Source organism: Oncorhynchus gorbuscha, linkage group LG01 (assembly GCF_021184085.1).
Source record: "Oncorhynchus gorbuscha isolate QuinsamMale2020 ecotype Even-year linkage group LG01, OgorEven_v1.0, whole genome shotgun sequence".
NCBI lineage: Eukaryota > Metazoa > Chordata > Actinopteri > Salmoniformes > Salmonidae > Oncorhynchus > Oncorhynchus gorbuscha.
The window spans coordinates 22994917-23063103 of record NC_060173.1 but is presented as its reverse complement, the minus strand read 5'-3'; the positions used below and the strand labels follow the sequence as shown (position 1 = coordinate 23063103).

The 68187-nt window shown below is 44.7% G+C and overlaps 1 protein-coding gene across 1 annotated transcript; it reads left to right on the top strand.

Annotated features, from left to right (window-relative positions):
* The first annotated feature begins 38064 nt into the window (after window positions 1-38064).
* LOC124034868 (teashirt homolog 3-like) lies at window positions 38065-58439 on the top strand. The gene is made up of 2 exons (XM_046348280.1): window positions 38065-38432; window positions 54162-58439. The coding sequence occupies exons 1-2, from the start codon at window positions 38393-38395 to the stop codon at window positions 57461-57463; spliced, it is 3342 nt and encodes a 1113-aa protein (XP_046204236.1). The 5' UTR covers window positions 38065-38392; the 3' UTR covers window positions 57464-58439.
* The last annotated feature ends 9748 nt before the right edge of the window (window positions 58440-68187 follow it).

Genomic DNA, 68187 nt, shown 5'->3' with positions numbered 1-68187 from the left:
ATCCTCTAGATTTGTAGAGGGAAAACAACTGGAGAAGCGGCCACAGACTGCAGGTCGCCGGGTAGGCGCAGGCCGTAGTCGACTGAGACACCTGCTCACACGCAGCATCTGATGAAGGCACAAAACACGACAGGACAGGGTGATACACAATCACGGCAAAAACACGACAGGACAGGGCGAAACGCAAATCACAGCATGGTGAATACAATACAAGGAACCGACGGAACAGGAACGGATCACAAAGGAATAAATAGGGACTCTAATCAGGGGAAAGGATCGGGAACAGGTGTGGGAAGACTAAATGATGATTAGGGGAATAGGAACAGCTGGGAGCAGGAACGGAACGACAGAGAGAAGAGAGAGCGAGAGAGTGAGAGAGGGAGGGGGAGAGAGGGATAGAACCAAACAAGACCAGCAGAGGGAAACGAATAGCATGGGGAGCACAGGGACAAGACATGACAATAAATGACAAACATGACAGTACCCCCCACTCACCGAGCGCCTCTGGCGCACTCGGGAGGAATCCTGGCGGCAACGGAGGAAATCATCGATGAGCGAACGGTCCAGCACGTCCCGAGACGGAACCCAACTCCTCTCCTCAGGACCGTAACCCTCCCAATCCACTAGGTATTGGTGACCCCGTCCCGAGAACGCATGTCCATAATCTTATGTACCTTGTAAATAGGTGCGCTCGACAAGGACGGGAGGGGGAGGGAAGACGAACGGGGTGCGAAGAAAGGGCTTAACACAGGAGACATGGAAGACAGGATGGACGCGACGAAGATGTCGCGGAAGAAGCAGTCGCACAGCGACAGGATTGACGACCTGGGAGACACGGAACGGACCAATGAACCGCGGAGTCAACTTACGAGAAGCTGTCGTAAGAGGAAGGTTGCGAGTGGAAAGCCACACTCTCTGGCCGCAACAATACCTTGGACTCTTAATCCTGCGTTTATTGGCGGCTCTCACCGTCTGTGCCCTGTAACGGCAAAGTGCAGACCTCACCCTCCTCCAGGTGCGCTCACAACGTTGGACAAACGCTTGAGCGGAGGGAACGCTGGACTCGGCAAGCTGGGATGAGAACAGAGGAGGCTGGTAACCCAGACTACTCTGAAACGGAGATAACCCGGTAGCAGACGAAGGAAGCGAATTGTGAGCGTATTCTGCCCAGGGGAGCTGTTCTGCCCAAGACGCAGGGTTTCTGAAAGAAAGGCTGCGTAGTATGCGACCAATCGTCTGATTGGCCCTCTCTGCTTGACCGTTAGACTGGGGATGAAACCCGGAAGAGAGACTGACGGACGCACCAATCAAACGACAGAACTCCCTCCAAAACTGTGACGTGAATTGCGGGCCTCTGTCTGAAACGGCGTCTAACGGGAGGCCATGAATTCTGAATACATTCTCAATAATGATTTGTGCCGTCTCCTTAGCGGAAGGAAGTTTAGCGAGGGAATGAAATGTGCCGCCTTAGAGAACCTATCGACAACCGTCAGAATCACAGTCTTCCCCGCAGACAAAGGCAGACCGGTAATGAAGTCTAAGGCAATGTGAGACCATGGTCGAGAAGGAATGGGGAGCGGTCTGAGACGACCGGCAGGAGGAGAGTTACCCGACTTAGTCTGCGCGCAGTCCGAACAAGCAGCCACGAAACGGCGCGTGTCACGCTCCTGAGTCGGCCACCAAAAGCGCTGGCGAATAGACGCAAGAGTGCCTCGAACACCGGGATGACCAGCTAACTTGGCAGAGTGAGCCCACTGAAGAACAGCCAGGCAGTGGAAACAGGAACGAAAAGGAGGTTACTAGGACAAGCGCGCGGCGACGCAGTGTGCGTGAGTGCTTGCTTAACCTGTCTTTCAATTCCCAGACTGTTAACCCGACAACACGCCCATAAGGAAGAATCCCCTCGGGATCAGTAGAAGCCACAGAAGAACTAAACAGACGGGATAAGGCATCAGGCTTGGTGTTCTTGCTACCCGGACGGTAAGAAATCACAAACTCGAAACGAGCGAAAAACAACGCCCAACGAGCTTGACGGGGCATTAAGTCGTTTGGCAGAACGGATGTACTCAAGGTTCTTATGGTCTGTCCAAACGACAAAAGGAACGGTCGCCCCTCCAACCACTGTCGCCATTCGCCTAGGGCTAGCGGATGGCGAGCAGTTCACGGTTACCCACATCATAGTTGCGCTCAGATGGCGACAGGCGATGAGAAAAATAAGCGCAAGGATGAACCTTATCGTCAGACTGGAAGCGCTGGGATAGGATGGCTCCCACGCCTACCTCTGAAGCGTCAACCTCGACAATGAATTGTCTAGTGACGTCAGGAGTAACGAGGATAGGAGCGGACGTAAACGTTCTTTTAGAAGATCAAAGCTCCCTGGGCGGAACCGGACCACTTAAAACACGTCTTAACAGAAGTAAGAGCTGTGAGAGGGGCAGCAACTTGACCGAAATTACGAATGAAACGCCGATAGAAATTAGCGAAACCTAAAAAGCGCTGCAACTCGACACGTGACCTTGGAACGGGCCAATCACTGACAGCTTGGACCTTAGCGGAATCCATCTGAATGCCTTCAGCGGAAATAACGGAACCGAGAAAAGTAACGGAGGAGACATGAAAGAGCACTTCTCAGCCTTTACGTAGAGACAATTCTCTAAAAGGCGCTGTAGAACACGTCGAACGTGCTGAACATGAATCTCGAGTGACGGAGAAAAAAAATCAGGATATCGTCAAGATAGACAAAAACAAAAATGTTCAGCATGTCTCTCAGAACATCATTAACTAATGCCTGAAAAACAGCTGGCGCATTGGCGAGACCGAACGGCAGAACCCGGTACTCAAAATGCCCTAACGAGTGTTAAACGCCGTTTTCCACTCGTCCCCCTCTCTGATGCGCACGAGATGGTAAGCGTTACGAAGGTCCAACTTAGTAAAGCACCTGGCTCCCTGCAGAATCTCGAAGGCTGATGACATAAGGGAAGCGGATAACGATTCTTAACCGTTATGTCATTCAGCCCTCGATAATCACGCAGGGGCGCAGAGTACCGTCCTTCTTTTTAACAAAAAGAACCCCGCCCCGGCCGGAGAAGAAGAAGGCACTATGGTACCGGCGTCAAGAGACACAGACAAATAATCCTCGAGAGCCTTACGTTCGGGAGCCGACAGAGAGTATAGTCTACCTCGAGGAGGAGTGGTCCCGGAAGGAGATCAATACTACAATCATACGACCGGTGAGGAGGAAGGGAGTTGGCTCGGGACCGACTGAAGACCGTGCGCAGATCATGATATTCCTCCGGCACTCCTGTCAAATCGCCAGGTTCCTCCTGAGAAGTAGGAACAGAAGAAACGGGAGGGATGGCAGACATTAAACACTTCACATGACAAGAAACGTTCCAGGATAGGATAGAATTACTAGACCAATTAATAGAAGGATTATGACATACTAGCCAGGGATGACCCAAAACAACAGGTGTAAACGGTGAACGGAAAATCAAAAGAAATAGTCTCACTGTGGTTACCAGATACTGTGAGAGTTAAAGGTAGTGTCTCAAATTTGATACTGGGAAGATGACTACCATCTAAGGCAAACATGGGCGTAGGCCTGTCTAACGGTCTGAAAGGAATGTTATGTTTCCGAACCCATGCTTCGTCCATGAAACAACCCTCAGCCCCAGAGTCAATCAAAGCACTGCATGTAGCACGAACCGGTCCAGCGTAGATGGACCGACATAGTAGTACAAGATCTAGATGAAGGGACCTGAGTAGTAGCGCTCACCAGTAGCCCTCCGCTTACTGATGGACTCTGGCCTCTTACTGGACATGAATTAACAAAATGTCCAGCAACTCCGCAATAGAGGCACAGGCGGTTGGTGATCCTCCGTTCCCTCTCCTTATTCGAGATGCGAATCCCTCCCAGCTGCATGGGCTCAGTCTCAAAGCCAGAGGAGGGAGATGGTTGCGATGCGGAGCAGGGAAACACCGTTGATGCGAGCTCTCTTCCACGAGCCCGGTGACGAAGATCTACCCGTCGTTCTATGCGGATGGCGAGAGCAATCAAAGAATCCACATCTGATGGAACCTCCCGGGAGAGAATCTCATCCTTAACCACTGCGTGGAGTCCCTCCAGAAAACGAGCGAGCAGCGCCGGCTCGTTCCACTCACTAGAGGCAGCAAGAGTGCGAAACTCAATGGAATAATCCGTTATGGACCGTTCACCTTGGCATAAGGAAGCCAGGGCCCTAGAAGCCTCCCCACCAAAAACTGAACGGTCAAAAACCCGAATCATCTCCTCTTTAAAGTTCTGGAATCTGTTAGAGCAATCAGCCCTTGCCTCCCAGATAGCTGTGCCCCATTCTCGAGCCCGGCCAGTAAGGAGTGAAATGACGTAAGCAACCCGAGCTCTCTCTCTAGAGTATGTGTGGGGTTGGAGAGAGAACACAATCTCACACTGCGTGAGAAAGGAGCGGCACTCAGTGGGCTGCCCGGAGTAGCAAGGTGGGTTATTAACCCTGGGTTCTGGAGGCTCGGCAGGCCAGGGAGTAACAGGTGGCACGAGACGTAGACTCTGGAACTGTCCAGAGAGGTCGGAAACCTGAGCGGCCAGGTTCTCCACGGCATGGCGAGCAGCAGACAATTCCTGCTCGTGTCTGCCGAGCATGGCTCCTTGGATCTCGACGGCAGTGTAACGAGCGTCTGAAGTCGCTGGGTCCATTCCTTGGTCGGTTCCTTCTGTCATGCAGGTGAAAGAGGACCCAAACGCGACTTAACAGAAACAGAGTTTATTAAAGTCCAAAACGGAATAACAGAAATCCTCTAGATTTGTAGAGGGGAAAACAACTGGAGAAGCGGCCACAGACTGCAGGTCGCCGGGTAGGCGCAGGCCGTAGTCGACTGAGACACCTGCTCACACGCAGCATCTGATGAAGGCACAAAACACGACAGGACAGGGTGATACACAATCACGGCAAAAACACGACAGGACAGGGCGAAACGCAATCACAGCATGGTGAATACAATACAAGGAACCGACGGAACAGGAACGGATCACAAAGGAATAAATAGGGACTCTAATCAGGGGAAAGGATCGGGAACAGGTGTGGGAAGACTAAATGATGATTAGGGGAATAGGAACAGCTGGGAGCAGGAACGGAACGACAGAGAGAAGAGAGAGCGAGAGAGTGAGAGAGGGAGGGGGAGAGAGAGGGATAGAACCAAACAAGACCAGCAGAGGGAAACGAATAGCATGGGGAGCACAGGGACAAGACATGACAATAAATGACAAACATGACACTCCCTTGTCCTCCCTTCGGCACACCTGACCATGACTCCATTCTCATGCTTCCTATTTACAAAAAAAGCTCAAACAGGAAGCACCAGTGATGCGCTCAATATGGAAGTGGTCGGATGAAGCAGACGAGGCTACAAGACTGTTTTGCCAGTACAGACTGGGATTGTTCTGGGATTCATTCATAAACAGGCTTTATCAATAAGTGCATTGACAATGTCTTCCCCACAGTGACTAAAAGAACATATCCAGATGAAAAACCATGGCTTACAGGTGATATCTGTGCTAAGCTAAAGGCTAGAGCTATGGCTTACAGGTGATATCTGCGCTAAGCTAAAGGCTAGAGCTATGGCTTACAAGGAAAGAGACACACAGTACAAGAAAGACCACTACGACCTCCGAAGAGACATCAAACATGCAAAAGGAAAATATAGGAGGAAGGTAGAATCCTATTACACTGGCTCCCACGCTCGTCGTATGTGGCAGGGCTTGCAGACGATAACAGATTACAAAGGGAAACCCAGCCTTAGTGGCCCAGTGATGCAGAACTCCCAAATGAGCTAAATGCTTTTATGCTCACTTTGAGGAATATAACACTGTGGCTTGCATGAAAGCCCCTGTTTTTCTGGATGACTGTGTGATCTCGCTCTCTGTGGCCAATGTGAGCAAAACGCTTAAACACATTAACAATCACGAAGGCTGTCGGGCCAGACGGAATACCAGGGCACGTTCTCAAAGCATGCGCAAACCAGCTGCAAGTGTCTTCACAGACATCTGTCCTTGTCCCAGTCTTTAATTCCAACATGTTTCAAGCTGACCACGAATCTCAACTCAACGGCTCAGACACAAGAGGCATGTGGCAGGGTCTACAGTCAATCACGGACTACAAGAAGAAACCCAGCCCAGTCACGGACCAGGATGTCTTGCTCCCAGGCAGAAATAAATAACTTTTTTTTTGCCCGCTTTGAGGACAATACAGTGCCACTGACACGGCCTGCAACGAAAACATGCGGTCTCTCCTTCACTGCAGCCGAGGTGAGTAAGACATTTAAATGTGTTAACCCTCGCAAGGCTGCAGGCCCAGACGGCATCCCCAGCCGCGCCCTCAGAGCATGCGCAGACCAGCTGGCCGGTGTGTTTACGGACATATTCAATCAATCCCTATACCAGTCTGCTGTTCCCACATGCTTCAAGAGGGCCACCATTGTTCCTGTTCCCAAGAAAGCTAAGGTAAGACGATGCAATCTCAACCACACTGCACACTGCCCTAACCCATCTGGACAAGAGGAATACCTATGTGAGAATGCTGTTCATCGACTACAGCTCGGCATTCAACACCATAGTACCCTCCAAGCTCGTCATCAAGCTCGAGACCCTGGGTCTCGACCCCGCCCTGTGCAACTGGGTACTGGACTTCCTGACGGGCCGCCCCCAGGTGGTGAGGGTAGGCAACAACATCTCCTCCTCGCTGATCCTCAACACGGGGGATCCTCAACACGGGGGCCCCACAAGGGTGCGTTCTGAGCCCTCTTCTGTACTTCCTGTTCACCAACGACTGCGTGGCCACGCACGCCTCCAACTCAATCATCAAGTTTGCGGACGACACAACAGTGGTAGGCTTGATTACCAACAACGATGAGACGGCCTACAGGGAGGAGGTGAGGGCCCTCAGAGTGTGGTGTCAGGAAAATAACCTCACACTCAACGTCAACAAAACTAAGGAGATGATTGTGGACTTCAGGAAACAGCAGAGGGAACACCCCCCTATCCACATCGATGGAACAGTAGTGGAGAGGGTAGCAAGTTTTAAGTTCCTCGGCATACACATCACAGACAAACTGAATTGGTCCACTCACACTGACAGCGTCGTGAAGAAGGCGCAGCAGCGCCTCTTCAACCTCAGGAGGCTGAAGAAATTCGGCTTATCACCAAAAGCACTCACAAACTTCTACAGATGCACAATCGAGAGCATCCTGGCGGGCTGTATCACCGCCTGGTACGGCAACTGCTCCGCCCTCAACCGTAAGGCTCTCCAGAGGGTAGTGAGGTCTGCACAACGCATCACCGGGGCAAACTACCTGCCCTCCAGGACACCTACACCACCCGATGTTACAGGAAGGCCATAAAGATCATCAAGGACATCAACCACCCGAGCCACTGCCTGTTCACCCCGCTATCATCCAGAAGGCGAGGTCAGTACAGGTGCATCAAAACTGGGACCGAGAGACTGAAAAACAGCTTCTATCTCAAGGCCATCAGACTGTTAAACAGCCACCACTAACATTGAGTGGCTGCTGCCAACACACTGACACTGACACTGACCCAACTCCAGCCACTTTAATAATGGGAATTGATGGGAAATGATGTAAATATATCACTAGCCACTTTAAACAATGCTACCTTATATAATGTTACTGACCCTACATTATTCATCTCATATGCATGCGTATATACTGTACTCTATATCATCGACTGCATCCTTATGTAATACATGTATCACTAGCCACTTTAACTATGCCACTTTGTTTACTTTGTCTACATACTCATCTCATATGTATATACTGTACTCGATACCATCTACTGTATGCTGCCCTGTACCATCACTCATTCATATATCATTATGTACATATTCTTTATCCCCTTACACTGTGTATAAGACAGTAGTTTTGGAATTGTTAGTTAGATTACTTGTTGGTTATTACTGCATCGTCGGAACTAGAAGAACAAGCATTTCGCTACACTCGCATTAACATCTGCTAACCATGTGTATGTGACAAATGAAATTGGATTTGATTTGATTTGATTGTCTCTGTTCTCAATAGTTCCAAGGTAGCCTGCATAAATGACTATCGCCCTGTAGCACTTACATCTGTAATTATGAAGTGCTTTGAAAGGCTGGTCATGACACACATCAACACCATAATCCCAGACACTCTAGACAGACTCTCAATTGCAATTCACACTGGCCTCTTCCACCTGGACAAATGGGGAAATAACTACATTATGTTAGAAGGATGTTATTCAACTCCATAGTCCCCTCCAAGCTCATCACCAACTCAATATTATGAAGGTGTTCCTAATGTTTGGTATACTCAGTACATACACACCATATACACACTTACTCACACACAATACATTGACAATCCCACACAAAACCCCCACACATTCACATACACTACATACGCTCACACACACAACACACACACATACAGTAGAAACATGACACAAACACACATACATACACATTACACACACATGCACACTTTTACACTCATAATTTTCCATTTTACTATCATGATGCCTAGTCACTTAATCCTGCCTTCATGTACATATCTACCTCAAATAAATTGTACCACTGCAGAATGATCTGGTACTGCTACTCCCTGTATATAGTTCTACATTGATTTGGTACTGGTACTCCTTGTATATAGCTCTACATTGACCTGGTACTGGTACTCCCTGTATATAGCTCCACATTGACCTGGTACTGGTACTCCCTGTATATAGCTCCACATTGACCTGGTACTGGTACTCCCTGTATATAGCTCCACATTGACCTGGTACTGGTACTCCCTGTATATAGCTCCACATTGACCTGGTACTGGTACTCCCTGTATATAGCTCTATGTTGATCTTGTACTGGTACTCCCTGTATATAGCTCCACATTGATCTGGTACTGGTACTCCCTGTATATAGCTCTATGTTGATCTGGTACTGGTACTCCCTGTATATAGTTCTACATTGATCTGGTACTGGTACTCCCTGTATAGAGCTCCACATTGATCTGGTACTGGTACTCCCTGTATATAGCTCCACATTGATCTGGTACTGGTCCTCCCTGTATATAGCTCCACATTGATCTGGTACTGGTACTTCCTGTATATAGCTCCACATAGATCAAATACATTTAAACTCAGTTTTTCACAATTCCTGACATTTAATCATAGTAAAAATTCCCTGTCTTAGGTCAGTTAGGATCACCACTTTATTTTAAGAATGTGAAAAGTCAGAATAATAGTAGAGAGAAGGATTTATTTCAGCTTTTCGTTCTTTCATCACATTCCCAGTGGGTCAGACGTTTACATACACTCAATTAGTATTTGGTAGCATTGCCTTTAATTGTTTAACTTGGGTCAAACATTTCGGGTAGCCTTCCAAAAGCTTCCCACAATAAGTTGGGTGAATTTTGGCCCATTGAGTCAGGTTAGTAGTCAGGATAATCAGGATCATCAGTCACCACCTACAATCTACCCAGAACCCCTGTCTAAGCCAATGAGTCAGGTTAGTAGGCCTCCTTGCTTGCACACGCTTTTTCAGTTCTGCCCACACGTTTTCTATGGGATTGAGGTCATGGCTTTGTGATGGCCACTCCAATACCTTGACTTTGTTGTCCTTAACCATTTTGCCACAACTTTGGAAGTATGCTTGGGGTCATTGTCCATTTGGAAGACCCATTTGCGACCAAGCTTTAACTTTAACTGATGTCTTGAGACATATATACACATAATTTTCCTTTCTCATGATTACATCTATTTTGTGAAGTGCACCAGTCCCTCCTGCAGCAAAGCACCCCCACAACATTATGCTGCCACCCCCGTGCTTCACGGTTGGGATGGTGTTCTTCGGCTTGCAAGCCTCCCCCTTTTTCCCCCAAACATAACGATGGTCCTTAAGGCCAAACAGTTCTATTTTTGTTTCATCAGACCTGTGGACATTTCCCCAAAAAGTACGATCTTTGTCCCCATGTGCAGTTGTAAACCGTAGTCTGGCTTTTTTATGGCGGTTTTGGAGCAGTGGCTTCTTCCTTGCTGAGTGGCCTTTCAGGTTATGTCGATATAGGACTCGTTGTACTGTGGATATAGATACTTTTGTACCTGTTTCATCCAGCATCTTCACAAGGTTGTTCTGGGATTGATTTGCACTTTTCGTACCAAAGTACGTTCATCTATAGGAGACAGAACACGTCTCCTTTCTGAGCGGTATGATGGCTGCGTGGTCCCATGGTGTTTATACTTGCGTACTATTGTTTGTACAGATGAACGTGGTACCTTCAGGCGTTTGGAAATTGCTCCCAAGGATGAACCAGACTTGTGGAGGTCAACAATCTTGGCTGATTTCATTTGATTTTCCCATGATGTCAAGCAAAGAGGTACTGAGTTTGAAGGTAGGCCCTGAAATATATCCACAGGAAAACCTCCAATTGACTCAAATGATGACAATTAGCCTATCAGAAGATTATTTTTTACACACTGTTTAAAGGCACAGTCAATTTAGTGTATGTAAACTTCTGACCCACTGGAATTGTGATACAGTGAATTATAAATGAAATAATCTGTCTATAAATAGTTGTTGGAAAAATGACTTGTGTCATGCACAAAGTAGATGTCCTAACCGACTTGCCAAAACCATAGTTTGATAACAAGACATTTGTGGAGTGGTTTGTTAACAAGACATTTGTGGAATGACTTCAACCTAAGTGTATGTACACTTCTGACTTCAACTGTATAACTTCAAAGGGGACGTGCATCTTCAACTAACTGTCTTGAGTTCAAAAGTCTTCTTAGTACACTCTATTGTGATGATCATACTTAGCGTGATCCTCATTGTCTCAGTCCAGCTCGGAGGTCGGTTCATCACCCTGGCTCTGAAACCAGAAGGGACACTTCCCAGCAGGACTCCTGTCCTACCCACCGCTCCCAGAAGGCCATGCTCCAGCCATGTGTCCATCAGCGCTCTCGGGATGCATCTCGTTTGTGACCCTGTCATCCCGTTTGAAGCACCACTCGCTGTCCAACCTCCTCTCCGCTCGCTGATGAGCCATGTGACCTTTTTCCCTGTCAGGTGTCGCGCTCCCTTAAGTCAGGGTAGCGGACGCCGTGTCACAACGGGGCCTCCTCAGCCTCTTTTGACTCAATGAACGTTCCCCAGCGTTCCTGTTTGTTCTCATCGAGTGGCTGCTTTAGAGTGAAACGGGACCTGACGAGAGATGACAGCTGTGACACAGCGGTGACACTGACTGGGCGTTCTGGCGCAGGTCGAGGCAAAGAGGGTGAGGTTGCCTGGGCGCAGTGGGAGGTGTCCCAAGTAGACGGGCCACACATTGTTCATTATCCAGGCGGTGGTGGACAGCTGCCAAGATGAAAGCTGAGAAGAGGCTGTGTGGTGACACCCACAGACTGCAGGGAGGACAGTGTGCAGGCAAGGCCAGTCAACTCGGTTTAGAGACTTTACTCCACACACTGAACTGAGAAAGAGGGAAGGAGGGAGAGGGAGAGAAAGAGAGGGAGCGGGGGAGAGATAGAGAGAGAGAAGACAGGGGGATTGCCCTTATGCCCATATCCCATCCGTACATGAAGTAGCACTGTGCCACTGAGACCAGACACTGAGACTTTTATTAACCAAAGATACAGTATTTGTATGAGTATGTTAATCTGTGTGTGTGTTTGTACGTGAGTGCATCCATGTGTGTGCGCATCTGTGTGTAAGTCAATGTGTGTGTAAGTCAATGTGTGTGAACGTGCGTTTGTGTGTGTGTGTGTGTATGGGTGTGTGCATGTGTGTGGGCGTCTATGTGTAACATCTGTATGTGTAACAGGGAGTGTAGGCTATGTCTGTCCACTGTGTTCCCACTGTGTTATAACCCTTTCCTTCTCCCTCATTACTTTCCTCATGGTGGGTTGAGCATACAGCACACAGTAGAACACAGCGCTCACACCGTTGCCTCATCTAGTCAGGGCTGACTGGGACACCATAGCAGGCTTCTTCCAGTGGTCTACCCTAGGGCTACTCACCCCCAACTGTCACAGGACTGTATGTACCAGCAGTGCAGGGGTCAGTCCACCCCACACACTAACTCCCTCTGTCCACCACCATCATGTATTATAGTAGAAACACACCCACTGTGGCATTCCTTTCAGAGTACTTTACACTACAGTATGTGGTAGTTTTGCATGATAAGTCATCTTGATAGTTGATAGTCATGATGGCATTAAGGCTTATTTTCAGTGTGCCTTGACTTTTAGTGGGCATACACAGGGAGAATTGTGGTTGGGTTTTAAGGATTTATATCTATTTCAATGGCCACCAAGCCAATGGTAATATCCTGTCATGCAGGGATGGACAGAGGGGGTATTTGTGATTGTGAAACAACCAGACTACAGTATAACATCCACACACAGCCAAACGACAGATACCAGCCCAGCAAACAACCACCACACCCACAATCCATTTTTATTGTGTTTGAGCAGCCGTCTTATATTTCCTGGCCTCCCCTAGCACCACACACACAGGGCACTCCAAACAAAACATCCATACTATCGACCGGCCAATGTCACCACAATTACTCTTCCCAAACAGCCATTGAGGACAAATTACATCTGCACTGCCTTTTCACCCGGTCACTCCGGCTGAGCAGAGCTATCTCCCTCCACTCCTCTCTCCTATCTCCCTCCATCTCCCTCCATCTCCCTCCACTCTCTCCTATCTCCCTCCACTCCTCTCTCCTATCTCCCTCCACTCCTCTCTCCTATCTCCCTCCACTCCTCTCTCCTATCTCCCTCCACTCCTCTCTCCTATCTCCCTCCACTCCTCTCTCCTATCCCCCTCCTCCTCTCTCCTATCCCCCTCCACTTCTCTCCTATCTCCCTCCACTCCTCTCTCCTATCTCCCTCCACTCTCTCCTATCTCCCTCTACTCCTCTCTCCTATCTCCCTCCACTTCTCTCTCTCTATCTCCCTCCACTCCTCTCCTATCCCCCTCCACTTCTCGCTCCTATCTCCCTCCACTCCTCTCTCCTATCTCCCTCCACTCCTCTCTCCTATCTCCCTCCACTCCTCTCTCCTATCTCCCTCCACTCCTCTCTCCTATCTCCCTCCACTCCTCTCTGCTATCTCCCTCCACTCCTCTCTCCTATCTCCTCCTATCTCCCTCCACTCCTCTCTCCTATCTCCCTCCACTCCTCTCTCCTATCTCCCTCCACTCCTCTCTCCTATCTCCCTCCACTTCTCTCTCCTATCTCCCTCCACTCCTCTCTCCTATCTCCGTCCACTTCTCTATCCTACCTCTCTTGTACCCCAGAGTCTCAGGGACAGGATAGCAGAGAGGGGACAGGGGACAAGTGAGAGGGATAAGGGGACAGGGGACAAGGCAGAAGTATGAGGAGCTGTTCAGTGAAGCAAGTTCACATGACAAAGTAGTGTATTTGACGAGTGGCTTATAACTGGCTCAATTATTCTTATACTATCTAGTATTATAGGTATTTTCTAGTATACCTATTATCTTACTTTCCACCAAATCCCAAAGAAGCAGGAGGTGGAGGATTGGTCCACAGCTAGGCTTATAGTGGTAAGAGGTATAGTCTAATGATGCTCTGAGCGAAACCACTTCCCATGTCGACACGAACACAGCAGCACAACTAACACAAGAAGTCCTCTGGTACGCTGCATTGATTTTGCTGTCTGGATGCAGCGACCCAATCATTTATTCACTATTGGCAGCTGGCTATAGCAGGAGCCTGCTTTTAATGCTCTTAGCTATTACATTTATTTTTAGTAATCTTGGAGAAAGTTATCCCCCTTCAGTAGCAGGCAAAATGATTTCATTTCTCACTTTAACTGACCCAAGAAGACATTTTCAATGACTTCTAGTGCAGGTGGCATGTACCTTTAAATGTCTGAGTTTCAGACTGTCTGGGTCTCAATCTGATCATCAGTCACCACCTACAATCTACCCAGAACCCCTGTCTAAGCCAATGAGAGGCAGTGTTATACAATTATTACCCAATAATCCCTTCACACACTGGAACATTCTCAGCTCTTAGTTGATCAATATGATAAAACGTTTAATGTTCCCCCTCAAGCTCAGCAGCCATTGACAGTAGCAGCCATCGTATCTACAGCTGGGCAAGCCTATCCATATTACTCTTAAATAAAAATAAAGTTCGTGCCCGAAATGTATTCTTGTGCACGAGGATTTCTCTGCATCCAAAGCTGTAGTCTTGATCCATCATAAACTCAAACGTCTCTCTCTCTCTCTCTCTCTCTCTCTCTCTCTCTCTCTCTCTCTCTCTCTCTCTCTCTCTCTCTCTCTCTCTCTCTCTCTCTCTCTCTCTCTCTCTCTCTCTCTCTCTCTCTCTCTCTCTCTCTCTCTCTCTCTCTCTCTCTCTCTCTCTCTCTCTCTCTCTCTCTCTCTCTCTCTCTCTCTCTCTCTCTCTCTCTCATCATATTAATTATGATCTAAAAGCAAAACTGATCCTAGGTCAACTATCCTACTCTGAGACCCAGATGAAGAAACCCATCAGGATTAGACTGTAAAGTCATCAGCAGTGTGAGGCTGTGGCATGTGGTCATCAGTCACTGTGTGATTATTCCCCCACTGGCACTAATGAGCCACGGCTGCACTCAGAACCTATTGCAGGCAAATTACACCTCCAGGGGGAGGTGCTACTGGCTGCTGTCTAGCCGCTTATCACCGCAAAATAATCACCTGGTTTTATTCTGGACTTGTAGTCTTAGACCCAGGTGGGAAGTGAGATATTGTCTAATGGGAGATAGGGGATTGAATATTTAATGATTCAATGATTTAGGCTGTACTGTAGAAGCATAGATCTGCCATCTGCCTGGTTCAGATTCCTACTCTGCTTGGTGTGAGGGATTGGTTACTGGAGAGGACTGGTAGAAAGAAGGAAAAACAGTGATGGGGGAGAGAGAAGAGGTTCAAAAAACTATCAGTAGCTCTTTATTTAAAGGACCTGTAATAAACCATTTATACGGCATTTATAAATTGTGTGTTCAGTCTGTTTATTCATTATTACTTTGGTCATCTATGAACGTTTGAACATCTTGAAGAACAATCTGGCCTTAATGGCCATGTACTCTTATAATCTCCACCCGGCACAGCCAGCAGAGGACTGGCCACCCCTCAGAGCCTGCTTCCTCTTTAGGTTTCTTCCTTAGGTTCTATGCCTTTCTAGGGAGTTTTTCCTAGCCACTGTGCTTCTACGGTACATCTGTATTGCTTGCTGTTTGGGGTTTTAGGCTGGGTCTCTGCTGATGTAAAAAGGGCTTTATAAATGTTTTGAGTGACCAGTGTAATGTATCACAAAAGATGGGCATGCCATTGGTAGACATTCCTGCAGTACCTGGTAAAAACAAATCACACAAACACAGGATGTTTAAGGAAATCAAATCAAATACATTTATATTTGTATCATGCGCCGAATACAACTGGTGACAAGAAGGGCAGCAAAGAAGCCACTTCTCTCCAGGAAAAACATCAGGGACAAACTGATATTCTGCAAAAGGTACAGGGATTGGACTGCTGAGGAGGTAAAGGGGGTAAAGTCATTTTTTCTGATGAATCCCCTTTCCGATTGTTGGGGGCATTCGGAAAAAAGCTTGTCCGGAGAAGACAAGATGAGCGCTACCATCAGTCCTGTGTCATGCCAACAGTAAAGCATCCTGAGACCATTCATGTGTCGGGTTGCTTCTCAGCCAAGGGACTGGGCTCACTCACAATTTTGCCTAAGAACACAGCCATGAATAAAGAATGGTACCAACACATCATGTGAAAGCAACTTCTCCCAACCATCCAGGAACAGTTTGGTAACCAACAATGCCTTTTCCAGCATGATGGAGCAAGGCAAAAGTGATAACTAAGTGGCTTGGGGAACAAAACATCAATATTTTGGAAACTCCCCAGACCTTAATCCCATTGAGAATTTGTGGTCAATCCTCAAGAGGTGGGTGGACAAACAAAAACACACATATTCTGACAAACTCCAAGCATTGATTATGCAAGAATGGGCTGCCATCAGTCAGGATGTGGAAGTTAGTTGACAGCATGTCAGGGCGGATTGCAGAGGTCTTGAAAAAGAAGGGTCAACACTGCAAATATTGACCCTTTGCATCAACTTCATGCAATTGTCAATAAAAGCCTTTGACACTTATGAAATGCTTGTAATTATACTTAAGTATTCCATAGTAACATCTGACAACAATATCAAAAGACACTGAAGCAGCAAACTTTGTGGAAATTAATATTTGTGTCATTCTCAAAACCTTTGGCCACGACTGTATACAGAGAGTACCAGTACCAGATCAATGTGGAGCTATATACAGGGAGTACCAGAACCAGATCAATGTAGCGCTATATACAGGGAGTACCAGTACCAGATCAATGTGGAGCTATATACAGGGAGTAGCAGTACCAGATCAATGTAGCGCTATATACAGGGAGCACTAGTGCCAGATCAATGTGGAGCTATATACAGGGAGTACCAGTACCAGATCAATGTGGAGCTATATACAGGGAGTACCAGTACCAGATCAATGTAGCGCTATATACAGGGTGTACCAGTACCAGATCAATGTAGCGCTATATACAGGGAGTACCAGTACCAGATCAATGTGGAGCTATATACAGGGAGTACCAGTGCCAGATCAATGTGGAGCTATATACAGGGAGTACCAGTACCAGATCAATGTGGAGCTATATACAGGGAGTAGCAGTACCAGATGAATGTGGAGCTATATACAGGGATTACCAGTACCAGATCAATGTAGAGCTATATACAGGGAGTACCAGTACCATATTAATATAGAGCTACAGTCGGAAGTTTACATACACTTAGGTTGGAGTCATTAAAACTCGTTTTTCAACCACTCCACAAATGTCTTGTTAACAAACTATAGTTTTGGCAAGTCGGTTAGGACATCTACTTTGTGCATGACACAAGTAATTTTTCCAACAACTGTTTACAGACAGATTATTTTACTGTATCACAATTCCAGTGGGTCAGAAATTTACATACACTAAATTGAGTGTGCCTTTAAACAGTGTGTAAAAAATAAGCTTCTAATAGGCTAATTGACATCATTTGAGTCAATTGGCGGTGTACCTGTGGATATATTTCAGGGCCTACCTTCAAACTCAGTACCTCTTTGCTTGACATCATGGGAAAATCAAATGAAATCAGCCAAGACCTCAGAAAAAAAACATTGTAGACCTCCACAACTCTGGTTCATCCTTGGGAGCAATTTCCAAACGCCTGAAGGAACCACGTTCATCTGTACAAACAATAGTACGCAAGTATAAACACCATGGGACCGCGCAGCCGTCATACTGCTCAGGAAGGAGACGTGTTCAGTTTCCTTGATATTTCCTTGAGAACGTACTTTGCTGCAACAAGTGCAAATCAATCCCAGAACAACAGCAAAGGTCCTTGTGAAGATGCTGGAGGAAGCAGGTAAAAAAAGTATCTATATCCACAGTAAAACGAGTCCTATATCAACATAACCTGAAAGGCCACTCAGCAAGGAAGAAGCCACTGTTCCAAAACCGCCATAAAAAAGCCAGACAACTATTTGCAACTTCACAAGGCACAAAGATCGTACTTTTTGGAGAAATGTCCTCTGGTCTGATGAAACAAAAATAGAACTGTTTGGCCAAAACGACCATCATTATGTTTGGAGGAAAAAGGGGGTGGTTTGCAAGCCGAAGAACACCATCCCAAACGTGAAGCACGGGAGTGGCAGCATCATGTTGTGGGGGTGTTTTACTGCAGGAGGGACTGGTGCACTTGACAAAATAGATTGCATCATGAGGACGGAAAATGATGTGGATATATTGAAGCAACATCTCAAGACATCAGTCAGGAAATTAAAGCTTAGTCATAAATTAGTCTTCCAAACGCAAATGGGTCTTCCAAATGGACAATGAACCCAAGCATACTCCCAAAGTTGTGGCAAAATGGCTTAAGGACAGCAAAGTCAAGGTATTGGAGTGGCCATCACAAAGCCCTGACCTCAATCCCATAGAACATTTGTGGGCAGAACTGAAAAAGCGTGTGCAAGCAAGGAAGCCTACTAACCTGACTCAGTTACACCAGCTCTGTCAGGAGGAATGTGCCAAAATTCACCCAACTTATATTGGGAAGCTTGTGGAAGGCTATCCGAAATGTTTGACCCAAGTCGAACAATTTAAAGGCAACGCTACCAAATACTAATTGAGTGTATGTAAACTTCTGACCCACTGGGAATGTGATGAAATATATAAAAGCTAAAATAAATCCTTCTCTCTACTATTATTCTGACATTTCACATTCTTAAAATAAAGTGGTGATCCTAACTTACCTAAGACAGGGAATTTTTACTATGATTAAATGTCAGGAATTGTGGAAAAACTGACTTTAAATGTATTTGGCTAAGGTGTATGTAATTTTCCTACTACGTATATCAAATAAGAGTGTTTTTTAAAAGAACTAAGGCCTAGATTCAATCCGGACCGTGGAAGATCGGCACTGTAGCGTGCCGTGAATGCAGTCTCCGCGGGAACATTGCCTGTAAAAGCTGCATAGCTTTTTGGCCTAAGAAATTGTCTGAAACAAACACAGTTGCTTGAAGCTACCATTCCACTATCGTGAAATAAACCACCATCACTGATCAGAAATGAATATGAATAAACAGACAGAATGCAAAGTGGTATGATGGTGGAGTGAGTGAAGATGCAGCTTGGTATTTTATGCAGTGTTGAGGAGTAGTGAAGTACATGTAGCTCCACTAGTCATTCTGTTAACATTATGACCCCAAAGTGAGTTCATGACATTTCAGATTTACATACCATCATTTTTCACAAAGTAGTATGGATGAAGCGAACTACTTTTTCAAAGTAACTTTATTTAGGTGAACTATGTCTTTCTTAAGGGTAACTTTAGTGTAGCTTAACTTCTTCCAATCTGAACCAATTGGTAACTTGGAAACCAAGCAATTGAACGGAAATTAAAAAAAACTGTAGTGTGTTTAAATGGAATAATAGAAAACCAATAATAGAAAATAAATGTTGAAAACTGTCCCTTTGTCTACCTCTCCTCTCCTCTCACACACACACACACACACACACACACACACACACACACACACACACACACACACACACACACACACACACACACACACACACACACACACACACACACACACACACACACACACACACACACACACACACACACACACACACACACTGTGCCATCTTACATAAAACCAGGGAAAGTTACTCTGAAAATATAGTTGACCATCAATGTCATGTATCTTTCTTTTTACACTAAAGACCATGTTGGCAAAAAAAGGGCACAGGAACCGATGCAGTCCAGCATGCAGGCATCCATTATCTCAGACTTAGTCACTACAGAAAAAACTCCATTATCCAGGTGCTCCCTCACCAAACACTTCAGCCATAAGGTCTCTGGCACAAGGCTCCACCATGCCTCCGGACTGCATCACTTCCTGTGGGCAGCCGCCTGGAAAAAAAATCATACGGGGTTTAAATACATGCAGTTCAAATCATATGAACTATCACTTAACCAATAGGAATTATTAATATAGATTGCATTCAAATAGTTCACACCTGTGACATGCATCTCCCCTAACTTCCACATGGAGCAGCAGTATGCTCATGGACATCCTCCTCCTAGTGAGAGGCCAAAGATAATGTCCCTGAGGTTCCATTAGTGTGGCTTTGCTGTGGGCTGGTGACATCTGACTAGGTTAGCGCTACTTCAGACTGCTGCCCTCCTCTTATCCACTGGAGTCAATAAGCACAGCACCTACACTGTGAAACTGGCCACCAAGGGGTGGGCACATTCATTTTGTGGAAACTGTTTGTCTTTGTGAAGGTAAAGAATGTAATAAGTAATCATCTAGATTTCCTGTCCCATTCCATCAATTCCTTCTTTGTGATTTGTAAAATGTTTTGATGATCGAAACTGTTAACGCAATCCATAAACATTTACATTTACATTTAAGTCATTTAGCAGACGCTCTTATCCAGAGCGACTTAAATGTGTTATGTTGTTGAATTTCTTTTTTCAACATCTTTTATGTTGTGCGACAACATGTACACATTATTATGCTTATGTTTCTAACAGAGGCATTTTAGGTGGATAAAAAACACAATTCTAACAAGATATTTGTATGTTCACTATACCACAAGAATAACCAGTCTATCCTGTGCAAGCATTTCTCCCCCCATAAAGGATGAAACTTTGAAAGTCAAGCGGTCCTTTATCCTTCCCTGCTCTGACCTTTCTGCTAGGCTGCCCTGTACTCACTGGCTGTCAGTGGCTGTTTGTCAGCAGCCATCTGTCTCTGTCCGCCCTCTCCCCCTCCCCAAATCCCAGCCGACCCATTAGGCACAAGGATCCGGGGAGCGGCAGCGCGGCCAGCCTATGGGAGATGGGCTCAGCCTGCTTCAGGGCCCTGGGAGCCTGCCTGGTATCCTTTGGTATCCAGGTAGTGGTACCCAAGTACCCCAGAGAGCTAGCTAGCTCTATATATAACATATGACAAAAACATCAACACAGCACAACTGTCTGACACGGACCCATGGGAGAGGGGAGCTTCGGAGTAGTTGATCACTATTGGGACATGGAGAGGGGGAGAGAGAGCCGGATAGTTGTTATGCTGTTAGAGAAGGCTCTAGGGTCTGGTCCATTCTAACTGGCAGCTGAATCTGTACAAGAAGATGGAATTACTTTAGACCGGTCTTGAAAAATGTTTTATTTCGTTTTTTATTTAACCTTTATTTAACTAGGCAAGTCATTTAAGAACAAATTCTTATTTACAATTACGGCCTACCCCGGCCAACGCTGGGCCAGTTGTGCGCCGCCCTATGGGACTCCCAATCATGGCCTGTTATGATACAGCCTGGAATCGAGAGAGAGAGAGAGAGAGAGAGAGAGAGAGAGAGAGAGAGAGAGAGAGAGAGAGAGAGAGAAGAGTGACAGTAATAAAGTGAACCTGCCTCCCATTCATCTCCTTCACCCCGTCTCCCGTCTCGCTGTCAGGGCCTTACACCCACTGACTAATGCCACGCTCTGCACGAGGGCACAGACAGAAGTGCCACACACTGCCTTACCACACAAACAACAGGTTGGGTTGCCCTGTAACCGGTCTTGTTGGAGCCCAAACTCATTCTATTGACCTCAGAGATTAAAACTCTTAAAGATCAGTCGTAACATTGTGTACGAACCTCCATAGTGTTTTTCTACTGCATGTTCTATAGCCTAAATATGGAGTACACAGAAAATTTTCTTTAAAAAAACACTGGTACCCAAAATGATTTGTGAAGGTGATTTTCTTCTCCTTTTCAAGGCTGAACATTACAAGAGTTGAACAGACAACTTCCTCACTCTTTTACTAGATATTATTTGTTTGATCTTGGCCTCTTTTCAACGCTGACTATTACATGAGATTTCCAGCTGATTTCCTTTTTCATTAATTTGATATTATTTGGTTAATTTTGGCCTCTGTTCAAGGCTGTGGTTGTTGTTCCATGAACATCAGCATTTCCCTTTCCTGACCTCCCCTCTGGCTGGCTGTGGTAAGCTAGCTGTGGTAATGATATGCACATCCCACTGTGACCCCATCAACCTGTCCTGAGCTGTTTCAGGTCACTAGCTTTTCATTGATTTGACACTGGGGAAGAATACTGTCCCTGTAATAGGGTTATGTCAGGGTTGTTACCTCTTCCATGATGCTTCACCTTTAGACCTGCTGTAATGAATGGAAATCAGGCCTGCTAGCCTATGTAACCTTCATTAAGGTTGAAGCTCAGAAGCTGAATATTCATGGTTTCGTTTGAAAAACCCAAACTTTTCTGCAACATGACCTCTCTGGTGCATGACATGAAGTCTTTTCATTCCAGATGCATAAATGACTGCTAAATTAGTAGGACCGGCAGTTGTGAATAGAAAAACACGGTTTGTAACTGCTCTGTGGTGGTCGGACTAAAACTACAAGGCTACAGATTACTTTCCTTGTGTGTTTCAAACGAAAATCAAATGATCAACCAATTGGCAAGGCACGGCACTTCTTGATCGAGGACTCCCCGTGTTATTTCAATCATTAAAGGCTTTAATTGCACCCAGGTATAATGAAGACATAACTAATTAATAATGAAACCCGAGCAGAGTAGAAACATTAAAACCTCTCCCTCGCTGTGCCTCACCTGCATGGGGTAAATCTGTCTTCATATCAGGCCGCTGACTTTAGCCCGTCCAGACAATAGATTAAACAATGAATGAATGATTTATTAGCTGTCATTGTCATCCCATTTAGATTGATGGCTGTACACGTGGCGTGACCTCACTTCCTTGTAAGCGAGGGTGTGAGGGAGGGGGGACGTGGCAGGGCTGGGCAGGTCAGCTACACCACCGGCCAGTGACAGAAGCCAGCCTCTTGATCAATGATCCCAGGATTCGGTTGTGTGTTGTGTGTGTTGTGTGTTTGGGGGGGGGTAAGAGAGTGTGAAACGATGAGAGAATGTACTTACTCTCCAACCTCACCTCTCCCCCTTCCCTTTTTCTCTCTCTCTCTCAAATGGGTAATTCTGGCGATGCCCCTGACAAGCCATGGTTTGGATTTTGATTTATGTTCCTGTGAAGCTGAAATCAAAGATTCCATCTAGTTCTTCTTTATGGCAGCTGCTATGATGAATGGTGCAGTCTCTCGGTCAAACCAAGCTGCTGTGTCTTTGCCCCACATTTTAATTGCTAAAGTAGCCAGTTATTGCTCAGCCAGTTTTGCTACCCCCTTCTCTTTGTCTCCCTCATCCCTTTCTTTCTCTTGCTTTTCTCCCCCCATTGTCTTTCCCTTATTCTCACTTTGATTTGTCACCTTATTTACTGGGTATTTTACTGGTCCATAATAATGCTTTACTTAAGTTGGTGGATGAGAATTTGCCATGATGCCATCTGAAACAATCGCTATTCCATTTCCATCTTCAACCCGAAGCAGTATAACGTCAAACAGACATCCCTCAGTATTTCCAAATAGCATCTTTCTTCTCCTCTGGCCTACATCCTTTTTTCACACTTCAAGCGTTGCCGCATGATACACTGCAAACAAGTCTGATGAGGGGGGAAATTGATTCCCTGAATCAACATAAAAAGCCACTTTATTCGGGTCGGAAGAATGTGTTGATGTCAGGCTCTGATAGAGTTGATGTTTTCTCGCTATTTTTCAAAAGTAAACACATTCTCGTGTAGATGACATTACTAAGTAGGTTAAGTATAGCCTGAAGCCATCATATATCACGACAGGAATGAACGTAGCATTAAAATGATTCTGCTTCGATGAGAGGTGAAAGTTTTCCACTGTGTCAAAATTACATTTAATTTTTCACATCTCCTGCGTAGTCCTGGGAAGTATTTTGGCAGACCTGGTGCAATTTAGCTGCTTGGCCGATGATTCACAATGTGAATTCAACAGGAGCCAGTCATCATGTAATATTTGTTCTTGTCAGGCTTGTGCGCTACTGGTACGAAGTCAGGTGCAGGAGAGCAGGGAGCTGTGATCAGGCGCACTTTTATTTGGGAAAAGCACAAAAGACAGACGCAACTGCATCAAAAATGCTCCAGCCACATGCTCCAGCCAAAAGTCAATCAGCATGAAAACACTCACAAATATACAAATGTATGACAAAATACATACAACGGGTCAAAATACGATATCCGGAGGGGAACCAGTCTGGCGCATCACACTAAACACGTAATAAAACAATTTCACACAAAGACATGGGGGGGGACAGAGGAATAAATACATGCAGTGTGATTAGGGAATGTAAACCAGGTGTGCAGGGAACAATTCAAAACAAATGGAACAATGAGAAAATGGAGCGCCGATAGCTAGAAGGCCGGTGACGTCGAACAAGGAGAGGAGCCGACTTCTATAAGGAGAGCCACCGTGTGTGTGTCTAGGAGGTGACAAGGTCTGTAAGGGCTGGGGTTTGATATTTTCACAAAGAGCACTAAGGAGAAAAATCTTGAAAGTCAACCTAGCAGAGCCACTGTGAATGCAAATCCCTCCCTGTATCCCAAGACAAACTCGAATGGGGAAGGAAAAGACTGACACTGTTCCTGACACAAGCCATTTCTTAGCCAGGCAATACGAAATGATGGCAATGCAGAGGATTGGACAACTGATGGTTTGCATCAGTGTATCAGACCACACTGAAAGCACAATACTTTTGACTGGATGTTGTTGGGGAAAGTTCAGCCACAGTCATGGTCTGGGCACAGATCTGTTTGTGGTGTCTTGCTAACTCCTAGTGTCATTCATGTTGGCAAGACAGTATTAACAGATGTGGAACCAAGCTAAGCCACTCATACCAGGCATGTTTGTTTAGAGCTACAGTATACAACTTTATAGTGGGCCATTAAACATAGGACGTGATGCATACATGTATGGGGGATCGGTTGTATTTTATTGTTGTTTGCAGTGATTTGCATAATGATGCCAGTATTCCCCATTCACTTGTAGCCATTTAAACCAAAAATCAGGCCTCTCAGGCAGGCAGACTCTGCTGCTGTCTGAGCTGGTCAGGCCGACCCAGAGTTCACGGTTCCCCACTGCCCCAGAGTGTGAGCACCTCCACTTTCACTGTGTAATATCACATTATCCTAATGAGAAGCCAAATAATGAAAGCATAGTGCTGTGGAATGACCATAGACAAATGAGTTGTCAACCAGTTATATTTGCTGCGATAAAGAGAGAGAAGAGAGTGGGGGGAGAGAGGAAGAAGGAGAAAGAGAGAGAGGGGGTTAAAAGGAGAGAGAGTTCTCTACAAAGTAATGCTTTCTGTGTTATCTTCCTGTTATAGTGGCTGGGTGCCAGCGATGAAGCCATCTTGCCTCTACTATGTGTCACTCTATTGTGATCGCTGCTTCTCAGTTAAAGTCTGAAGTGTGTGTTTCTCAACCATTGCAACTCACTGACTACACACACGACAGTAAAAACAACAGAGACCATCTTGATGTTGTATCCTAATTATACTGACTGACAAAATGAGCCCATCTTTACACACAGATCTCTCTGTCTCGTTGAACCTCCTCTGTTGCTTTAAAGTGACATTAGGACGGAAAATGTGAAGTGAAATCTGCATGTGTGTATGGTGAGGATGATTCAAATTGCCACTCAGCTGTGTGCGGACAGCCTTTATACATACACTCATCACACAGTGATGTTGTTGTCATGTTCCTCACCCTTGTTGTGTGCTAAGTGGTGTCGCCAAGCACCATCAAATACATATAACTGTAGGCTACACCCACTAACATTCATTTCTACTCCTCCTCTTCAACTAGCGAAGCTCGGCAGAGTAAAAGGAGATATTTGAATGTGAGGGTTTTCTGTGGCCGCACAGTTGAGTCAACATTCTAATAGCAGAGATAGTGATTCTGAGGAAATGCTATGTCAACACATACACAGTATACAAATCATATATGACTACATTTTGGATGATAGTCAAAAACCAGACATTTCATTTGACTAAGCTTTAAGTTCCATTCTGAGACAGTTATATTACAGTGCTTGGCGTTATTGCAGTCCCTGTTTAGGTCACTAGTCCATTAAGGCTGTCTCCAGTAGTTACAATGGAGCCAGTGAAGACATGGCAGCCCCATTACAGCTTTAGTCCCTCCATCCCCCAAATATCTCTTCTCATTACCTGATCGACCTGGAGGGACCGAGGGAGTGCATTCGTTACACAAAAAGCCTGGCCAGGGCTCCCTGCAGAGTAGTTCAGATAGATTTCCCATTTGAGATCAGAGCAAACTGAAGTCAGCTTCGATTGCACCAGACAACTAGGAGTTCTTCGGGGCAAACCAGCTGTGACTGGGCTGATGTGTAGCTGTCACCGCGCCGTGACATGAAATAATATGAAATGATATTGAACAACACCAGTTTGGCACTAAATTGTTAGCAGGGCTTTCGCTCTGACAGCAGTCAGTTTACGACTTTAATTCCATTCCATTTTAACCTTGGTTGACATAAATTGAGTTTGGCTTTTGGAGAGAGAAAAAAGAAATGACAGAGGAAACAATTGATGTCCTTCTTCGCTTTTGCCTCAACTAAAAACGTTTTTTTCCCCTGATCCAGCAATGTACTTTGTTTTGTTCTTGCCTGAGCCAAGAAATGAGATTGAGATGTAAATGCGTGTGTGTGTGAGCGTGTGTGTGTGTGTGTGTGAGCGTGTGTGTGTGTGAGCGCGCGTGTGTGTGAGCGCGTGCATGCGTGTCCATGTGTACATCAGATTAGGCTGGTGGGAGGACCTATAGGAGGATGTGCTCATTGCAATGGAATTAATGGAACGGTATTAAACACATCAAACATATGGAAACCACGTTTGACTCCGTACCATCAATTCCATTCCAGGCATTTTCAATGAGCCCTTCCTCCTATAGCTCCTCCCACCAGCCCTCTGGTGTATATGCACGTGTATATGGTACGTGTACATATACAGTATGTTTGTGTGTCTACTAGACCATATGCATGCATGACAGAGAGCTCAAGTCAGATCAAGTGTCGCCATCTGAATGTTCTATAGCAGGACCTCAGTGTCACAGAGTGACATCGCACACCTCTACCACCCCTAGAGAGTCGTGTGTAGCTGAACCAGCCCAGCCAGCCCCATCCCACTGTGATCTATGATTGATCTGCTATGTAAAGCGTCAATGGAAGCCCCTGAACACAGATCAGAAGGAACATTCACCATGAATAATGTCCCTGCTGACAGGGAAAGATAAGAGTCATCCCTCAACTCACCCAAACCCATTTCTCAGCACTAACGCTTCATAATGTAGGGCTCCCGGCCAGGTCGTTATTGTGTGAATAATTTAAATGGTGATTTAAGTTATTGGGGGCTGAGATGGGGTCAGAGTCAAAACACCTCAATGAGATGAGATATCGCTTCATTCTGAAAGACGTCGGACTAGGTGGAAATGTATCTAGAGTTACAGTACAGAGAGAGACCAAATAGCACAGACCAAAGAGTTCAAAAACATGGTATGTTACTTAGCAAGATATTCTGGTGGCATCTGTTTTGAAAGGGAAACTATAACTACTGCACATGACTTCACAATGAGTAAGGTGTCAGACAAAGATTCAGGCCCTGAATTCAGAAAGAGGAAAGTATGTCTGCTGTGTGTACAGATATAGGATCTTAATTTGATCACCCTGTTGCAGGATAACCTTTTTTATTGAGTTGTTATTAGAGGTTTAAAAGGCTTCTGAAGTTTGTAATTTCCCCTTTGAAATTTCAGACTTGATCTTCCCTTAAGAAAAATATGTCAACCCCTACATAAATGTCCATGAATTATAATCCATATAATAATTCACATTTCCTGTTGCTGCATAGTTTTCCTGCTCTAGCAAACGGGCTCAAATTAAGATCTGTGATGCTGTGATGCTTTCCCATCTGTTTGGCAGAAATGCTGCATGCTCCTCAGGTACAAGAAGAGAAGAGGGATTCAAAATGGCCTAATGCTGATTGGTATGTCTCTGAAGAGGAAAATGGAACCAAGATGGAGTGGACATTACACCACTGAATCTTAGTTAAGGACGCCTCAAAAGTGGGTGACAGTGTCATTAATCTCATGATATGAACAAAGAATCCAATACAATTGAATCTGGGGACTAATAGAATGCAGTCCTCTATGTGCACTGCAAAAATACCCAGTGAAAAACATCATGTGAGCATCAGGTTTTATTTCAGTATTACTATAGCCTTTGGGCAATGTAACATAAACACAGCCTTCTCTGTTTCTGTCTGACTAGATGAAGAGGGCCTCAGCCAGCGTTTCCAGCCTGTGTGGCACTGAAGTCCAAGGAGACCACTTGGCATATGGAGTGACTGCATGTCATCAGCGTGTTAAGATGGAAATCTGAAATATGTTCACTCACTGATAATAAGTGATGGGAGAAAAAAAATCGATATAGTTACGTATCGGATATTATTTTCAACGATATATTGCATCATTTTGACAATATCGCAGTATTATTTTTGTACAAAACCAGTATTTCTCCCTCAAAGATTGTTTTCCATCTTCTTTTTAAATAGGGAGCCAGTTGGTTTTCAGCACTTTTATTTCCATGACTGATCAAAACTCGTTTTATCATGGCTCTCTCTTGTCCCTCTGACGCAGACATACAGTATGTTGAGAAATATGTTTGGAACATCGAATCGCAATAAAATCACAGTATTGAATCGCAGTACATACGTGATAATTGCAATACACATTGTAACAGCACCTAAGTATCGTGACAATATTGTATCTTGAGGTCCCTGGCAATTTCCATCCCTACTGATAATGACAGATGATATACGATACGGGCCACATACAGAGTGGTTTATGACACATGGCAAAGTCAAGGGGAAAACTTTCCAATCCCAGAAAATGGAGTCAGTATGAAAGATGAGGTTGGTACAATTGGCCTCCATGATCTGTATGTATTAACAGGCAGCTTTGCCCTCAGATTTCTGGCTGATGAGATATTTTCGACAACAAATCCCTCTCTTAAACTATCTTTCCTTTCTATCTACACACCTTTCTAAGCCCAGGAAGATCAAAGGGTAATTTGGTGAATATGATAAGAAATACGAAGGGGTATTAAATACTTTGTGGAGGGTGTGAATTTATGAGATTATTTCCAAGATTGTTCAACCAGCATGCTTTTGCCTAAAACTCTGAAAAACTCAACTTGTCAAGGTACTGTACTTGTCAAGGAGTTCCTGATTGGCGCAGCGGTCTAAGGCACTGCATCTCAGTGCTAGAGGTATCACTTCAGATCCTGGTTCACAACTGGCTGTGATTGGGAGTCCCATAGGGTGGTGCACAATTGGCCCAGTGTCATACAGATCATGGGAGGGTTTGGCCGGGGTAGGCCGTCATTGATAAAAATAAGAATTTGTTCTTAACTGACTTGCCTAGTTAAATAATGATGTAGATGGATGCCATGTAGGCCTATTCAATGTCAAATAACAGCTGATGTATTTTATCATGCAAACTTTAACCGTATCCATAACTATGTGATTGTGAGTGGGAAGAAAGTACACTTTTTACACCTTCAAACATCACAGCTTTTAAATGACAGAAGTCATAGAAATCAGCCATGGATTGAAATGGTAACTGTAATGGCCTCCCTACCCCTCTGTCACCCTCTCTCCTTCTCTGCTTACCTGTCTTCTGGATCCATCACCCTCTCTCTGGAGGAGTGATGATGCTGTCTGTTGTCTCAGCTCTGATTCCCCGGCCTCAACCCGACATCTCGACACGTGGAAAAAGAATGTTCCTGTCTCGTCACATCACAGATGTCCTGACTCCACTCCCTCTCTCCCACCCGACACTGTGATTCTTTTATTTTAAAATCTGCCTGTCCATCATAAACATGTTCTCTGTTCTGTTCCCCACCTGTCTCAGACAGGAAGAAGAAGAGAGAAACCTGATGTCTCTAATGTCCAAACTGACAGCAATGGCTAACAGTAGACTGATATCTGAACTGATGCCTGTTTTATATAGTGTGTTGTCATTAAACAACACCACACAATTTTTCTGAAATGCTATGAATATACATCCTAGTCCTTTAATCAGTCTCCTCCCAAAGGATCTGAGCAATAGTGCCCTGAACCTAAATTAAATCCTTCACCTTGACTCTCCATATAAATGTAATTATGTCAATATAAGAGATATAAATAGATAGGCATGTAACCATTCATAATCTGCCTGAATATTTAATGGGATCTTTGGGCGACGAGAGAGAGAGAAAAGACTTGATCAATCGTCTGAGTTCCACCTCCACAATCAGAAACGTGCTAATTAGAACTGTGGTATCATCTATTCTACCACATGTTAACACCATGTAGTAATGATGAGACTCAGTTCAGTAGATTTAGCATTATAGTAGTAGCATGATAGCCTGAGCACCAGTCTGTTTCTGCTCTCTTGTCAACTCCTTATGAAATTGTCATGCCAAACATGTGAGCAGTCCAAAGGCTAGTAGCAACGCACATGAGGCTAAATCTAAAAGCTACTCTCCTATTACAAATACCTCTAATAATCTGTCCGGGAATTGATAGAGACATTGATTGAGACAGTTAGCTCTTGTTGTCTAGGGAGGATTTTTCTGCACTGAGAAATATTAGGGAGACCTTTTAACTGTCACACTCAGCACAGTGTGCGAATGTTAATGTTCCTAATGAAGACATTAGCAGAAGTCTCTGAACTATACAACCTTATGAAAAACAAAACAGGGAAGAAACGGGACAGGGAAGAATCATCTGATGAATACTGTAGCTACTGGAAAAATGACCAAAAACAGTTGATGAAAAATAAATGAATATGGGATAGTAAAGTATGGGAATATGATAGGATGGGATATGATAGGATGGGAATATGATAGGATGGGAATATGATGGGATATGATAGGATGGGAATATGATAGGATGGGAATATGATGGGATATGATAGGATGGGAATATGATAGGATGGGAATATGATAGGATGGGATAGTAAAGTATGGGAATATGATAGGATGGGATAGGATAGGATGGGAATATGATAGGATGGGATATGATAGGATGGGACATGATAGGATGGGAAATGATAGGATGGGATAGTAAAGTATGGGAATATGATAGGATGAGATATGATAGGATGGGATAGTAACATATGGGAATATGATAGGATGGGATATGATATGATGGGATATGATAAGATGGGATATGATAGGATGGGATATGATAGGATGGGATATGATAAGATATGATAGGATGGGATTTGATAGGATGTGATATGATAGGATAAGATATGATAGGATGGGATATGATAGGATGGGATATGATAGGATGGGATATGATATGATAGGATGGGATATGATAAGATATGATAGGATGGGATATGATATGATGGGATATGATAGGATGAGATATGATGAGATATGATAGGATGGGATATGATAGGATGGGATATGATAGGATGGGATATGATAGGATGGGATATGATAGGATGAGATATGATGAGATATGATAGGATGGGATATGATAGGATGGGATATGATAGGATGAGATATGATAGGATGGGATATGATAGGATGAGATATGATGGGGACACCTGAAACCCCACCTCTTTAAGGAATACCTAGGATAGGTTAAGGATAGGTTAAGTAATCCCTCTCACCCCACCCCCCCTAAGTTTTAGATGCACTATTGTTATGACTGTCCCACTGGATGTCATAAGGTGATTGACCAATTTGAAGTATAAGATAAATGACTTAAATGTAAATGTAAAATGGATATGATAGGATGGGATATGATAGGATGGGATATGATAGGATGAGATATGATAGGATGAGATATGATGGGATATGATAGGATGGGATATGATGAGATATGATAGGATGGGATATGATAGGATGGGATATGATAGGATGAGATATGATAGGATGGGAAATGATAGGATGGGATATGATAGGATGAGATATGATAGGATGAGATATGATGGGATATGATAGGATGGGATATGATAGGATGGGATATGATAGGATGGGATATGATAGGATGGGATATGATAGGATGAGATATGATAGGATGAGATATGATGGGATATGATAGGATGGGATATGATAGGATGGGATATGATAGGATGGGACTGGATTGGATAGGTTAACAAATTCTGAATCCTCATCAGGTTTTCCCAAGCTTTTCTATTTTCAGTGTGAAACTAATGAATCTGGTTCTGGAAATGTTCCTCTGCAGGCTTACAATGAGCAATGATGAGAGATTATTTTAGCAAAAAGAGCAATGACAACGCCTGAAAGGTAAGTGTGACTGTGAAAGCTAAGGAATGAAAGGAGATACGTAACCCAAGGCAAGACAGTCATCTCATGCTCCCTCTACCAGTTAGTAAAAATACCCCACGTCATACACCGCCGATTTATGACCATCAAGTTATTAATAGTTAGAAATGCATATATTAAACTAAATGAGTAAAGGTAGCTTTAATTATGTATGTATTATGAAACGTGTTTAACTTCAGTGACTGCTAGGCTATGGGACTGGTTGTTCTGGGCCATTCATTATTACTCACCCACAACAACACTAGGGTTGGCAAGCAGACATAGAAATCTGTTTTCCCAAGTTACTGATCTTGTGATTCCAATGATCTGATGGTCAGATGCACCCTGAAATGTTTGTCTATTTCAAATCATGCCTTTTTTCACTATATTGAAAACAAATTTAGAAATGTGTGCATTTTATTTTAGGCCAAATTTCTTGCCATTCTGTTGTCTTTCAATGTTATCATAATTCAAAACATGAAAAAACTATTTTAAACAATGACAGATTGAATTTATGTTAAAATAAATTGAACAGTGATACCGGTGTAGTACAGTTTGGGGACAATAGGCCCTACCAGATTACTAGAATGGCCCCCTCTGGTGTTTGAGTGGGACATTGCATTGACCATGGAGTCACCTATCCCCTGGGGGATACCACCATGTGATTTGTGGTGCTGCAAGACTGATGAAGTGCTGTTGCCACCCTGCTTCTTTAATAGATCAATTCTACATGTAGGAGTGGGCTTTATGAATGATGGAGACCTCCTCAAGTCATCCATACAGCTGCCCAAAGACACAGCCCTGGCCCCTGTAGTCCTCAAAGGCCGGAATAAAGCAATCACTCTTCTCTACAGGACGATGCATTACACAGTACACACCCACACAATGATACACACACACACTTCTGTATGTATGTCATTGAGATACAGTGTGAATATATCTCCTGAATATTTATCTAATTCAGTATTTCCAATCACATTGCTGAAAATAACCAGATAATTGTTTACAATAACGAATATACAATTTTTCTTCTACTACTTTAGTTTAATTATACTTTTTTAGTTATATCCAGATGGGACTGATGTGCCTTCTTCTTATGAGAGAAGAGCACAGTCATAGTGCAGTACACTCTGGTATGTCTGGACGGGCCCACAATTGGGTGCAAACGCATTAAGAGAGATCTGATGGTATTGAGGGATCACTGGCAACACTCCTCTGAAGGCTGAATAGCATCTTGAAACAGAGCGGCATGCATACAGTAGAATGTCATAAGTCCTGCCTCCTGTGGAGAGGTTGAAAGAGAAAAGTAGAGCGCAATGAATACTTGAGTGTTCTGGAGGCTATGGAATTGAAAGGCCTCTCCCCATTTTGTTTCAGAAGATTTCAATAGAAGAAAGAAGCAGCGCATGCTTTTTAATCACAACTTTTAGATTGATTGGTTGAACTTATGTGTGCAAATCAATGCAACTCTGACAGACGTCCTCTTTTATGGTAATCCTCGTGTCGAGAACATGGAGGAGAGAACAGAAAGGCTACCTCACGCACAAAGAGGAGCACACGAGCCTTCTACAAAAATACCTACGAAATGATCATCTCTAAATCAGAAAAACCTGCCATGATGTAAATTATATTGTTTGACACAATGTGAAACAGAGTTAAAATGAAAAGTGTTGTTTGTGCCTTATCAAAGAAACAAATGGATTTTCCATGCTTTTTATTTTACAACTATCAGGAGCATATGTTTTATTTCATAATTCATCATGTTTTATGCCCATGATTCAAGGACATTTACAGAATTTGTAACACAATATGTAAATGTAATGTTCCCCCCCATACAGTGTAGGTTATCTATAAGGTTGTATATAGGCTAGAAGGTATTTTATGCGCAGGTGTTCTACAGTCTCCCCCAACAAGACATAAGGCACAGATATTGGAGGAGAAGTGCATAGGATGCTGCAGTATTTATGGGTTAATCGATACACCTTTGAGATGACACCATGTTCCTGTTACTTTCTGTCACCATGATGACTCACTAACTTTGGAGAGGATGCTTTCCCCGCCTCCCGACAGGCCCTGAGCCAGTTTAATTTGGCCATAAAAATGCCAATCAGCCAGTTACTTGTTTTTCCTTGGGAAGGTCATGATATAAAATATATTCACATACTGCAACTAGACAACTCTAACCTCTGACGTCCCTTTTGGGTTGTAATTTCATGTTGTTAAAGTGACACTAAGGCTGAGACCGCAGCCACGGTGCTGTTAGAGGGGGCACGGCCAGATCAGGGGGCTTAATGCTTGCATTTGTGTGTGTGTGTGTGTGTGTGTGTGTGTGTGTGTGTGTGTGTGTGTGTGTGTGTGTGTGTGTGTGTGTGTGTGTGTGTGTGTGTGTGTGTGTGTGTGTGTGTGTGTGTGTGTGTGTGTGTGTGTGTGTGTGTGTGTTGTTGACATGGGTCACCATTGGTCAAAGGCGAAAAGGGGAATCCAAGGACCTTACCCCCCTAGAAGCGTAGGGGAAATTAACATGGCCATGTAATCATTATTCTAGTGCAACACTTAAAATGCATCCTTCCATTTTCAGTTGCATCCTTCCAGTGCCATAACTGGTAGTTGACTAGAAAAAAACGCAGCACCACACTTTCTTTTAGTTTTCAAATGCACTTTGATTATTATGAGCTTATTATAAAGAGGAGCATGCAATATTGTCACCTCGGACCACTTGCATATCTAGTAAATTGACTTCTATTCTATCTGAAAATTATGTGTTATTATAGTTATTTTATTATATTATTTTCTACTCAAATTAAATGTTATATTATAGCTAAATTTTGGACACACCTAATCATTCAAGTTGTTTTGATTTTTTTTACTATTTTGGAGGTAAAAAAATATAAAATATTTTTTTTAATTACATTTTATATTTGTGATTCTTCAAAGTAGCCACCCTTTGCCTAGATGACAACTTTGCACACTCTTGGCTTCACCTGGAATGCTTCTCCAACAGTCTTGAATGAGTTCCCACATGCATGCCAGCAAACCCACTACACAACACTAAACAATACATTAATTGCACTATAATGGTGACAAACGGTGCCCACAAACTGTTAGGGCCTACATAAAGCTCTCCCGACAGCAGAGTCCCAACAGTAGAGTCCCAACACCTTACCACTGCTACACCTGGCTTTCAGCTGAACCTTGTCTGGTAGCGAAACAGTTCATTCAGCCTCATTTACTGCCTTTTTTTAAAACACAGCTGATATGGCAGACTTGCTGAAACAAATGTGGCTTCTACTGACAATTGAGATGTACAAACTACGGCATAAGAGAACAGCAAGAGGATAAGAGGCAATCCGGAATTTTGATTAAGACATTGATGAGCAACCGACGACGGACGTAGTCAATATAACTATTTGTTCAGCACTTTTGAAATGTACAGCGACAGAATTCAGAACATGGGCCTTTCTTACAGTATTCTCCCTGTACACCAATTCAGAACCGTAGGATAAATAAAGGTGGCATATAAACAGACAATGAAAGCTCTTACAATATTCAATTATTACATTTACAATTATTACAATTATTACATTTCTCTATAGGCTATATGTGCACCACCAAGTTAGAAAAGTAGGCAAAATTAAGAGGTGAAAATAGACCAAACGATTTAGGGTGAAGCACAATGAACGCCGTATGGGTCTTTGCGTGTCAAAAAAGATACATCATATAACACTATTTGAAGCGTTAAATAATATTTAGAATATATATTTATATAACCTTTATTTAACTAGGCAAGTCAGTTAAGAAGAAAATCTTGTAAAAAAAATCAGTACACATTTCTGCCTTGCATATTACATAATTTATGCAGCAGTATACAAGGTCCTTTGTGGGCAAATTTTGTCATCAAACTTTGTCATCAGTCTGGCATTCTCTGTATTTGTGTTGGGAACTCTGAAGAAAAAAAACACAGACACTCCATTGAATAGCAGGTTAGCGGTAGTGGTTTCTTTGCAACACTTGCAGTTAGCCACTGATTCCTTCCAAATGAGTCATTGTTGAATTTGTGATTTCCAACTTGTTGTGTAACCTTTATGTCCAATGGCCAATGAGCACCGATATGTTTTATCTATAATTTCTCTTCATATGACAGGGATTAAGAAAGATTTGTAAGTAGATTGTCGACTTGATGACAACTGATGATGACTGCTAGCTAAGACTTTGAAAGTAAGATGTTGACATGATCAGTCCAATCAAAGCTACTGTAGATAGAATGTGATTTGAAATAATTTTATCTGTGTCCAATGAGCCTTCTTGGAAGGGCACTTCTATTCTAAATCTATGGCAGAACCCAAAGTGCTCACATTCTTGATGTCTACCCTTACTAAAGGCAGGTGATGTAGTGTCCCCATGAGTGACAGAACACTGAGCCAATCATGGTGCAATGCTGAGCCAATCACAGTGCAATGCTCCTATTTTCTGCTGGCCTGCCCCACCACCACTGAAAGCACTGAGCTCGGCTGAAACACCTGCATTTTGGAGCTGCCTGTTTGTATGCGGCTTTATTAAATGCCCCACCTGACCTGAATGATGGGTCGCCACTGTAAAAGTGAATCGATTCTCAATTCCGGTGTGGTTCTAGAAACATAAATCCCTCTACTTTCATATCACATCAAAATAATTTCATAAATGCAAAATACACAATTACTTTACACTGTTTCAACACAGTTGCAGCCGAGAGTATTTCAGTGTCTCTACGTTTGTTGCGTCCTTCTTTCGTTTAAACACAGGTACGTAAATAGCTAATTAGCACAAGTCGGTCCACTATTGTCTCCCATCTGTTTTCTGTAAACAATCAATGTAACATGAAAATATGTGGCAATGTGGGAACCCTAACCCTATAAAAGGTGTATCAATTTAAAATATATATATATTTTTGTATTATCTCACTGACATGAAAGATAAAGTCCTTATATTTCCAAAACCATAGGCTAACGTCGCGGCTCTTCACAAAACTTCATCCAATGATTTATGTGTAATGGAACTGAGAGTTATGGTCAAGTGTAAAGAACATTGTAAACTTTAATTTGTATTGAATTTTTTTATTTCACCTTTATTTAACCAGGTAGGCCAGTTGAGAACAAGTTCTCATTTACAACTGCGACCTGGCCAAGATAGAGCAAAGCAGTGCGACACAAACAACAACACAGAGCTACACATGGGATAAACAAACGTACAGTCAATAACACAATAGAAAAGTTTATATACATTGTGTGCAAATGTAGTAAGATTAGGGAGTGAAGGCAATAAATAGGCCATAGTGGCAAAATAATTACAATTTAGCAAAACACTGGAGTGATAGATGTGCAGAAGATGAATGTGCAAGTAGAGATACTGGGGTGCAAAGGAAAGAAGAAAAAAACAATACAGGGATGAGGTAGCTGGGTGGGCTATTTACAGATGGGCTATGTACAGGTTCAAAGATCAGTAAGATGCTCTGACAGCTGATGCTTAAAGTTAGTGAGGGAGATATAAGTCTCCAGCTTCAGTGATTTTTACCTAGCAAAGACTTGATGACCTGGAGCCAGTGGGTCTGGCTATGAATTTGAAGCTAGGGCCAGCCAACGAGAGCATACAGGTCGCTGTGGTGGGTAGTATATGTGGCTTTGGTGACAAAACGGATGGCACTGTGATGAACTACATCCCATTTGCTAGAGTTTTGGAGGCTATTTTGTAAATGACATCCCCGAAGTCAAGGATAGTCAGTTTTACTAGGGTATGTTTGGCAGCATGAGTTAAGGATTCTTTGTTGCGAAATAGGAAGCCGATTCTAGATTTAATTTTGGTTTAGAGATGCTTAATGTGGGTCTGGAAGGAGATTTTACAGTCTAACCAGACACCTAGGTATTTATAGTTGTCATCTTATTCTAAATCAGAACCGTCCAGAATCGTGATCATGAAGGTATAGGCCTAATGTAGACTAAACTAAAATTATGTCCCTATCAAAACATAAACTGTTCTAATTACTAGTCGTGTTCCCACTGTCAACATACGTAACGTTATTGACAGTAAAGAGAATAAGACAGACATGCTCGTGTTATAATGTCCCTCCCCTCTCGAGGTGTAAAGTGGGTTTGCCCAGTCTCATGCTTTGAATGACGCTATCGTCTCGCTTTCGCTGAAGTTTGCCTGTTGCCTCGACAAGCGAGGATCCGAGGTGATCGCGTTTAACGCTGTTGATCATTACCTGTGGTCGCGCATAGGGGGACGAAAGACAGATAATTCGCAGTTTTTTCCCGACTTGCTTCGTTTTTCTGTGCTATTGGGAAAAACAATGCTTTTAGCTTTTTTTTACGGATAACACTCACGGTTTCGTGTATGAAGGCGTAATCGTTGTGTAGTGGAGTAGCTCTGATTCTGTGAGGCCAAAGATAACTCTTCTTTGGGAAACCAAACATGCCGCGGAGGAAGCAAGAAGCGCCCAAGCGCGCTGCAGGTACGTAGGCTACTACGACGGGAATGGTTTTTTATATGTAGTTATAGTAGCTGAAAGATTTGTTCTCAAACCTCTGGATTTCCGTTTCCAGTATTTTTTTTTCATAGGATTGCTAGTGCTTTCACTCGATGTATAGGCTAACTTGATTTGTAACACTAATGCGAGCCTACTATCCCAGGAGTAGCACGCTACTGTAACTATCTCTCGAATGTTGCCATTTGTTTCCCCATGTTACAAAGTAGCCATACTATTTTTCTCAGTAGCACTCACATCCCATAGCTACAGTCAACTTTCCTCTTCCCATTGTTCCCATGGATAGCTGACTTTCCCGGTAAACGTTAACTTACCGTGGTGGAGGAATTAGAATATGGGGAAACGGTACTCAGTCTGCTATAACGGAATGCCCAAGGCGGTGCCTGCTGTCTCTGTAGTAGGGTCTTTGTGAACATTTGAGCCAAGCGGCTAACTTTGGAATTGGGAGGTGGAAGAATGACCTCTCTTTTTTTTGGATAAAATAAACAATTGGGTACAGACAAAGGGATTATGTGGACTGGAAGAAGCTATAATCGACAGTTGCCATGTCTGATTTGACGGTTGATTGATTGGCTGTCATCCGGCTTTGATCTGTTCCTTCCCGATCTACATCAGGAATTCACTCCACCATGTGATGCTGCCCCTTGACGTCACATTAAAACCACTTTGAAAGCATTGTGTACTTTTTCCTCCCTCTCCTCTGCAATGGTCAAGTGACTCACGAAAAAGCAAAGGGGTAAAGTGGTTTCACAGTCAGACATCACTGGCTCTATAACACACACACACACACACACACACACATTGCCTACCACACACACACACACACACACACACTGGGGGGGGGTTGTAAAAGGAGACGTGTGCTATGTAATGGAAGGGAGGAATGGTTTGCTCTGTCAGACTGGCCGTCAGGACGGCTTTGTTTCATGTTTGATTTAATTCTCTCCTCTGACAGCCCCATTCATCAATGGCTTTAATGGTCAATCAGAGACAGGCTGAGTGAGTGCTCCCATTCTGTTTAGCCATACGCTGGCCCGGGCTTTTATTTCATCAGAATGCCCCTGCCTAATGTACACCCTCAATCTCTCCCAGCGAGAGAGAGGTTGGGGGGAGCACATAAAGAATGACTGAAAGCTTTCTGATTTGAGATCAGTGGAATATCTTGTTTCTCCTTTTTTTCTTTCCTATCTGCTTGTATTGTTGTCTCTGACACAGGATCATGGCATGTTGTAATATAGACCCATTCTGTGTTAGTTGTGGAAATGTTAGGAAACTTTATTTTATTTCTTTGTTCATTCATTCACCCATTGATTCTCTTTGTTTTTTTAACCTCTTAGTCAGTGGGTCCCTTGCAGCTGCAAGTTATAAAGTTGTCAACTGTCCGGTTGCACACAAAGGGTGATGATGAATTGATTGCAGCACAGAAAATGGGGATGGAGAGAGAAAAGGATGACCGATGGTGGGTCTTGATTAGGGACTTCGGGAGAGAGCCGGCCCAAAGCAACCTGAGACTTCCATGAAAAACCTCTCTCTCTCTCTCTCTCTCTCTCTCTCTCTCTCTCTCTCTCTACCCCACTCCTTTCTCGGCCCCACTTTTCTCTCTGCCTTGTTCTTGGCTGGTAGAAAAAGCTAAGTTATTTCGCTAGCTTAATTAGAGTTAACCTAATTAGTTGGAAGGACTGATGGAGTCTTGACGGGCTTAATGATTGGAGATGACAAGCCTTGGTGTGCCCGGCCCCAACCAACTAGGTTTGCCACCACTTTGATGTAATCAAGTTGATATTACAGTGCCTCGGTTCCCGGCGCAGAACTCACATTTGGTCGTGCTGTAACTCAATGTTCCGCTGCAGGTGACAAATGGTCCAGTGTACCTGCATGGGTCAGGTTGAGTGCTCTGAAGACAGCCTAACAGGAGAAACTCAAACAGCTGGGGAGGAAACTTGGGATGCATTAAGATGGCTTGTGATTGGCTTAGACTATAGGCCCAGGGGCTATGCTTTTTGCTTTTAAAGCATTGTTGTGAGTGTACTCTGTGTAGTCACTGGAGCCTAACAGAATGGCCCCTAGGTTAGCCTCCTCACAGTTAGTGGCTATATTTGGTGTGTGTGGGTGTTTCTATGGATGTGAGAGTTACTGTCCCAGCCAGGTATCGAGTCTCATACTCAGGCCAGCGTAGTGAAATCCAGGCCATTGCTCAAATCCGGCCTGTGCTCCAGTCGTGTGTGAGCAGAGCTAGCGACAGGAGGTGGGGTTTTGGTTTAGACTGGGCTCTATGGCTAGAGGTCTCCTGTTTCTGCAGGGTCAGGCCTATAGCTTCCAGGTCAGCTGTGCCAGAGTGGCAGCAATCAGTCTTGTGTGCAGTTTGGATGGCAGGGGTAATGAAAGGAATGGCAGCCATAAAGTCTGCAGTGAGGAGGGTCAGTCATAGTTAGAGGTCGACTGATTAATTGGAATGGCCGATTTAATTAGGGCCGATTTTTCACATTTTCATAACAATCAGAAATCGTTTTTTTGGGGCGCCTATATATATATATTTTTTTTAATGTATTTTTTTAAATATTTTTTATATTTTTTATTAACTAGGCAAGTCAGTTAAGAACACATTCTTATTTCCAATGACGGCCTGGGTGGGTTAACTGCCATGTTAAGGGGCAGAACGACAGATTTTCAACTTGTCAGCTCGGGGGATCCAATCTTGCAACCTTACAGTTAACTAGTCCAACGCTCTAACCACCTGCCTCTCATTGCACTCCACGAGGAGCCTGCCTGTTACGAGAATGCAGTAGAAGCCAAGGTAAGTTGCTAGCTAGCATTAAACTTATCTTATAAAAAACAATCAATCAATCATAATTACTAGTTATAACTACACATGGTTGATGATATTACTTGTTTATCTAGCGTGTCCTGCGTTGCATATAATCAATGCGGTGCGTATCGTTGCTCCAAAGTGTACCTAACCATAAACACCAATGCCTTTAAAATCAATACACAGAAGTATATATTTTTAAACCTGCATATTTAGCTAAAAGAAATCCAGGTTAGCAGGCAATATTAACCAGCTGAAATTGTCACTTCTCTTGCGTTCATTGCACGCAGAGTCAGAGTATATGCAACAGTTTGGGCAGCCTGGCTCGTTGTGAACTAATTTGCCAGAATTTTACATAATTATGACATAACATGGAAGGTTGTGCAATATAACAAGAATATTTAGACTTAGGGATACCACCCTTTAGAAAAAATACCGAACGGTTCCGTATTTAACTGAAATAATAAACATTTTGTTTTCGAAATGATAGTTTACGGGTTCGACCATATTAATGACCAAAGGCTCGTATTTCTGTGTGTTGTGTTATAATTAAGTCTATGATTTGATAGAGCAGTTTGACTGCGTGATGGTAGGCAGCAGCAGGCTCGTAAGCATTCATTCAAACAGCACTTTCATACGTTTTGCCAGCAGCTCTTCGCAAGCACAGCACTGTTTATGACTTCAAGCCTATCAGCTTAATGGCTAGTGTAACTGATGTGAAATGGCTAGCTAGTTAGTGGGGTGCGTGCTAATAGCGTTTCAAACGTCACTCACTCTGAGACTTGGAGTGGTTGTTCCCCTTGCTCTGCAAGGGCCGTGGCTTTTGTGGAGCGATGGGTAACGCTGCTTCGAGTGTGGCTGTTGTCGATGTGTTCCTGGTTCGAGCCCAGGTAGGGGCAAGGAGAGGGACGGAAGCCATATTGTTACACTGGCAATACTAAAGTGCCTATAAGAACATCCAATAGTCAAAGGTATATGAAATACAAATGGTATAGAGAGAAATAGTCCTATAAAAATACTATATTAACTACAACCTAAAACCTCTTACCTTGGAATATTAAAGTCTCATGTTAAAAATAACCACCAATTTTCATATGTTCTCATGTTCTGAGCAAGGAACTCAAACGTTAGCTTTTTTACATGGCACATATTGCACTTTTACTTCTCCAACACTTTGTTTTTGCATTATTTAAACCAAATTGAACATGTTTCATTATTTATTTGAGGCTAAATAGATTTTTATTGATGTATTATATTAAGTTAAAATAAGTGTTCATTCAGTATTGTTGTAATTGTCATTATTACAAATAAAATTAATTGGTATTGTCTTTTTTTGGTCCTCCAATAATCGGTATTGGCGTTGAAAAATCATAATCAGTCGACCTCTAGTCATAGGCCATGGTTTCTCTGAACCCTTTTCACCCTCTATCCCTCTTCTCTCGCTCCTCCCCCCTCATGCCTCCTCCTCCTCACCCCATCCTCATCGTCACTCAACCATTGTCGTCATTGCAGAATCTCTTATACTTAGACAGAAATGTGCTCAGATACTGTAGATTATCATTAGCGCACATTACACAAATAACTAAAATGTACATTGAAATTGAAAAATCGTGCGCTCACTTACAAACTTGCTTAGAGACATATGGATTACAGAGACCAACAGCTATTGTAGACAGACACATGTATATAGTGTCTGGATTGGAAATCACACCAAAACAAAACAAAACATAAAATGGACTGGGTGTTGTTTATGTGTGTGTTCTGTATATGTCATTATGGGAATGGGGAGCCCTATCTAAACAATAGATATCTAAACAATAGATAGGGCTAGACGGTGCAGGTCCGAGTCTTGAGGAAGTCTTGTTTTTTACACCACTCAGCCCATTGCTAATGAACGTTACTGTGGTTAGATTCCGGCGAGGTTGAGTCATGTCTGTGATCTATGTGTCTGATAAGTGCATACCTAATGAGTGCTCCACGCCTGTCTGCCAGGCCATGGAGGGGTGGGTGACAGAGTGCTTCCCACTGGTATTGACAGATGCCTTTTTGTTTTTGCCATAGGGCCTGACTCCATAAATCCACCCAGTGTAATGATAACAATGCCACCCTGAACTGCCAGTGAAAGAGGGAGGAGCGGTGGAACGGGCTCCTCTCCCTTTTAAACCCCACTTGACATATGTCAGACCATAGGGCCGGGTTCCAGAAAAGAAAAGCAAACCTTGTCACAGAAATAAACAACTTTCACCATCCTCATCTGTATGTCAGAGACCTCAGTCTGGACTGGAGTAGGCCTACGTAGGTACTTTATAAAAAACCTTTCACCATCCTCATCTGTATGTCAGAGACCTCAGTCTGGACTGGAGTAGGCCTACGTAGGTACTTTATAAAAAACCTTTCACCATCCTCATCTGTATGTCAGAGACCTCAGTCTGGACTGGAGTAGGCCTACGTAGGTACTTTATAAAAAACCTTTCACCATCCTCATCTGTATGTCAGAGACCTCAGTCTGGACTGGAGTAGGCCTACGTAGGTACTTTATAAAAAACCTTTCACCATCCTCATCTGTATGTCAGAGACCTCAGTCTGGACTGGAGTAGGCCTACGTAGGTACTTTATAAAAAAACCTTTCACCATCCTCATCTGTATGTCAGAGACCTCAGTCTGGACTGGAGTAGGCCTACGTAGGTACTTTATAAAAAAAACTTTCACCATCCTCATCTGTATGTCAGAGACCTCTGTCTGGACTGGAGTAGGTCTACGTAGGTACTTTATTAAAAAACGTCCCACCGTTTGTTGTTATATTGTTATAGATGCATCTGTGCTATGGTGACAATTGGAGCAGGTTTGCTCACTCAACCCCCCCCCCCCCGGGGGGGTAACGCGTCAGAGCCTAGTGGGATGTGTGCTCTTTTCAGGAAACTGAGCCCGCTCTGGTCTTCAGGGGTCCTGAAACCGAATCCAGGAGGAGAATAGCCTGGCCATGCCAAAAAGCCCATTTTCCTTTTCAACAGGGTCATTTATCACTGGCCCACCCTTCGCTCCTGACAAACTGACGTGTGTCATTTATCATACTGGCTTTAGCAGACACACAGGGAGGGGGTGAGGGAGATAATGAAAGGGGAGAGAAATAGACAGAGAGGACTGAGAGAGACAAAAAGAAAGAAGGAATGGAGAAAGAGGGGAAGGGTGAGTAGTGAGAAAGGGAGGAGCAAGAAGGAAAGAGACAGAAGAGAGCACTTTTTAAAAATTTTCACAACAGTGTGGGACTGTACAAAGCACTAGAGGGGATGGGGGAGGAGGACACGGAGGTGTTTTTGGATGACAGAGGATGGGGTTACATGATTTATGTTTTGATGAGTGACAATGTTTTTCCATGACGATCTCTGGATGTTTGTACAAACCTGAACAATATCTGGTTCTTGGATATGTGTGTTATCTGTGTGTAATTACACCTTGTGTAATGTGTGCTGTGTGTAATGGGAGTATGTGTGTATATCTGTGGCTGTGCGTGAGAGAGGGAGATGGTGTATCTGTAGCCTAACTCCCTGATGAGCAGGCTGACGGGTATCACTCATGCTGGCCTCAAAATGAACCCAAGCTGCTCTGCTCTCCTGTGGTCCTAACTGGGGATGCTTCTTTAAAAGGCAGATTAATGATGGATCCCAGGCTTATAGTGCCATTTATCATGGAGAATATTATTTAGGCTGGCCGTGTAGGGCTGTAACTGGAGAGCAGGACGAGCAGAGGCAGGGTGGAAAGCCTTAGACAGACACTCACTGTGTGATGGATGACCATGCTCTCTGCCTGAGTGTAACTAGACACCCGTGCCACAGCAGTTGGGCCGAATCAGATGGCCCAGCTATAGTGGATGATATGATGTTTATCCTTCAACTACACTACCCAGGTTTCTTTGCTTTGCCGGGTGGGTTCTTCCCTTTTGAAAGAGTAGATCCCAGTCTTTTAAGCGAACAATGTGCTTGCAAAGCATTTCGTGAGTGAAATTGTCTTTTTCTTCCTAGACGGAAAAAAATAGTGATGTTTCGTTTTAATGTATAATCAGTCAGTTGATAGTGTAGCATAGATTAGAAATACTATGCATTAGGTGTCAGACCAAAACCCTTTTTGACTCTTTCCTGAGGAGGTCGTCAGGCGGTGCAGTTACACCACTATCACCAATAAGAGCTCCATTAAGAGGTCAAGGCAAGGCCAGCACCACTACCTCTTCCATTCTCTTCCACAAAGAGAGAAAAGGTTATTTTGTTTTTGTCAGTCTTTCTTTAGTTTCAATCTCTTCTCTCCCCCCACACACACACACTGGTGTTGCGTGATTTATGGTGGGCATCCATCTTAGAGTCGTCCATCACCACCTCGTTGCTAGGCGATCATCGCAACAGCTGTTTGTTGGGAGCGAAGTTGGCCCTATGTCCTGGCAGATGCTTAGGTACAGGCTAAGTCAGAGACAAGTGACCTGTGCTGGAGTCACACCATCAGAACATTCATCTAAAGAGCAGTTAACAAATGACCTATGACCTAGCTATAGTGGGGTGGACAAGAGCGATGAGAACAAATACAAGGAAGTAGGGGTTATGTGGGTAGAGCAACTGTAAGACAAGTGTACTGGAGTGGATAATGTATCATCCTATCATACATGGTTGATCTTGAAGGATATATGATTGATGTAGAGCTGAAAGGAATAACTGGGTGATATGGGTAGAAAACTCTACAAGTACTGGATAATATGTGACCCTATGTTATAGTGCTTGGTCTTGGCTGATAGGTTTGGGGTAGATCTGAGAGCACAGCTTTCCCGTTAGGTAGAATTCTTCCACTCTGATGTTTGAACTTGTGAACCCATTGCCACTTGATTCTGAACCTGTGTAAGCTGTTTATGTGGTGTTAATTTGTTTGTTTCCATTTATCCATCAGTTATTGTGACTGGGTCTAGTTCTAAACACTTTGACAGGGCGAGAACATCTGAAACGGTCTCTCTCTCCTTCCAGTCTTATTGTGTGTGGAAGATTGTAATGTTTTAACTGGACCCGTTTGAAACCAATATAGCTCAGGTCTGTATATACAGCTGCCTGTTGGAGGTACAGTCATAAAACAACAATGCAGCTTTCTGGGAACACAGTACAGTTGAATATATATGCCTGCTCAGCCTCTCTCTCTCTTCCCCTGCTTTGACATGGTACAGCCCTAAGGCTTGCCTGGAGCAGGAGGGATATCTGATTTTTTTCCCCCCTCTCCCAGAGTACACATCCTGCACTACAATCAGCGGACAATGTGTATTACCTCGTTCATTAGGGGCTAAAAAATAGGAACAGAGATGTACAGTTACAATACACTGTCGTGAGCATCTCTTTCTGAGCGACCAGGCGCAGGCACATATTAGTAGTGATGGGGGAAAAAATCTATAGTTAGATATCGGCAAATTATTTTGGACGATATTGTATAGATACTTTGACTTCCAAGTATCGATTTGTAAAATGACAATAATAACTGCTAGGTAGTGGTAGCTAGCGCTAGTCTGCTGTACATGTGCCAAAACTATAGGATGAAAAACACAGGATTTTTTTTTCTTCTCCTTTTTAAATGGTGAGCCAAGCTGTTTTCAGCACTTTTATTTTTATTATTATTATTATTATTATTATTTCTGACTGATCAAAACTAATTTTACATTTACATTTAAGTCATTTAGCAGACGCTCTTATCCAGAGCGACTTACATGAGCAATATGTTTGGAACATCCGATCACAATAAGATTGCAGTATTGAATCGCAATACATATAGAATCATGAGAATCGCAATACATATCGTGATAGTATACATATCGTGATAGCACCTAGGTATCGTGATAGTATCGTATCGGTCCCTGGCAATTCCCATGCCTACATATAGTAAATCTTTCTCTTGAGGGTATGACTTATGACACCTGTAGCCTATTTGTTCTGACGGTGAGTGTCATTTCACCTCATCCTGCTTCCTCCTTCCTAGCAACAGAGTCCACGAGGGGAGCACCACTGCTGGAGCAAGGAGTGGTTAGCCTAGCATGACAAATGCTATTGGAATAAAGACATTTCATAGTATAATACTCTCCTCCTTTACCCACTAATCTCAGGACAGTTTAACAGAACCAAACAAGGCTGTTGTTGTATGAAATTATTCCCCTCCTCTAAAGCCTCTACTCAGTCGACTGCTGGGAAACGAGCTAGTGGAAGTCAGTGGCTTGCGGTTGTGTGATTGAGGCAGAAGTGATTTCCTGCCTGGAGGTTCTAAGTGTTTTAAGGCATCTTCCTGTCAGTAAGCCCCCCCCGCCGAGGGGCTGTGTTGCTTTAAGGGCAAGAGGTCCCAGTTAAAGAACACATCAGGAATAAGAAACTACTCCGCTGTGTAGTGAGGCCCCGTTTAACTCTCTGCGCTCTCAGTACCCTCCCTGTGATCTAGCTATAATCATAACTCTACCGTAGAGTGTTGTTCCTTACCACCTCAGGATCCTCAAAAGATTTTCCCTTTTTAAATAACCTATTTTTTCACACCTACCTCTTTTTCCAGTTACCCTGAAAGCAGTATATGGTGCAGAATAGATTAATCTACAGTTTGGATTTGTTTAAATAGCTACTCCTAACTCGAGCTAGCATTAGCCAATTCTAACCGGACAACCCTAGCCTCCTTGCTGTGGAGCTGTTGTTGTTATGTGGTACAGTTGCAGAATGAGAGCATTTAGTGATGGCATCCCTTTCCTATGAATATTCATGACCCACATTTTGCTGCGATGCTAGATGATGATCTACGTCTGCAGCTCTAGGCTAGGCGGTGGTTGGACCACCAATGAATATAATACTCCTCTTCTCCCTCCTCCCACATTTCAGCTGCTCTCTGCTCAGCTCCTGTAACTAGCTGTAAGCTGTTACAGTATGTCATGAAGTGGTTGTAGTGCAGACTTGGGTAGTAGTGTCTTGATTACACATCCTGTTTACCCCGGTTTGGTGTGTGTGATTTGTCTCCCAGCTCTACTGTTTCCCCAGCTGTGTAGGATGACTGAGGAGGTTAGTTGTGGAGGGAGCAGGGGACTGAGGGGCAACAGAGATCCTTAACACCCTTACCATTCTTACAAATTGATAACTTCAGTTTGCATGTTTTGTTTTCTTTCAACATCAACAAAAATCTGGTTGTAGACTAAATCGTGTCTTGCTTCCTTCTCTCAACAAGCTTTCCCGTCCAGACTGTGACTATATGATTACTGATGATGAACTAGGGTGTGTGCCTCTTACTTTGAGACATGCTCTGCTTTGATTATACCATCTACCGTCAGAAAGGGCCTGGTTTTGGTTCTTTTACTGTTGTTCTAGCTTTTTACCCCATGTCTCTGCAGCATTTCTACAAATGATCTATCCTTCCGCGTCTGCGCCCCTAAATGTTTATGAAATTGATACTCCACAGGAATGCCGTGAGCACGCCAAAGATGTCACTGTCTTTTCTCATCGCCTGTATGTGTGTGTGTTGCAACCGACCACAGACTATATTTGTAGGGTTGAGTTTGTGTTCGTGCAGGATGTGTTTCTCTACATGTGAAAGATTTGTGTGTGTGTGTGTGTGTGTGTGTGTGTGTGTGTGTGTGTGTGTGTGTGTGTGTGTGTGTGTGTGTGTGTGTGTGTGTGTGTGTGTGTGTGTGTGTGTGTGTGTGTGTGTGTGTGTGTGTGTGTGTGTGTCTTCTGGTCTTGCTATTTCTGTGTTCTGGTCTTGCTATTTCTGTGTGAAGCGTGACTGAGATGTGAAAACTCTCTCCCACACGAAGTCCAAAGTGCAGCGTTTGGCAGATTTAATCATGATGAAGCCCACACAACCACTATTAGCAAATACACCACCCAGATACTTTAGAAAAAACAGGTGTTAGCTAGAACCATAAAGGGTTCCTCAGATGACAAAGCTTCCATGTAGAACCCTACCCCACCACAAATAACCTTTTTAAGAACCCATGAGTGTGTAGCGATCTTAATTATCCACCCAGGTGTATTCTTATTTCTTAATAATCCATTCTGTTTCTCAGAATGAACCCACAAAACCCATCATATTCTATTAGTGTGATAAATCACCTCTGTTGTCAGTCAAGCCAGGGAGAATAATTGGATGGTGGTTGTCACCCACAGTGATGGATGATCAGTCATTGGGGATCAAATTAACAGATAGTGCTCAGATGTAATGGCTGTTTGGCATTTTAAATTGCCTGGGACCGTTGACTGCTGGTCGGCCATTTTTGTTTTGTTTTTGCGAGGCCCTTTGGGCCACATTTTAGCCTTGCTTTCTTTGGCTGTCTAGACTTCACACTTATGAACAGTAACCTACAGTAGGTTGTATGTGTCTGTATTTAAAAAAAACATTTGTAAAAAATTTAAGGACCTTGAAATTGGGATATTTTTATTTTATTTCTATGCAACAGTAAGAAAGAATAGCTAGATGACTGGTTCACTTTCACCAAAAGTGGTCATATAAAGATAGAACAGAGATTTGAAGAAATACGTGAGACATGTTCATGATAGGTCAAGACTATAAGAGCGACTTAAGGACTCGTTCAACCTGCCTGCTAATGCCAGAGTCATAACCTCAGTGATTAAACCTGACATCTGTGACCAGATGCTCTGTATACATTAACATAGCTACCTCATCCTGACTGTATTTCCTCCTTCAAATGAGACACTCGCACAAACATCATCCGGAAGAGGAGAGGGAAAAAACGACCGAGATATCTTCCCTGCCGGTTTGCCTGCCGAGCGGTGAGCGATTTACCTCCTCCTTTCACATTATCATAATTGTGTCCAGGACATGGGAGGCCAGGGAAGTGATCATGTCATCTTATTTACAGCCTGTTTGGCTCTCTTTACGAGCGCTGTGCCAGGCCCTGCCAGGCGCACGGCGCCCGGTGACATCTTTTGATCAGAGCTGTCGCAGGCGATCAGCAGAGACTGGCAGTTAATGGATACCCAGTGACAAACCAAATCTACGGGCAGGATGGGAGACTAGGCCACACCTGTCAGGTCCCCATTAGACTGGCCCTCTGTGGGGCTGCCTGCCTGCTGACACTCACCACCCCCAGGGCCCACATCAGACCAGCACCACCCGCTTCCTGCCCTGAGATTGGCTGTTAGCACTGGAAATGGGAGTTATTCCAGCAATTACTTTTTTTGTTTAGACTGGATGTTTTTGTGTGTAGGGGATGTTGGATTTGAAGTGGATAGTATGGGTGGGCTGGTGGTTGGTTGGTTGGATGGGTGGGCTGGTGGATGGATGGATTGGTTGGATGGGCTGGCTGGTGGTTGGTTGGTTGGTTGGTTGGTTGTGGGCTGGTGGTTGGATGGGTGGGCTGGTGGTTGGTTGGATGGGTGGCTGTTGGATGGATGGATTTGCTGGGTGGGTGGATGGTTTTGCTGGTTGTTGGATGGGCTGTTGGATGGATGAGCGGTTGGTTGGTTGGATGGGCTGTTGGATGGATGCGCGGTTGGTTGGTTGGATGGGCGGTTGGTTGGATGGATGGGCTGTTGGTTGGATGGATGGGCTGTTGGTTGGATGGATGGGCTGTTGGTTGGATGGATGGGCTGTTGGTTGGATGGGCGGTTGGTTGGATGGGCGGTTGGTTGGATGGATGGATGGATGGATGGATGGATGGATGGGCGGATGGATGGATGGATGGGCAGTTGGTTGGTTGGATGGATGGGCAGTTGGTTGGTTGGATGGATGGGCAGTTGGTTGGTTGGATGGATGGGCAGTTGGTTGGTTGGATGGATGGGCAGTTGGTTGGTTGGATGGATGGGCTGTTGGATGGGCAGTTGGTTGGTTGGGATGGATGTTGGTTGGATGGATGGGCAGTTGGTTGGTTGGATGGATGGGCTGTTGGTTGGATGGATGGGCTGTTGGTTGGATGGATGGGTTGTTGGTTGGATGGATGGGTTGTTGGTTGGATGGATGGGCTGTTGGTTGGATGGATGGGTTGTTGGTTGGATGGATGGGCTGTTGGTTGGATGGATGGGCTGTTGGTTGGATGGATGGGTTGTTGGTTGGATGGATGGGCTGTTGGTTGGATGGGCTGGTTGGATGGTTGGATGGGCGGTTGGTTGGATGGGCGGTTGGTTGGATGGATGGATGGTTGTTGGTTGGATGGATCCGGGCTGTTGGTTGGATGGATCCGGGGCTGTTGGTTGGATGGATGGGCTGTTGGTTGGATTGGTTGGGTTGGATGGATGGGTTGTTGGTTGGATGGATGGGCTGTTGGTTGGATGGATGGGCTGTTGGTTGGTGGATGGATGGATGGGCTGTTGGTTGGTTGGATGGATGGATGGTTGGTTGGTTGGTTGGTTGGTTGGTTGGATGGGCTGTTGGTTGGATGGATGGGCTGGGTTGGATGGATGGATGGGCTGTTGGTTGGTTGGATGGGTCGGCGGTTGGTTGGATGGGTCGGCGGTTGGTTGGTTGGTTGGATGGGTCGGCGGTTGGTTGGTTGGTTGGATGAGTCGGCGGTTGGTTGGTTGGTTGGATGGGTCGGCGGTTGGGTGGTTGGATGGATGGATGGGCGGTTGGTTTGATGGATGGGCGGTTGGTTTGTTGGATGGGTGGTTGGTTGGGCGGGTGGTTGGATGTGCTGTTGGATGGATGAGCGGTTGGTTTGATGGATGGGCTGTTGGTTGGATGGGTGGGTGGGCTGTTGGTTGGATGGGTGGGTGGTTGGTTGGGCGGGTGGTTGGATGTGCTGTTGGATGGATGAGCGGTTGGTTTGATGGATGGGCTGTTGGTTGGATGGGTGGGTGGGCTGTTGGTTGGATGGGTGGGTGGTTGGTTGGGTGGGTGGTTGGATGTGCTGTTGGATGGATGAGCGGTTGGTTTGATGGATGGGCTGTTGGATGGGTGGGCTGTTGGTTGGATGGGCTGTTGGTTGGATGGGCGGTTGGTTGGTTGGATGGGTGGTTGGGCGGTTGGTTGGATGGGCGGTTGGTTGGATGGATGGATGGATGGGCGGTTAGTTGGATGGATCCGCGGTTGGTTGGATGGATGGGTGGGCTGTTGGTTGGATGGGTGGGCTGGTGGGTGGTTGGATGGGTGGGCTGGTGGATGGCTGGTTGGTGGTTGGTTGGATGGGTGTGTGTGCTGGTGGGTCTTTGGGATGGTGGATCAGTGTGTGCTGAGTCAGTATGCTCATCTGCATCTATATCTGTCATAAGTATACAAGATGTTACAAGTATCTTTGCTCCTTGGTTTGGAGATGTAGTTTTTTGGGGGTGGGGGGGTTGAGTCCAGAATGAAGTGGACAGAAAGGGAGGGGCACAGGGAGGAGGCTGGTGACGCGGTCTGTCACTACAGGGGACCGTCTATCTCTGAGGATGGGAGGAGGGCACTGCGGGAGGGGTCTGTGTCCACTGTGATCTGTCAGGGCCAAGCACCCATCACACACACTAACAAGTCACCTGTCTAAGTTGAGCTGAAGGCACACACATGCAAAGTGACCTGTCCCTTATGTGTTGCCGCTGTCTCCTCCTCAACCTCACACTCTTCTTCCCTCTGTCTTTCTCCCTCCCGCTCTTTCTCTCTGAGGAAATGTCTCTGATGTCCTGATACTGTGTTTGCCTAACACCAGCACCTGTTAGGGACATACAGGGAGACTGCTACAAAAACCATTCCTGCCCTGTCTGCAATACTCATAATCCACTTCACTCTTGATAATCTGTTGTGACTGGCTTCAATCTAGATGACATTGAAAAATGTCATTCTAACATTTACCTAGTCAGTAACACTTTATTTTAAGGGTCCATAATAAAATATTTATAAGACATTTACAAACCGTGTATACCATGTAATAAGCATTACTCCCACATTTGTAAATGTTAGTAAGATAGTTATTCATGTATGTATGTATGTATGTATGTATGTATGTATGTATGTATGTATGTATGTATGTATGTATGTATGTATGTATGTATGTATGTATGTATGTATGTATGTATGTATGTATGTATGTATGTATGTATGTATGTATGTATGTATGTATGTATGTATGTATGTATGTATGTATGTATGTATGTATGTATGTATGTATGTATGTATAATCACCCTGTGTTGACAGGAATGTCTAGCAATGGCATGCCCATTTTTTTGTGAGAAATTAGTGGCCATTCAAAACATTTATAAACCATAAATGGCACTCACTTTAGGGACTGCAAAAATGCTTTACTAATGATTAGTAAATAGTTTCTTAATGTGGGAGTAATTATGAACAAATAGTGAACACAGAATTCATAAATGCTTTTTAAATGGTTTATTGCGGACCCATATAGTCTTATCGTCATAAATCTGGCTTCCCTTTTTTAGTAATGAGTGAAACTTCCTTGTTAATGTGGATGGCATGTGCATGTAAGGAGACAGAGGCAGATGAAGAGGCGTCACACATATTAACTGACAGATGGAGGTTGATCCAACTCATTTATTACCCCAGAGGAGAATGCCACGGCACGATTGGGCTTCATTAATTTCAGATTCAGCTTTCATTTCAAGCTGTTGTGCCCTGAGATAAATAAAATGGCACATTATGTTTTTGCCAAGATTACTTTTTTCCCCGCCATAAACAAAGTAAAGGTGAAAGGAGCATCAGTAAGTTCTACATGTGGCTGGGGTAGTATATAAACACTGGCTTGCCTTTGGAGGAAAATAACACCTTAATGGTTGATGAGGTGAAATGGGATGACTGTCATTTCTCAACTTGGCTTTAACTCGGATCCCTCACAGATGGCTCATTTATTCCTGCGAGACCTCAGGCACCTGTAGAAGATAAACTTTCTCTACAGTAGTTCTACTAACACTGTGTTCACTGGCCTTAATATAACTCGCTCTCTTTTCTGTTTTCCCTCCAGCCTACTCTCCAGAGGAGATGAAGGAGGAGGTGGAAGAAGAGGATGTGGACTTTCCAGAGGAGGTAGAGTGCTCAGAAAATGACCTTCTCACCAAAGAGCCACTGGGTGACCAGGACTCCATTGCTGGGGCTGAGCTCTCTGCTCAGGAGATGGACAGTGAATCACACGTGAGCGAGGCCAGCGACCCCCTGTCAGACTTTGAGACCGCCTCAGTCAAATCTGAGGGGCCTGCCAAAGAGCCTCTGAATGGCGCAGGGGTGAGGGTAGGGACCCCCTCGGGCCTGGACACTCCCTTGGCGCAGGACACCCTGGAACAGATGAAGGCAATCTACTCCAGTTTCCTGACAAACTCCTATTGGTCACCCCTGAACTTTAACTCAACCCTGACACAGACACAGACACCTGTGGAGAAGCCACCGCGGACTAGCAGCACTAGCAGTAGCTGCAGCAGCAGTAGTTATGACTGGCACCAGTCCGCAGTGGCTAAATCCCTGCAGCAGCAGGCCTCTCAGAGCCTCCACAACCCTCCTCCCTCAGAGCCCAGTATCTTCAGCACAGTGCAGCTCCACAGGCAGAACCCCAGACTGTACGGCAACATCTTCACCGGGGCCAGCAAATTTCGCTGCAAGGGTTGCAGCGCTGCTTACGACACCCTGGTGGACCTCACTGTGCACATGAATGATACGGGTCACTACCGCGATGACAATCACGATAGGGGAGCCAATGGGGCCAGGGGGAGCTGGTCCAAGCCTCGCAAGCGCTCCCTGCTGGAGATGGAGGGCAAGGAGGATGCCGCGAAGGTGCTGAAGTGCATGTACTGTGGCCACTCCTTCGAGTCCCTGCAGGACCTGAGCGTTCACATGATCAAGACCAAACACTACCAGAAAGTGCCTCTGAAGGAACCCTTGGCCCCTGTGGCAGCCAAAATGATCTCAAGGAAGAGAGGCCCACTCTCTGGGAGCCTGGACCTCCCTGGCTCCCCACACTCAAGAGAGGTGACCCCCAAACCCAAAGCCTTTGTAGGTAGTGACCACAACATCCCATCCAATAAGGCTTCCAACCCCTACATCACCCCCAACAACCGCTTTGGCCACCAGAATGGCGCCAGCTATGCATGGCAGTTCGAATCTCGCAAGTCCCAGATCCTCAAGTGCATGGAGTGCGGGAGTTCCCACAATACACTGCAGGAGCTGACCGCCCACATGATGGTGACAGGTCACTTCCTCAGGGTCACCAACGGCAACCCCCCTAGTAAGAGAGGTAGGCCAGTCCCGGAGTCCACGTCCCCCAGCCCTGTACAGGCCACGCCCACCAATGAGGAGCAGGTTCAATCTATCCCATTAGCTCCTTCTACATTCTCCCCTCCTCCACCCTCTGCTGTATCACCCCCGGCTATCTCCCCTCCTCTCAAAGACATTAAGAAAGAGGAGATGGAGGAAGAGTTTACCCAGGACATGGTTTGCCATGACAAGCAGGTGTTGAACGGGGACGATGATGATGTCGAGGAGAAGTTTGACATATCCACTAAGTATAACTATCTGACTGAGGAGGACCTGAAAGAAAGCCCCAAAGGTGGCTTCGACATCCTCAAGTCCCTGGAGAACACCGTGACATCTGCGATCAACAAAGCCCAGAGTGGTAACCCCAGCTGGGGGGGATACCCCAGTATCCACGCCGCCTATCAGTTCCCCAACTCCCTAAATATGCCCCAGGGTAGCCCTGAGAAGAGCTCCCCTGTCAAGTACCTGTTCAATGGAGGGGAGGGGGGGCTTTCCTCCCTCAACATGTCCCAGTCCCCGATCTTCTCACCCGATAGTCAGAGCTCTGCCCTCCCCCACCTCAACAACTTCCAGGCCATGGAGGAGCTGGTGAAGAAGGTGACAGAGAAAGTGGCCAAAGTGGAGAGGAGGGTAAATAGCGAGTTGTCCCCCAAGAAAAAGGTGAACCTCTCACCCTGTAGCAGTGAGGAGTGGGAATCCACTGGAGCAGACTCACCCCGAGAGTGGAGGTCAGTGACCCTGGCTAGCAGCGACAGAGGTAGCCATAGCGACAGGGTCTCACCGTCCGAGAGAGAGCGCATGAGAGAAATGGTCCAATCGCCTGCCTCCGCTTTGAGCTGCAGCACAGCCTTCATAACAGGCCACAACCCTCTGGAGCAGCCCTTTGTTAACCCTTTAAGTGCCCTTCAGTCTGTGATGAATATCCACCTGGGGAAAGCAGCCAAGCCCACCCTGCCCAGCCAGGACCCTCTCAGTCTGATGTCCAGGCTGAGCCAGAGTATGGCCGAGAGGGCCGCCGTGGCCGCTCCCCCCACGCACAACAAAAAACACCCAGTGCCCGTGGCACATAGTAGTGTCTGTCAGTCCAGTGATGACCAGCCCATGGACCTGACCAAAGGGAAGAGCGATCGAGGTGGCTCTATTGGCTCTGCTCCGCTGACTCCCTCCTCAACAGCCTCCTCCATCTCCCCTTCCTCAATGGTGATCCCTGCTAAAATGACCGTGGTCTCTCCCTTCACATCCAGCAGCCCTCACCATGAAAACGCCCTGTCGGACATCTCCGACATGTTGAGGAACCTGACACAATCAACACACCACATCTCCATGCCTCCCTCACGGACCAGGATCACGGAGCGGGTCACAGACATGGTGGGCTCCACCACCGCAGAGGATGCTGAGGGGTCCATGGCCAATAAGAGAAAGGGGCGTCAGTCCAACTGGAACCCCCAGCACCTGATCGTCCTGCAGGCCCAGTTCTCCTCCAGCCTCAGGCAGACGTCTGAGGGGAAGTACATCATGTCTGACCTGAGCCCCCAGGAGAGGATGCACGTGTCCCGCTTCACTGGCCTTTCCATGACTACCATAAGCCACTGGCTGGCCAACGTCAAGTACCAGCTGAGGAGGACTGGCCGGACCAAGTTCCTCAAGAACCTGGACTCGGGCCACCCAGTGTTCTTCTGCAGCGAGTGTGCTTCACAGATCCGGACCCCCACTGCTTACATTTGCCACCTGGAGGCCCACCTGGGCTTCAGACTGAAGGACCTGGCCAAGCTCTCCCCCAAACAGACCCTGAAGGACTCCTTGAAGGTTGCGTCTGATAAACTGCCCCAACCAGACCCCTTCCTCCTCTCTTCTCCACCCTCCTCCCAGTCACTGGAGGAGGGCAGTGGGACTGTGTACCGGTGCCAGCTGTGTATCCGTAAGTTTGCCAGTAAGCATGCCATCAAGCTCCACCTCAGCAAGAGCCACGGGAAGTCCCCGGAGGACCACCTGTTGTATGTCTCTGAGATGGAGAAACACTAGAAGTAGAATTGTCATTACATTATAGAAACACTTGAGTGCTGCCAGCATTGGACATACTGGAATATACGCTGTATAAAAAAAAAGAGAATTTACAAAGGAAAAAAGAAAACAAATGAAGTGTGTGACAAAAAATGCACAATGATGCCATTAACTACTGTTAAGTGTCAGCACATGGTATTTACTTCCATGGCCTTTGCTTACCTGTATTTTCCTCTATTTCAAAAGACATTCATTTCATATGTTGAATATTCAGCTTTCAAAGAGATAGTTTGCTCAAATTGCAAAGTTCCATGTTTCCTTACCTTTTACCGTAAGTTGTCTATTGACCAGGAAGGACCACAATACACACTTCAGATTTGTTTTCTTCGCTGAAGGTTAGGAAACATTTAAGTCGTTTTGGGTAAACTCTCCCTTTGGAAAGTGTAGTCATTTCAGTTTTATGACGATGTATTTATTTTGTGAAGTTTCTATACATTTGTTGAACTGCATGTATGCATTGACAAGTTAACAGTTCAAAACAAATTTGGTGCGTCAGTTTTTAGTTGGTCCATTTTTACTGTAAGATATCTGGCAAGAATGTGGGAGTGCTCTTTCTGAGAATTTGCCAAATGAATTGACAACATAGTAAGTAGTCTGTTACATCACATTTTATATGATTTTTATATACAGTTTGTTGCAGATCAGTCAAATCTGCCACATTGCTTATCATCAAGTCAGGGGGACCTCAAAATCCAGGTCTATGTAGAAATGTACATACAGTATATAGGCTTACCACTTGCTGTTATGCATACTTGTTATATTTCCTCATTTAAGAGGACTATGACTATCCACTGGTGCAGAGCCTTTGAAGAAGACTAACATGAATATGTTTTGCACAATAGTTTTCTAAATGTTATTTGATAAAACAGAATATATCAAATGGAACGTTGTTCATGCCCTGTTGCTTCTATTATTAAATTGACTTAAATTGCTTCACGCAACTGTTGTTTCTTCAAATATCACAAATGCTTTGAACACCTTAATTTCTTCTCTTACCCAGTCCCAAAACACACTACAGAAACTAGAGTCTGCATCCACAACAACGCTGTTAGTTACTGCAGGCAGAGCCTTCAGATCTGTGTAGTAGACTGTATTGTCTGCGCAGGCCAACCAAGCTGCATGTGCGAGCTAAGAGCAGGCTGTGTTGCACTGAGGAGTCTGCCAGGTGCTGCATGTCAACCACCAGATGTTCCTGAAACAAGCCACTGGAGGAGAGCGCAACAGCAGGCTGAGTGGGCTGATTACCACCAGGCGTCAATGTCATTACCATGAGGCAACTAGGGACACAGGAGCTGGGACATAACTGGTTAATGGTCATGGCACATGGCACACATACAGATGATCCTCACAGCCAGACTTACACTTAGCAGTTGCATCCCTAAACAGCTAGGACATGAAACAAACTCCTATTCTGTCTCATGAGGTACTGTAATTTACAACAGACTAACTGCTAGGTCACACTGCATCCTTGAGGCCATGAATAAAGTGAATATACACACACACACTGTTACCAAATGAATGCAGAGTTCGTTATTATGGTATCAAAACAATGTCACATGCGCAGAATACAACAGGTAGACCTTACCGTGAACCGCTTACTTACAAAAATATCAAAAAGTAACAAGACAATTACATAACGAGGCTATATACAGGGGGTACCGGAACACAAGTCAATGTGCGGGGGTACAGGTTAGTTGAGGTAATTTGTCAAGTGACTATGCATAGATAATAAACCGCAAGTAGCAGCAGTGTAAAAACAAGGGGGGGTCAATGTAAATAGTCATAGTCCGGGCGGCATTTGATAAATTGTTCAGCAGTGTTATGGCCTGGGGGTAGAAGCTGTAAAGGAGCCTTTTGGTCCTAGACTTGGTGCTCCGGTACTGCTTGCCGTGCGGTAGCAGAGAGAACAGTCTATGACTTGGGTGACTGGAGTGCTTCACCATTTTTTGGGCCTTCCTCAAATGCCTTTTGTATTATTTTTTAAAATATATTTTTAAATTCCGATACAATGCTACATTGACAAGCCACAACATATTTCTTTATTGGTCTAAACTGAGTGATCTGGCTTTGAGTTGGCTTGGTTACTATGGTGAGTGATGCAGTTGCCCAGACTAACCCCCTGTTCTCTCTCCACACTGACAGAGGACAGTCTGCTCAAGCAACACACCATTTACTCTTTTAAATCTCCTCTCGCTTCAGTTCCTCTCATCCGGGAACACATGAATTAACACACACAGTCCTGAACCTGTCTTTTCACTCAAACTCATTACCGCCTCAGACTTTTGGAATATGTTGTGATAACGTTGCATGGGGACCTTGTGAGCAGTCACTTCAGACTAGCTGAGTAAAGCCTCTAGCTAATAAAGACTGACCATTGAAAGATGGGGCGTAACACGTCATTGATTATAGTATAGTTCAGCTGACAACACTGTTGTGCAGAACATACAACTGAGGACATGAACATGTATACAGTAGTCTGTGACAAAGGTATAGCCCTGAATCTAAGTGTTTGTTGCTAATGCCTTAGGAATTGATGGGTGAGTGAATCGTATTGACTTCTTGGGGAACACGGCTAAGATTTTGGGGCGAAGATAAGATAGTTGACACTATGGGGGTTAATGAAGGGCTTGAGGAGAAAGTCCTAAATTATTGGACTTCTGTTTGAATGAGCATTAAAACAGACCGTTAGGTAGGCTAAGCCACTGCCTTAGCCCTTGAAAAGTGACATTTCAGGAGATGTCAGGAGATTGAGGAGAATGATTCTAGATGGTTTTATATTGTAGAAAGTAATTCAGATGAGATGTCTCGAGGATACCCGAGCCGAGGAAAGGGATAGCCGATGCCACGCCTCACTGATCCCAAAGCAAAGTCACTCAGCGTCGTGCAGGCGGGTGGAGAAATAGAGGGAGAAATGAGTCCCCTCTCCTCCTCCAGAGAGGCCCATCAGCTCTTGTCATCTCTCTAATGAATATCAGTTAAATTGCTCTGTGTGTATCTGACTAGTTAGGATGTCAATGTGATTTGTGTTAGTGTGGCGGACGGACAGGCCCAGACTAATGAAAGAAGAGCATCAGAGCCATCACACCAATCTGAACAGAGAGGCTGACTGACAGGGCAGACAGCTCAGTGTTTTAGGAAAACAAAATGGCTGCCATTGTTTCAGGGGGTTGATTTGGATCGAGCCATAGATACACTGCACCGGTCTCAAAATGCTAGTGATAGTGTAAAATACTTGGTGTATATTTCTGTATATATGCATGTCTAAATCCATAGAGATAAAACTATGTCTAAATCATTCTTGAAACCAATTACATTGTGGGCCATTGATTCAATGAATGTGTTGTTATTATCTGGGGCAAGTAACAATAAAATATTTGTATCAGTCCCTTCAGGATTTTGCAGGGATCTTTTGTGAGATTTGCAAGAAAAAATGCTTGATGTTACTGGGCAATTCTGACATTTTGCATGGCAATATGCAATGTTTTTGTCAAATTCATCGCGAAAAGGCGCTGACTGTAAATGTGAGGTGGTGGAAATTACAAGCCCTCTGTTTGTATTGCGGAGATGGGTCCGTTTTATGTGATAACATTGCGATGATTTTACTGTTTTATGCACCTGTACCAAGTCAGTGGGCGGGGGTACAGGCTAGTTGAGGTCATCTGTACATGTAGATGGGGGAGAAGTGACTATGCATAGCTGACAAACAAACAGCGATTAGCAGCAGTGTACGAAAGGGGGAGGTCAATGTTAATTGTCCGGCTATTTTATGAGTTGTTCAGCACTGTTATGGCTTAGGGGTAGAAGCTGTTGAGGAGCCTTTTGGTCGTAGACTTGGCGCTCCGGTACCACTTGCCGTGCGGTAGCAGAGAGAACAGTCTATAACTTGGGTGACTGGAGTCTCTGACAATTTTATGGGCTTTCCTCTGACACCGCTTATTATATAGGTCCTGGGTGGCAGGAAGCTTGGCCCTAGTGATGTACTGGGCCATTCACACTTCCCTCTGTAGTGCCTTACGGTCAGATGCCGAACAGTTGCCATACCAGGCGGTGATGCAACCGTTTGAGGATCTGGGGACCCATGCCAAATCTTTTCAGTCTCCTGAGGACGAAAAGGTTTTGTCATGCCCTCTTCACGACTGTCTTGGTATGTTTGGACCATGATAGTTCGTTGGTGATGTGGACACCAAGGTACTTAAATCTCTTCGACCCACTCCACTACAGCCCCGTCGATGTTAATGGGGGCTTGTTCGGCCCGCTTTTTCCTGTAGTCCACGACCAGCTCCTTTGTCTTGCTCACATTGAGGGAGAGGTTGTTGTCCTTGCACCACACTGCCAGTTCTCTGACCTCCTCCGTATAGGCTGTCGCATCGTTGTCGGTGATCAGGCCTACCACTCTTGTGTCGTCAGCAAACTGAATGATGGTGTTGGAGTCATGTTTGGCCACGCAGTTGTGGGTGAACAGGGAATACAGGAGGGGACTAAGTACATACCCCTGAGACGCCCCAGTGTTAAAGATCAGCGTGGCAGACATGATGTTGGCCACTTGGGGGCGGCCCGTCAGGAAGTTCAGGATCCAGTTGCAGAGGGAGGTGTTTAGTCAGCACTATGGTGTTGAACGCTCAGCTGTAGTCAATGAACAGCATTCTCACATAGGTGTTCCTTTTGTCCAGGTGAGAAAGGGCAGTGTGGAGTGCGATTGAGATTGCGTCATCTGTGGATCTGTTGGGGTGGTATGTGAATTGGAGTGGGTCTATGGTGTCCGGGAGAATGCTGTTGATGTGAGCCCTGACCAGCCTTTTAAAGAACTTCTTGGCTACCGACATGAGTGCAACGGGGTGGTAATCATTTAGACAGGTTACCTTCGCTTCCTTGGGCACAGAGACTATGGTGGTCTGCTTGAAACAGGTAGGTATTACAGACTCGGTCAGAGAGAGTTTGAAAATGTCAGATAAGACACTTGCCAGTTGGTCCGTGCATGCTTTGAGTACACGTCCTGGTAATCCGTCTGGCCAAGCGGCTTTGTGAATGTTGACCTATTTAAAGGTTTTGTTCACATCGGCGTTATCACACAGTCATCCAGAACAGCTGGTGCTCTCATGCATGCTTCAGTGTTAATAAAAGGCATTTAGCTCATCTGGTAGGCTCTCGTCACTGGGCAGCCAGTAAGATTCAATCTTAAACCTGTAATGACGCTTTGCTTGTTTGATGGTTAGTCTGAGGGCATAGCGGGAATTCTTATGAGCGTCCGGATTAGTGTCCCGCTCCTTGAAAGTGGCAGCTCTAGTATTTAGCTCGATGCGGGTGTTGCCTGTAATCCATGGCTTCTGGTTGGGATATGTACGTACAGTCACTGTGGGGGTGATGTCGTCAATGCACTTATTGATAAAGCCGATGACTGAGGTGGTGTTCTCCTCAATGCCATCTGTGGTAGCACAACAGTCCTGTAGTGTAGTATCCGCGTCATCTGACAACTTCCGTATTGAGCGAGTCACTGCTACTTCCTGCTGTTGTTTTTGCTTGTTAGCAGGAATCAGGAGGTTATAATTATGGTCCGATTTTCCAAATGGGGGGTGGGGGAGAACTTTGTATGCATCTCTGTGTGTGGAGTAAAGGTGGTCTAGGATTTTCCACACCCCTGGCTGCACATGTGACATGCTGGTAAAAATGAGGTAAAACTGATTTAAGTTTGCCTGCATTAAAGTCCCCGGCCACTAGGAGCGCCGCTTCTGGGAAAGCATTTTCTTCTTTGCTTATGGCCTTATAGAGTTGGTTGAGAGCGGTCTTAGTGCCATCTTCGTTCTGTTGTGGTAAATAGATGGCTACAAATAATACAGATGAGAACTCTCTTGGTAGGTAGTGTGGTCTACAGCTTATCATAAGGTACTCTACCTCAGACGAGCAATACCTCAAGACTTCTTTAATATTAGACATAGTGCACCAGCCGTTATTGACAAATAGACACACACCACCACCCCTGGTCTTACCAGAGGTAGCGTCTCTGTTCTGCCGGTGCATGGAAAATATCACTAGCTTTATATTGCCCGTATCTTCGTTCAACCATGTCTCAAGGGAACATGTTACAGTTTTTAATGTCCCGTTGGTAGGATGGTCTGGGCCTGTTCCAGTGAAAGCAGGATATCCTTCTCGTCGGACTCGTTAAAGGAAAAAGTTTCTTCCAGTCCGTGGTGAGTAAACGCTTTTACTGGAACAGGCCCAGATCCTTTGGCATGAAGAAAAGACGCCGAAAAAGGGCCTGCAGATCGGGCAGCCTCCTGAGAATCCGGAGGCGAGTGAGAAACTCCCACTGCCATTCCTTCTTCTTGCTAACGTGCAATCATTGGAAAATAAAATTGATGACCTACGATTACTTGGTGACAAGAACAATGGATTTACAAGAAAGAAACAACAACTCATATGTCCAATCTGATTACGGATTACTTTGATTATCAACTGTATCGCATACTCCACTCTGACCTTTGAGTTTCTTAGAACCCTTGCGTGCTTCTCAGGATGGTGTCTCTTCCCACTGCGGCCGCTTCATCCGAGGTGACATGATGCTTACTGACAGTACAGAGGGAATCATGGGTAGTGCTGAGATGGCTTTACCTTTGACCCTTGACCTCTGTGTCCTCCGAAAGAAAGGGGATCAACACATCCTATGATGACAGCCGGTGTCATGGTCAATGGCCTGTCCCTTACTACACATAACCCTTTGTAACACCTAACCCTTTGCTTTACCTGAAAATGTTAAAAAGTCTGGATTCAGCGTATTACATAAGTTATCCTAAAGGACAAGCCAAGGAGATGAACGAAAAAGGAGAATGCTGAAAAGAGACAAAGAGGAGAAAAAAAATCAGATGTAACAAATGTCCTGTGACTGGCGGGAAGGGTTTCATGCTGCTGAGTTGCAGTGAGGCTCGGCACAACACCTCCATCCTGAGATAGCTGTCAGAAACGTTTTGCTCTGATATCTGACAGATTTACTAAAGACACTCTTCTCAGGGCACTACTCTTTAAATCGTTAGTTTAATGCACAGTGACATTACCAATTATAGTGAGCTCCGTGCTCAAATAGCATGTCAAAACCTGTGTATCAATCCATTAGATCCTGTCTCCTAGCACATTAAGTGGTACCTTAAGAAATCTCTCCAGCAGTACAGAAGTGCTGACTGAATGGAAAATCTACCTCAGCTCACCATGCTGTCTTTTTCAGAGAGGCACTGGAAGAAACATGAACAATACATCTAGATAATGGCTGGCATTGTTTACTTCGCACTGGAAAGTAAACAATGTGCGAAAGCCTAGAATGCATTTAAGGCATATAAGTCACTCGATTTAAAGCTTTGTTGATACTCTGAGGTTTCAAAAACTGGAGAGGTGTCATGACACCATCATATCTGACGGGTCCACTGACTCACCCTGCACATTGCTCTGTAGCTCTCTCTCCCTCCATGCATCCCAATAATCTGGCCTTTCTGAAGCGTCCTCTTGTACACTGCTTACCACAATTTAAAAAATAGTTACAGTAGAGACTTTCCACCATATTACTTATACCAGTCATTTCTTTTCAAATCCACGAAGGGAAGTGTAAACACTGAGAAATGACAGATTATTGGGATGCAGGCCCTGTCTTTGTGTTCTCCTGCCCTGTCGACTATGACAGTCAGTGGGCCTGTGTGTGTGGGGGGGGGTGATTTAGTACAGCTGGTCCTAACGACCTCCCTGTCCTTGTGATGAGGACACCCCCTCAGGGCGCTGGCATGGAGGATACATCTCGGACCGACTGGCACCTCGCCTGGCTGGCACCACGCTGCCCACATGGCACCACGTCCACACCCTGCCACCCCTCTGATAGATACCTCTTTGATGCCACCTTTATTAAACTATCTGGTAAATCACTTTTGATTTGTTATCATGTTTTTCTGATGAGTTTTTGTGGATAAAAATACCCTCCAGCTAAGGCATAGGAAGAATTGCATTACCCTTCCATAAATCAGCTTAATGCAAGCGCACCTGTTTGTGTGTGTGTGTGTGTGTGTGTGTGTGTGTGTGTGTGTGCGTGCGTGCGTGCGTGCGTACGTGCGTGCGTCCGTCCGTCCGTCCGTCCGTGCGTGTGTAAAATAATTATTGCAACAGGTCCACATTACAGAATATAATTGAATGTCCAGTGACATGGCCACTATATGAAACTGCTGCCTGTAGTGGTGACTGCTTTTTCCAATGTGCCATTTCAGAGCAACCACATCAATAAGGTGTGATTACAAGGCTGACAAAATGAATCTCAACTGTCATTATGGTTTGGACAGGCTCTGATCAAGTTACATTAGTGTGAAAGCAAATGAATGATTTGGCCCAAATCTAAATCAGTTTAGGCCACACTATATTTGGATAGTCAGGATTATCCATCTGCAAATGATCATACTATCAACAAACTATCTGTTGATACGCAACTGCTTGCTAAAGTTACATTTAGGGTTAAGTTTAAAATAAAGGTTAGGACTAGGGTTAAGTTTAGGGTTAGGAGAAGGGTTAAAGGCTATGGTTAGGGTTCGTAGATAGTTAGTTGACATGTTACTGGAGATAGTCTGTAGAGCATCTACAGATGGACTATCCTAATAAAGCGTTAATTGAATTTATCAAGCCTTCTATTTGCCAAGGGATTATTAAGTTCAAGAATCATACGCTGTTTGAGACCATTTACACATGGAGCTGTGAATTTTAAATCCTCATTCTTGAGCCTCTGTATTATGAAGCATTTTAGCAGGTAACAGTTTGGGTTACAGTTCAACAATGGGATGCTGTTGGCATGTGTTTACAGTATGTTGTGGCTTTTGTTCCCTCCACACACACATTGTAGCCTACTGCACAGATGCATACAAGATTTATATGGGTCAAAGATAGACATGTATAAACAAAAGAGGCCTTACAAATTCTGTAAAATGAACATTTACAGTATCTTGACATTAATGTATACCAGAGACAGAGAGAGCATACAGAGACCAATATTTGGATAAGTCAAGTCACTCCTTAAAGCTAAAAAGGCTTTTTTTTAGCTAAACTGACCATATATTTTTTTCCATCTGAATACGTCTTCAACGTCCTTTAGGATGAGGATTCAGCTTCTGGACAGGTAAAAAGGTAAGAAGGCCAGCTCAGGACATCCTTTCCTCTCCTCTGCAATCCAGACACAATGGTTAGACACGGCAAACATTTTGACACAGTGCGTCATGCTAATGCAACAAGACATCCTCATGTTTTATCAGAGCTTTCAAAAATGGGCCGTCGGTCTCCCTCTGCGTCTTCCGTATGTCAGTCTGTCTCCTCCAGAATGCGTGGTGTCGTGTAGGTGGCGTTGCCAACCTCTCGAGGAGACGGAGCGCCTGAAAGAAGCAGCAAGAGAGCAGAGCCAGCGCCGTGACCTCCTCGGCCATGCGACGTGTCTGGAGTTGGCAGGGGACGCAATTGAGAGTGACACTCCTGGTTGGAGCTGCCAAACTGCCACTTCCTGTCCTCTTTATTCACACGTAGTGGGAGTTTAGAGTGGACGTTTGAAGAGCCCAGAACAGACATGTGTCTCCACGTCCAGCCATCCCTTCTGACTGTCATTACTGTAGTGCAGAGCCATTCAGTCCAGATCAGTACCAGGGCTAGTGCCTGTCTGAGTGAGAGATGGCTAGAAAAAGCCATTCACACGAACCCAATGCCTACTTATCATCAGAGTGTGAAGGGAATACTGCATGTATGTATACTTGTTGATTTGTCATGTTAACTCCATGTTATGCCTCCACAGTCATTGTGTATTATCTGGACATGGTTATATGTTATCTACTTGGCCTAATGTATCTCTTTATTTGAGAGATGATAGTGAGTCAATAAAGGGAGGACTCTCACATCATTGCCTTTCAATTACATACCAAATAATGTATGTTTTATGTATTTGTACCCAGATCCCCTCCTAGAAAAACAAGAGGCCCACCTGAGTAGGTCGCAGCTTTTAAGTAGGCAAAGTGAACACATAGACTGCCTTAAGAAGTATTCATACCTGTCACTCCCTGATCTGTTCAACCTGTCCTTGTGATTGTCTCCACCCCTTCTAGGTGTCACTTATTTTCCCCAGTGTATTTATCTCTGTGTTTCCTGTCTCTCTTTGCCAGTTTGTCTTGTATGTTCAAGTCAACCAGCGTGTTTTTCCCGTGCTCCTGCCTTTTCTGTCTAGTCCTCCCAGTTTTGACCCTTGCCTGTTTCTGGAATCTGTACCCACCTTCCTGACCATTCTGCCTACCTGACCATTCTGCCTGCTTTGACCACGAGCCTTTCTGCCACTCTGTACCTCCTGGACTCTGAACTGGTTTTGACCATTTGTCTGTCCACTAACATTCTCTTGCCTACCCTTTCGGATTATAATAAATATCAAACCATCTGCCTCCCGTGTCTGCATCTGGGCCTTGCCTTGTACCCTTATAATACCTCTTGACTTATTCCACATTTTGTTATGTTACAGTTAGAGTTTACCTTACCCATCTACACACATGAAGTGAAAACATGTTTTTAGACATTTTTGAAAATGTATTGAAAATTAAATAGCAAAATATCTCATTTACATAAGTATTCAACCCCCTGAGTCAACACTTTGTAGAAGCACCTTTGCTAGTGAATACAGCTGTGAGTCTTTCTGGGTAAGTCTC

Excerpts from the sequence above, each read along its gene's own strand:
- LOC124034868 (XM_046348280.1), top strand. The coding sequence starts at position 38,393 with ATGCCGCGGAGGAAGCAAGAAGCGCCCAAGCGCGCTGCAG. Across the intron at positions 38,433-54,161 it reads AGCGCCCAAGCGCGCTGCAG|CCTACTCTCCAGAGGAGATG; the intron begins GTACGTAGGCTA and ends TTTTCCCTCCAG.